We start from the raw sequence: 72,089 nt of genomic DNA on the forward strand, positions 1-72,089 counted from the left end.
TTAGTTTTGTTAGAGATCGTGACAAATTTTCGTATGGGAAATCAGTTAAAACAAATTTGAGAAAGCGAAAATTGTAAGAATTGTCCAAAAAAGGGTGTCTATTTATTTATGTGAGTGACTGTACATATGTACATACATATTTTGTATTTATTTGAGTACTTATCCTGGCACTACAATTTTTACTGGAATGTAAAAGTGAATTACAATAATAATAATAACAATGTAAATAATTAAATTAATTATGTGAAAATTACTTATTACAAAAACTTAAAAGTAAAGTATCATACAAAGTAGAAAAGACAATAGATTTAAATTAAATAAAACCTGATCCAACAAAAAGTTATAGGGTAGGTTATCTTTTATAATTATGTTATTATTCGCTATCATCACTTTCATTCGATGAGTCACTTGTGGAATAGTCATGGGCATCAGCAACACTACTGTGAAAGCTTGAAACAACTGGGGTATTCATTGACTCCTCAACATTATCGGGGGACAGTAAATTTAAGACTTCTGAGGTCAGACTTTTAAATTTTTTCTTAGGTATCTCCCTAAAACTGTTAACTAAAGGATCCGATGTTATAAGCAACATATTCATAAGATCTCTATTCGTGGCTTCACGTGACTGCTTTTGTGTGTTATCATCCCTGAATCGTCTCAAATCTTTGTTACGGGCTTCCTGTGCTTCCTCAGAAAGTTGACCAATAGGTAAAATTGCTGATTTTGCAATATCAGTACTATGCAGTAAGATTTTATGAACTGTAACAGGCATATTAAATCATGGATAGAGATCTATGTAATGTTTTTTAGTCTCCGCCGCAAATTTTTCAAATCTTTGGATATTTATATTTTACCCAGATGCTAATGCGCGAAGGAGAGTGTCGAATTTTTTGATAAGCGTTACATCCAATCCCGTTATATCAGCACTAGCTTCAGAATTTTCGAAAAACCTACGAGCAGTGTTGCCGTTATTGGTATTGCCGAAACCTGGTTTTGGTTTATCTACTATCAATCCAAGTACACTTTTAAATTTATTCTGGATTTCGTTGGAACGTAGCTTTACACTCTCTTTATCTGCCTCATTCCTAAGCTGCCATTTTTTTACTTCGAGGCGATAACTTATGTGAAGCAAGCATTTAAAACATCTTATCCATGCATGGAGAGTAGACAAACCAAAACCATGATTATCTCGGTTAGGCGTAAAGTCCCGTAACTCATTATTCATATCTTTTGGAGTGGCACCACAAATATAACACTTTTGTGCGGAAGAAGTTTCAGTCAAAGCATTGCAAACTTTTCCGTCAATCATTGTTAGAAGCATATTGTGATTTACGGAAACTTCGTATTCTTCGAGCATGTTCTTTGTTGGCAACAACGCATTTATTTCCTCTAAAACTTTGTTGGTTTCAAAAACAATAAAATCTTTTGTTTCTTTAGAAAAAATAAATTTAATTGGACGACAATAACCGGTAGAAGAAAGTCGAGGACTCTGCCAAACAATGTTACCTTTTTCATTCTGTAATTGAAGAGGAACGAAAGAAAATATAAACAAAAACTCATCAGTGTCATAACTGCATGTAAACTTTTGCTTATATGTCCTATGGCCAGAGGTTCCATCGCAACCCAACTTGCTAATTAAAGTATACGTCAAGTATGTAGATAATAAACTAACAGACTTCTTGATTTGCTAAAACTAAACGCTCAACAGTTTTATCTAATACGAACTGGACTTTAATTTCCGCACGTGTTTCACCCACATCAATTTCATTTGGATAGCATTCTGCCTTAGCCACTCCGAGTTTTTATTCAAAAATCGCTCCTTATGTCTTCCAGAAGTGTTCCACTTTTGATCCAGCTTCGACGAATGTGCCGCTATTTGTAAGCTTAAACTTTTTATCGAATACCCGGCTACTTCGCTTAAATCGTACATAAGTACAACAAAACTAAATAATTCTTTATATCTGGTTTCCTTCGAATGTTGAACCCAAATATCAAAAAACTCCGTTCTTGGTACGGTTATAACTAAACTGCTTTGTGTTGTTGATTTTCCGACAGGGTGAATAGTTGATGATTGTTGTGCTGCCATCTTAAGTGACGTTGATCGTTCTGATTTGTTATCAGTTGTGCAGTATTTATATTATATTCAGGTATTGACGTAGATGCCCAAATGGGGTTGTTTTGTGTAGCTTTCCTGTGTGGTTATACCTGTATTAGGATTGCTTTGTATGTACCTGTTTTTATGCCTTGGTGACTGGTGCGGTAGGTTGTGGCAGGTTGAAGTCAGTGATCTTCGCCTTTTTGCTTTTGGTGTGCTCTTGTTGACCTTGCGTGGGAATTGGTTTTGCCGTTTGTGGATCAGGTTTAAAGGTTCAAATATCTCGTCGGAGCTGGTACGTACATACATCCTATTTTATATGTAGAGAAAACTAAAAAAATTAAAAATAGTTGTGCAAAGAATTCGCAATGGTTTTTTCTTTCGACTATAAGAGAATACTTGCGGCTATAACATATGTAAAATTTAGCCCGGATGTCCGCGGATGTATGTAACTTTTTTGTCCCTAAAGTTAAAAATATAGAGAAAAATTACCTTTTCTTCTTAATAACGGATTGTTAAATATTTGAAAATACCCTAATTGCGAAAGATTTACTATTAAAAAATTTTACCTACCTTCGAGCTTAGAATTCATCAAAAAAATTATATAAAAGTGTACACATAAAAGAAATATGAAGCTTAATATTCAACAAGAATTTTGCAAATTAATCAATGCATTTTACGGCCACTCCTGCCTTCTTACTTCAATTACTCAATACATATGAGCAAAAATATCAAAAAAAAGCAAAAATCCCGTTATTTTGTTTGTTTTCTTTCATTTCTCATTACACTTTTCTTGGAATAAGAACTTTGTTTTTGTCCAGCTAGCTTGTTCTACACGAAACACTGTGCGTCAGTCAGATATTTTATTTTTTTTCCACCCTTTTTTATGCGTGGTAATTGCGGTTTGCTGATTGCCATGAAGTAAGTAATATATTGTCTTCTTTTGTCTTTGTTCGTTTTTTAAAATTCAAATCGGTTGCCTGACGTGGAGCCTTGGTCTTCCATATCGCTCTGGTGTGCTTTCAAAATTTGTTGATGGCTCAAATTTTGTGGCAGGATCTTTGAGATCTTCTTCGATATATATTGCATCATACTGTTAGGATTTATGCTAATGGAATTCTTTTGGCATTGCTTGCTTAGCAACTTTTGCCTTAAATTTGAACTGGCAGGATCTTCCTCCAGCTAATCCTGCTTTACGACAGGTTCCTCTGACCAGCAGTTTTGCCAATTTTGATCTAGACTGGCAGGATCGCCATTTAAAAAGGTTAAGAGGATTTATGAAGAAATGAAAACAATGTGAATTACTTGAAGCGCTAATGTTCAGCGCAGAAATTCAATCCCTTCTTTATTGACAAATGCATTCTCTTTTATAGAATTTTGCTTACAATACTATTACAATATTTTCATATAATACTTACACACTAAAAATAACTACATTCTATTTCTATGTACCTAGTCAGTAGAATATTCTTGTTACCTAACTATGTAATAATATTTGGTCCGTTGCACTGACAAACCGACGCTGTCGATCAGCCATGCTGATCAACACTTCTTTATTGACAAATGCATTCTCTTTTATAGAATTTTGCTTACAATACTATTACAATATTTTCATATAATACTTACACACTAAAAATAATTACATTCTATTTCTGTGTACCTAGTAGTAGGATATTCTTATTACCTAACTATGTAATAATATTTGGTCAGTTGCACTGACAAACCGACGCTGTCCATCAGCCATGATGATCAACACTTGAGCTAGTGAATGTGACGCTTATGGGTTAAGCAACTGTAAATGGATATGGCTCTCCGCTGAGTTCAATGTAACTTATCTATGCCGCTCGGAATGCTATGAGTAATTTGCGTGTGGTCGAAAGTGAAATTCATTTGCTTATGCATTCCAAGCAAGCTCTATTCTGGCATGTACATAAATGCAACTATCTTGTATTGTGGTAATGCCACATCTTCTTCCGGCTCCACCTCGGCTGCCAAATATCTAGCGGCGTTGACGTCATTACTATAGACCTTTATGGTGACGATGTCTAGGCCATAGTTATTTTCGCCTCCGGGTTTCTTCAATACCAATAGCGATTCCTCATTCAGTAGGAGGACAGCCTGACGTGTGGCTCTGTTCCCTTTCTCCACGTTGACAACCCACCAGTTGGCGGCTGGCAGCGTCGGGTTGAGGATCTTTATCATATTCAGTATCCTCTCTGGTTCAGCTGGTTTTGCCGGTAGCCACACCCTTGCTCGTGGTCGTGACGGGTAGTCTTCCACGGTAGACTTCACTCACGGATTCTATCGCCCTTTTCTACATAGATGCGGACCTCTCGTATCCGCATGCCACAACCTTGATTGTGCCCTGGAACCACCCGGAGTCCTTGCATACCTGTGGTGGTCCAGGATTGCGCATAAGCACGTCCAAGGTAATGTTTGAAAGCTCGCTCTTCACCCATTTCCATTTGTCCTTCTTGACTGCGCCGTATTCTTGATTGACGTCAAGGACCCCTAGCAGGATTTTGTCCTTGACCGCTTCTGCAAAAGAGAGCCCATGCACCTTCGGCCTCTTTGATTTGTCAGGCACAACTTCATCCGACCTTGCCCTTTTGTTTGCCGCTTGTGGCTCCCTCCCTTCTGTGAGACGATAGTCTGGTGTCACCTCTTTCTTGATTTCTGCCAGTATTTCTCCCACGTTGACGCTTTCCGCTCTACTTACAAGGTCTGGCATTCGTGCGGATCTGGTTAGAATCCTTGCAGCCGCTCTCCTGTGTTTGTATCCAACATCACTGGAGTGTGGCCGCTCATTTGGCTTTGTGAAGGCGGTGGGTTTCGGGGGTGGACCACGCAGGGCCTGTGCACTAGCTTCAACCTTCACCTAATGTGTCTCTGCTCGTGCCAGGAGTATCCCGGAGAACACCCTTTTGCCCTGCCTCACTGCCGTAAGTTTTGTTGGGGAGTTGGCTCTGACCCGGCATCGCCATTGGTCCTCAACCATCCCCTTTTGTTGCCATCGTCTGGCGGTTAGAATGACCCTGCATCGCACTGGTCACCGTTGTGGTGGGCAGAAGTCCTCCCGGCCTTTGAAGAGCGCCTGTCTCTTTTTGTTTTGTTGTATTTTTTTGCTTGTTATTATTATCCATGTTTCCACGAGTGGCGGAGAGAAGGAACGTCCACCCGGGCAGAGATCCGCAATACCCGGGTAAGGTCTTCGTACAACCTGGTGCGACCTAGCGCCAGGAGGGCTCCGTCCGCGACTGGGCTATTTAGGGGCCCCAGCCTGGCTGATCCTCAGCACGGAAACGCATAACGCCTTGATCCAGCGCCCGAGAAGGAAAGAAAGAAAAAGTAATAGAAAGAGAGAAAAATACCCCAGAAACCATGGTCAGGAATCATATCCGTATAACGGGGCCATTAATGGGTCAGGCACAGATCCCTGATTACTGATCTTAGATGAACACCGTCCTGACATCGCCCAGGCTCAATACTGTAGTGTCCATTTCCAGTCGGCGTCCTCTTGGAAGGTTCAGTTGGGGATTTGTGCCAACCATTTCTGGTAATAAGATTTGCGCAATTATGTCACCGCCAAGAATGAGGTCAATTTTCTTAGGCTGATAGTATAAGTGGTCTGCCAGAGTGAGACTTTGAATATGTTCCATTTCTTGGGGAACGCAGTGCCGGCTTGGCAGTTACGTGGTGAGATGAGTCAGCACGTAAGCGCTTTCGATGGTAACAGCAAAATTTTCGTCGAGGCAAAATTTATAGTGAAGCTAACTACAAATTTCGACTGGCTCAGTGCACGAGGCCAAACTCCACAGATATCTGCCGAAGTAGAATGACGTTGAAGGCCTAAGCGTTGGACTGCATTCTCGGAAATAAGTGTTCCTTCCGAACCTTGATCTATAAGAGCATAAAATGTCGGGGATTGATATGTAGCTTCGTTCCGCAGTGAAACTAAAGTCGTGGCCAAAAGAACCTGTTTGGACAAATGACTAGCAGATGCGTTAGAGTCCACATGTATAGAATTGGCTGCTAAAGTTGCATGCGCATGAGCACCACGTTTTGTATTTACTGATGGCGTGTGTTTAGACATACCTGCCCTTGGGTTGAAGGCGATGCTGGTGCGAAAGGCTGGGCGCATTGAGCTGTTGTTGTTGTCGTACTGTTGGTCTGGGAAGTCCGTTGAAAATGTAGTAATGCGTGGTGACGCTGACCACATTGTATGTAGTTTTTGCTGCTTGTGCATTGTGATAATTCTTGAGACTTACTCAAACAGTTGATACACAGCTTAGTTTTATCGACTATGTTCTTTTTTTCAAAGCAATCTTTGGATAGAAAGGTTGGGGAACGGCGAATTATATGTGCTTGTCCACGAATAGCACAGAGATCTTGTGAAGATTGATGGACTTTAGTGGCTGCGTGGTGTGATTTTACATTATGTACCGCACGCGCAGATATTTTTGATTTCTGTACATGATTATTCTTATTATCATTTGACAGTGGACGTGTGGGTGCGGTATTAAAATTTAAAGTGCGGTTTTCGAGTGCATATATAGTAAAGAGACGATTGGTTAAAAAGTCTTGTAGATCAGAAAACGTAGGCATCTCTATTTTGCTTCCTAGATGACGCTCCCAGGCGGAGTGTGTTTCAACGGGTAGTTCGGTTGTTAAGTAATGTGTAATCCAATGATCTCATTCCCCAATTGGAACCTTAGGTTAGGCTGAACTGGCCGGTCCATGAGGACCCCACATAGTCTGAATGAGTCCGTAGTGTTACCAGAAGTTTGTTTTAACGACCAAACTGAAAAACCCCATCAAAAACCAGGACCTATATTATAAAACAAATCCGCCCTCTTGGTAAATACTATAAGCTTCCTATGACTTAAGCCACTTGCTGCTTCTAGATCTGACAGCTGTATCACTCATAATCGCTGGAGTCTTAGCCTGGTAAGGGCAGGGCATCGATCGTTTCACATCTGCTATCACTGACCAAACCTAATTTAAAGGCATGTGACGCCAGAATGCAGTGTCCCGTCAGAATACCCGTCATGAGTCCACAGTCCTTTCTTTTTAATGAAATTTAGAAGCAACTTAGTCTAAGATTGTAAGACCTACACATAATCTTCGACACTTTACAGGCCCGTGCGAACCCACGCCTTTCCCGCTTGGTCGATCATCTGCAACTCTGGCCTTCGCTTAATCTCGCCCAGTCTAATTGGGACGTCTACGGAGCAAGCTTCAAGGGATGCGCCCTTTTTAGCTAGTTCATCCGCTTTTTCATTCCCATATGTTCCCATATGCCCTGGGACCCAATACAGATGTATGATTCTCCCTGACCCGATACTTTCCAGACGCTGCTTACACTCTACCACACATTTAGATGCTGTGCTATGCGAGATTATTGCCTTAATTGCTGCTTGTCTGTCAATATAAAAGTTAACACAGTTGCAGTTTAAGCTATTCTCTTCCAGTGTTTCTACTTCTTTGGTTACGGCTTATATTTCCGCTTGGAAAACGCTATAGTAATCCGGCAGCCTGTAGGATCTGTCGATTTCGGGATAAGCACAGTATACCACAGACCCTACTCCTTCCACTACTTTGGAACCATCTGTGCACATGCATGTCTCGTCCTCTATTTGTGCACCCTTGCGCCAACCGTCTACCTCTATTGTGGCCTTAAAATCTCACTCGAAGCGCAGATAGGGAATCCGGTAGTCTGTTCGTCTTGTGATTGATGACGCTATACTACTATGGCCGTATGGTCGGCGCTCAAGCTGCCCCGAGGCACCGAGCCTGGTGCGGTTGTTAAAGCTATGTTCTTTTCTACCAGGTCTACAGGTGGAATGTGCAGAATGGCATACAGTGCAGCCGTCGGGGTTGTTTTCAGGGCTGCCGAAGTGCTATGCATTGATAGTCTGCATACCCCCTCTAATTTTTTCAGGTATGTTGCTTTGTGTGGCTTTCCACCAAACAAGAACTCCATAGCATAGAATAGGCCTTACAGTCGGTGTAAAAACGCAATCAGAAAGAGGGGGCGATAAGCCCCACGTAAACCCCAGCATTCATTTACATGCATAAAGTGCCGTTGAAGTTTTCTGCACCCTCTCCTCCACGTTCAGCTTCCATGAGAGCTTATTGTCTAGGATGATTCCTAGATATTTGTGCAAGGTTTCTGCTGTAGGGTCCCCCTCCTAGCTTAGGCCTGGTCCAATTTGGAAACGTGTTCCTCTTTGTAAACAAGACCATATTTGTCTTCTCCGCGTTGACTTTAAACCCGACAGTACATGCCCAGTTATGAATATCCCGAAGTGCCCGATCCACCAAAGAGCTAATCGATGGAAGGCACTTTCCACTTATGACAAACTAAAAACTACACACTAGAAGAAGCTGTTGATGAGTCAACACCGCCCAGGGGCTTAAGGAGTCATCTCCGTAAGAATTATGAAGAAATACGGCACCTGTGAACTCAGCCGTATGAAGCAAAAAAACACAAGAAGGTCCTCAGTGAACTCCACAAACAGGCGTCGGGCCTTTATGCCAGGAATTGCCCGGTGAATCCAGTTCTCAATGAACAGTACCCAAAACTTGCGGAATAGGAATGCACACTCCCCAGGGAAACGCGAGTTACTCGACTTCTATCTGGATACTGTAACAGGTTAAACTCTTACCTATCCAGAATCAACCCCGACATACAAAATATATGCCCTGCTTGCAATGTGTCCCCACATGACTCCAACCAACTCTTTATTTGTAATGTGGAACCAACGTCCTTCACATTATGGTCCAACCATGTTGAAACAGCAAGTTTCCTTATACTCCCGTTGGAGGATATTGATGACAATTTGTGATCGGTCGTACCTATCGGATTGGGTGAAGCACTGCAACAACAACAACCTGGCGTTTCGGGTACGCTCCCAAGTGGCAATATCTTAACTAGTTCCCTTTTGTAATCTTGCCAGTTTGTATTTTTAATATTTTACCAAGTCTAATTCGTATTGGTTGCAGGCTAAGTTGAAGAGGCTGCCTCCGCTGTCCAAGAGGAGACTCACGTAGGCCATTATGGCCCTTTGTTCTACCACGCGAGGGCCCCTATTTCCCTACTTCCGAAGAAGAATGGTTAGACCCCTGTGAGGCTAAACCAGTGCGTTTCCCTGATGAAACGCACGATATCGTTTGTGTTTGCAGATTCAAGCTCCACAAAGCACCCAAAGGAGTGTCTGTGGAGGCATGGGTACCTGGTTTTTGACAGTGCGGGACAGTGACACATATAGTGCTCTACGCTTTCTATCCCCTCCTCGTCCTCTGGTATAATGCGTTTGCGGGTAAAAAGCACCATCTCAGTTTTTTCACTGCTGATGCTGAGTCCGCATTCCCTAGACCAAGTGTTTGTTAGATTAAGAGCATTTTGCAAAAGTTCGCCAAGCACCGGGAGGTGTTTGCCAATAACTGTGAAGGCTATGTCATCGGCATATGCAATGACTTGGCATCCGGTGGGCTGTAGTATAGATAACAGAGCGTTCACCGTCAGGTTCCATAGTAGAGGAGAAAGAACGCCCCCTGGGAAGTTCCTCTGTTGGTATACCTTATTAGCGATGAGTTGCCCAGCTCAGAGATAAAGCTTCTCTTGTTTAGAAGGAGCTCGACGAATTCCACAAGAGGCTCTTCCACCCATAGTGAACGTAGAGATTATGTGACCACTGCAGGGAGAACGTTGTTGAGGGCTCCTTCTATGTCGATAAAGATACTTAGCATTAATTCTATAAAGGCAAGTCCCTTCTCTATCTTATTAGTGATACCATGTAGAGCTGTCTCTACGAATTTGCGTTTGAGTAGGCGTGTTGTTGGTTGGAGATTAGTGCTTGATTTCCCGATCGTTTAATATAGGTGTCCAGCAATCGTTCTAGAACTTTTAGGAGGAAGGAGGTCAGACTAATTAGTCTGAAATCCTTAGGACTGTTGCACGATATACTGCCTCCTTTGGGTATGAAGGCAACCTTTTCCTTGGTCCATCCCGTGGGGATATAGACCAGGGTGAGGCAAGCCCTGTAGATTTTAGTTACAACGGGCTTATAAGATCGCTTGCAGCTTGAATTTCAACGGGAAATATTGCATCCATTCCCGGATATTTGAAGGGTTTAAAGGACTTAATAGCCCAGATAACTCTTTTTCGCTTACAACGTGGTCCAGGGGTCGAAACGGCTCTGGGTTAGATTGCGTGTTTGAGAGGTGTGGTTGAGAGGTGCAGCCTGGAAAGTGAGTGCTGACCAGGGTTTCTAGAATTTTCGTACTAAAAGTGGCCCATTCTCCATTCGTAGTGCGAACGCAGCTGCGAGGTATGGGGTTTTTGGAGAGGACTTTTCGTAGGCGATTGGCCTCGTGAGACTTCTTCGATGTCATTGGAGAAGTTCTTCCAGGAGTCCCTTTTGGCTTCTGGATTGACTTCTTAAAAGATTTTAAGGCGTCCTTATAATGGGACCAGATTCCAGTGCACTTAACCTGGTTAAAATGTTTTCTGGTATTTTTCCTATGCTCGGAAATTTCTTCGTTCCACCAATAGGGTTTCTTTCGACCCTTACCTTAATTTCCGGCAGGCTCCTGTGAAGGCAGCTTTGCAAGATTTGGCGATAAGATCTACTGCTTCTTCTTTTTAGACTATGAGTCTAGCTCACCGAAAGAAGCAAATTTTGTGTCTAAAAGAGGCGCTTCATCAGTTCTTAGCGGTAGGCTCGACCTACCGTGAGAAGCGTTTTTTCGGAGGATAGAAGATGGGACTTTTTTTTATAAAGGGTCCAGTCTGTACGTCTCCTATTCCTGTAACTCACCCTAGGCGGTGTTCACAAAAGCAAAGTAAAAGTGATATACATACGATCAGAGTAGTAGTTTTCATTGGAAACTCTCTAATTTGACTAGGTCAAAGAATGGCCTTGAAACTAGAGTAATATCTAGAACCCCCTTCCTATTTGAGGTGATAAAAGTTGGTTTGTCTCCAGAGTTGCATATACTTAGATTGTAGTTAATAATAGAATCAAAAAGAGACTCACCCCTTGTGTTAATATCGGTAGAGCCCCAAGCGGTGTGATGTGCATTGGCATCGGCCACGATCATTATTGGGAACCCTTAACTGTGGGCCTCCCGTACCGCTTTGCAGAGCCGGTCCTGCACAGAATTTGTGCGATCGTCCGCAAGATAGGCCGACATCAGCCAGAGTGTCGATCCTGTATCTCGAAGATAATGCAGGTAAAGTCCTCGTCGCTAAAAAGAGATAGTAGAATAAATACTAGAGGTTTCTTTATTAGAATGCAAGATCTGAATATACCTGTCACGGGCGGTGTAGTCCTTAGAAGAGAGCCCACAGACCTTGCTGCCAACAACCCAAGGCTCCTGGATTAGAACGACGTCCTCATATGTTGTGCTGAGGTGTAAGATTAGGGCAGCCGAGGTTACCTTAGAGTGGTGCAGGTTTATTTGCAGTACGTTAAAGGACGGTTTCAGCATCGACGTCCATCCTATGCTGATCCGCATCGTCGGATGCCTTCTCTACGATAATATCGTCGAAATCGGCATCCGAAGGATCGGATTCCAGCAAAAGCTGCTCGTCCATGCCAGTAAAGAACTGGCCCGCAAGCTCTGATACAGAGAGTGTATCGCACTCGGCATCAGGAGTGCCGCGGGGGGCAGTTCGATATCGGCCCCATGTCTACTCAAGGTATTGCATGGGTCCCCGAGATTCGTTTTTGCGATTGCGGGTTTGCTCGAGGCGGTATCCATAATCACCAGATCTTCCGGCGCGGTGGCGGTTCCTCCCTCAGGGTCAGGGGCAGCAGATCCACTCGGGGTGTTTCTGTCTAACTCCTCGCCCTGAGGTACAGGCTCACCCTCGTCCGGTGCTTCTTCTTTCGTACCATCCCTCCAGTCACTAGCACACGGGCATGTGTGAGTGGTATTACGTATGTGTATTTTACATTTACCGCTGTGCGCCCGCGGTATAGCAACTTTGTTGCCGGGAAACCCAACGAAGGTGCTGTATCGCGGGTTCATAGGCTTTGTTGCAAAGAGGTTCGTCCTCTTTCAATCCAGCAGCCAGCGAAGCTACACGGTGTCATCTCACGTTCACGTAAGTGCAAATTTTTAAAATTATTATTATATACCATTTCTACAACATTTGTTAAACAATTTCTTAACACTTGTTGTATTTCTATACGGTTAATAAAACAAACCATTTGTAATTCCTCTTTATTACCACGAACCTTTTTTGGTGGTTTTTTCTTCCATTTTTTCTCGCTTAACCAATCTTTAACAAATACGTGGGTGGGCGCCGCTGCCACCACGCATTTGTCCACGACGGTAAGAAGAGCCAATCACCTATAAATACAGTCCACTCCACTCCCTAGGCAATTAATCAGAAGCAGTCAAAAAGTTCAAGGAAGATAATATCAACCATATTTACAATGGTGATAATATAATCGGCAGCGTTTGCACACAACGACCCTTTTGGCAACACCAATATAAACAACTCCCACATCCACAAAAAAATCAATCTATCCGCATCAACGAATTAATTAAAAGGTACGTGGTTTATTCCGTGCGAGGTAGTTTTTTGTTGTTAATAAATCTTTCGAAATAAAATTATAAATTGGTTATTTCCGATCAAAAACTGCAAGTGAGTGTTAAGTGAAAAAATGTATATTTCGTGCAAAAATAGAGAAAAAAGCGCTTAACGCAGTTTCTTAAAGTTTGTGCATCACGCCTTGTGACTATCCGGAATAATCCCACACCCGCGGTAAGATTTTCCGGACACAGCTCAAGGTAGCACAACACTGCTCCAAAAGGTTAACATAACCTAAACACCGCTTAGCGCCACTGTTTTACTTTCGCCTTTGCATAATTTTCATAGAAAAAAAATATATATATATTCACATAATAAAATTTTGATTTGTTAAGGTTATTTAACCAAAAAATTTTATTTAATTTGCGCGCACATTCAATTAAACACATTTTCCACATAAAAATCACTTGCGCTTATTTACACGGGCAATACGATCGCAATTTAGTTTGTTGCTATAGCACAAAGTGCACTTAGTTTCATACACACATATTGTTGTTGTTGTTTGGGTGGCCAATAGTCTTATTCCTTGCACAATTATTTGAAAAATTGAAGAATTATTATTCTCACTTGCGGCAATATACAAATCAGTTTTGACTGATCTAATTTTGTGATACAAAAGTTCACAGTCCTAGGTTAAATTACCAAAAAGTCCATAACAAGCTTACATTTTTTTTTTTTCATTGAAACTATTTTTAAGATCGCGGGTTCGAATCGAGCTCAAGGCCTAACAATAATTTTTTATCATTATTATTGTTATGATAAATTTTTCCTTAATTGAAAAAATTTTTAAATTAGAATAGAAGAAAGAAAAAATTTAGACAACTGCCAAAGCTCGTTGTATAGATCCATTTCGGGAACTGCTAAATTCCTTCATCGGCAACGTTTAGGCTCCGCTGCTATAACCATTCAGCCACCACAGCGGTTTTTTGTTTGTCTTCATTAATCCTACTTCTATTCTGGTTCGTGCCAATTGATATTCACAACACTGCGACATCTGTTGCAGAATGGCTGTGAAAATTGGACTTGTTTGTTGGCAATGCTGCCATAGTGTCATATTTTATTGACACCTTTTCCCCGTGCTCTGGGATGTATTAACAATTTTTGTTGTTATATCGGCCTACTGATTTTAAGATCGCGGGTTCGAATCGAGCTCAAGGCCTAACAATAATTTTTTATCATTATTATTGTTATGATAAATTTTTTCTTAATTGAAAAAATTTTTAAATTAGAATAGAAGAAAGAAAAAATTTAGACAACTGCCAAAGCTCGTTGTATAGATCCATTTCGGGAACTGCTAAATTCCTTCATCGGCAACGTTTAGGCTCCGCTGCTATAACCATTCAGCCACCACAGCGGTTTTTTGTTTGTCTTCATTAATCCTACTTCTATTCTGGTTCGTGCCAATTGATATTCACAACACTGCGACATCTGTTGCAGAATGGCTGTGAAAATTGGACTTGTTTGTTGGCAATGCTGCCATAGTGTCATATTTTATTGACACCTTTTCCCCGTGCTCTGGGATGTATTAACAATTTTTGTTGTTATATCGGCCTACTGATTTTAAGATCGCGGGTTCGAATCGAGCTCAAGGCCTAACAATAATTTTTTATCATTATTATTGTTATGATAAATTTTTTCTTAATTGAAAAAATTTTTAAATTAGAATAGAAGAAAGAAAAAATTTAGACAACTGCCAAAGCTCGTTGTATAGATCCATTTCGGGAACTGCTAAATTCCTTCATCGGCAACGTTTAGGCTCCGCTGCTATAACCATTCAGCCACCACAACGGTTTTTTGTTTGTCTTCATTAATCCTACTTCTATTCTGGTTCGTGCCAATTGATATTCACAACACTGCGACATCTGTTGCAGAATGGCTGTGAAAATTGGACTTGTTTGTTGGCAATGCTGCCATAGTGTCATATTTTATTGACACCTTTTCCCCGTGCTCTGGGATGTATTTTTCAATTAAGAAAAAATTTATCATAACAATAATAATGATAAAAAATTATTGTTAGGCCTTGAGCTCGATTCGAACCCGCGATCTTAAAATCAGTAGGCCGATATAACAACAAAAATTGTTAATACATCCCAGAGCACGGGGAAAAGGTGTCAATAAAATATGACACTATGGCAGCATTGCCAACAAACAAGTCCAATTTTCACAGCCATTCTGCAACAGATGTCGCAGTGTTGTGAATATCAATTGGCACGAACCAGAATAGAAGTAGGATTAATGAAGACAAACAAAAAACCGCTGTGGTGGCTGAATGGTTATAGCAGCGGAGCCTAAACGTTGCCGATGAAGGAATTTAGCAGTTCCCGAAATGGATCTATACAACGAGCTTTGGCAGTTGTCTAAATTTTTTCTTTCTTCTATTCTAATTTAAAAATTTTTTCAATTAAGAAAAAATTTATCATAACAATAATAATGATAAAAAATTATTGTTAGGCCTTGAGCTCGATTCGAACCCGCGATCTTAAAATCAGTAGGCCGATATAACAACAAAAATTGTTAATACATCCCAGAGCACGGGGAAAAGGTGTCAATAAAATATGACACTATGGCAGCATTGCCAACAAACAAGTCCAATTTTCACAGCCATTCTGCAACAGATGTCGCAGTGTTGTGAATATCAATTGGCACGAACCAGAATAGAAGTAGGATTAATGAAGACAAACAAAAAACCGCTGTGGTGGCTGAATGGTTATAGCAGCGGAGCCTAAACGTTGCCGATGAAGGAATTTAGCAGTTCCCGAAATGGATCTATACAACGAGCTTTGGCAGTTGTCTAAATTTTTTCTTTCTTCTATTCTAATTTAAAAATTTTTTCAATTAAGAAAAAATTTATCATAACAATAATAATGATAAAAAATTATTGTTAGGCCTTGAGCTCGATTCGAACCCGCGATCTTAAAATCAGTAGGCCGATATAACAACAAAAATTGAAACTATTTTTGCACTAGCCATTACTTATTGGCTTAGACAATTCCGCAGCAAATCTGCATTAGCACATTCCTTAACATTTACGTGGGTGCGCGCCGTTGCCACCACGAAATTGTACTTATCCCACTTAGCACATAAGCCTCTATACAGTCCTTTTTTTACGTTAGCCATAACTTATCGACTTACACAATCAATTGGTAAATTTGTGTATACATACGTATACACCAAATCTTTTCACTAATCACATTATCACTTCCAAGTTCGGTCCTTTGGCAACATTTTCACTCAGTACGCTCTGCAAAGGCAATTTCTTCTTAGTTTTTCATAAATTTATCGGTTTTCATTTTTATACACAATGGAGACCTATACACGCCAAGCAGATGCAGTGACGGAGTATGAAAATGACTTCAACGATATGTCACCTTCACAAAACAGTAAACACACCCTAATATACCAATGGGATGAGTTAAAAACTCTGTGGGAAGATACGAAGGTGACATACGAAAAGCTCGTAGGTTCATCAGAGCTTGAGTCAAAGGACTTATCGGCTATCAAAAAGAAGCATAAAATGTGCTATTTCAGCTTCCTAAAGTGTCAGGCGGCAATAGCTGAGCGTTTGGAAGATTTTGAAAAGAAAGATAAGAAAGTAAATGTCTCAAATAATATGGAATATCATGTGCGCCTGCCAGCGTGTGATAAGGATATTTTCAAAGGTGACTATATTTCATGGCCGTCTTTTAGGGACATGTTCACTGCTATATATATTAATAATAGTAAACTCCATGCAGTACAAAAACTATACTATTTAAGGCAAAAAACCCAGGGGGAGGCCAAAGAAATAGTGGAACGGTGTTCCTTAACGACAGACGGTTTCGATACAGCGTGGAAAATTTATGTGACCGATACGAAAACAAACGGTCAATGCCCAATTAAAAATTCTTTTAAGTTTAAAAGCAGTTGAGAGTGAATGCGGTAGCTCCATTACAAAATTTCAACATGAAATAAACAATTGTATCTCAGCGCTTCAATGTCACAAGATTGACATATCAAACTGGGATGCAATTCTAACTTATTTGTGCTCCACAAACTGCCAGAAACCACACTGGCTCTATGGGAACAAACCATAGAAAATAAAACAGAAATTTCAAGATGGGCAGACAAGGATAAATTCTTATCCAGCAGATTCCAAACGTTGGAAACTGTCGTAGATATAAGAGGGGATATGGTTTCAAAACCCTCTAAGCCACATGCTTCTCGTTCCTCGGCAGATACATCGTCGAAACGATTAGGGTCCTATCAAGCAAGTGCAACCGTAGCCAAACCTACGTGTAAGATGTGCAAAAGTCCTGCACATCGAATTGCAAAGTGCGAAAAGTTCTTACGTTTAACGCCTACTAAACGGTTTGAACAAATTAAGAGCAGCCGTGGGTGTATAAACTGCCTTTCCGGTGGCCATTCGGTAACAAAGTCCACCAGTCAAGTGAACTGTGCCACATGTCATTTAAGACACAATACGCTGCTTCACATTTCGAATCAGCCCAAAACCACAAATTCGGTAGATACGATCGGAGCATCAACATCAAGAGATGCTCAAGCGCGTCGCCATGCTGAAAAAGAAAACAGTTCGATTAATAATGTGAACTCATGCTTCGCAAATACAAGTAAAGGAGTGCTATTAGGGACAGCACAGGTAAATATTCATTTAAATGGTGTTGACTATTTGGCGAGAGCCCTAATAGACTCGGGATCTGAATGCTCATTCATAACAGAGAAACTCAAGCGCAGAATAAATTTTCCAACTAAACGCATGCATTGCCAAGTTTCGGGCATCAATAATATAATGTCTGCACAAGTAAAAGAAACGTGCAACATACAATTGCGGTCACCAACAGACTCGTTAATCGAGATTAATACGATCATGCTGGTTTTACCACAATTAACAGGGAATCTTCCAACTTGCCAAATAAACGCAATGACTAGGCGAGCATTCCCTGACTTAGTACTGGCTGACAAGAGATTCTCTATCAATGAGTCAGTCGACCTAATTCTGGGCGGAGACATATATCCCCAAATTATGCTAGGCGGTATTAGGAAGGACGTGCTAAACACATTAATAGCACAGGAAACGGTGTTCGGCTGGATTTTGACAGGCCGGACAGATGCGGTTGATACAAATAAGACCCTAGTTTCATATTTTAATGTGGTCACTTTAGACAAACAACTGGCGGCTTTCTGGGAGATAGAGGAAATTCCAAAGAAGAGGAGCATCAATAACGATGACACTTATTGCGAGGAGCTATAAAAATCCACAACAGTTCGGAACAACGATGGCAAATACGTAGTCTCCTTACCCTTTAGGAAAGAGTTTAACTTAGGCCCCTCATTAAGAAGTGTGTGTTCTCAATTCTATCGCAACGAGACACGACTTGCGAAAAACCCAGTCCTTCAAACGGAATACAATAGAGTTGTATCCGAATATGAAACCTTAGGGCACATGAAACAAATAGGCAATATTTCGCCAGACTCAAATGACTGTTACTTCCTACCTCACCATGTTGTTATAAAGGAGGGAAGTACAACGACAAAAGTCAGAGTCGTATTTAACGCATCATATCCTACCACAAACGGAAAAAGTTTAAATGATACCCTATACCCAGGCCCAATACTTTAATCCGACCTAACAATCTTAATACTTTGTTGGCGGCTGTTCAAATACGTCTTCAACAGCGACATCGAGAAGATGTATCGCCAAATATGTGTCAATGAAGACCAAACAAAATACCAGCGAACCGTATTTCGCAACTGCCCCAAGGAACCAATCAAGCTTTATGAATTAAAAACAGTAACATTTGGAGTGAATTGTGCACCATACCTTGCGATTCGGACACTGCACCAACTCGCTGATGACGTGGAGACCTCGCATCCAATGGCAGCAGATATCTTGCGAAATTGTATGTACGTTGATGACGTACTCGCCGGTAGGCACAGCATCGAAACTGCGATAAATGCAAGGGATCAAATATCATCGGCGTTACAATCGGCAGGTTTCCCATTACGAAAATGGACGTCCAACTGCAAGAAAATTCTACAGGGTATACCGAAGCAACACTTATTAAGCAAGGATTTTCTTGAGTTTGAAGACACCAGCACGGTAAAATCACTCGGTATCAAATGGAACGCTCATTTCGACTACTTCTGCTTTGCAGCGAAACCCTTTGATAATAACCCTACTGTAACAAAAAGGTCAATACTGTCTGCGATAGCAAAACTTTTCGACCCTCTTAGCTGGCTGGCACCAGTCGTAATTGTAGCCAAAATAATAATGCAAAATATTTGGTTGGAAGGGACAGGCTCGGATGAAGATGTGTCTGAAACTAGTCTCCATCGGTGGCAATCATTCATGACTGACTACGAAAAGACCAACGATATCCAACGATAATCCTGCAGATTTGGCGAGCAGAGGCCTCTTCGCTTCGGATCTAATCCGAACAACAATTCTTTGTGGTGGCAGGGACCTTCTTGGTTACAAGAAGACAACGAAAATTGGCCAACACAAGAAGAAGATTACAACACGAATATGGAGGAAAAGAGGGTGAAAGTTCATACAACTTCGGTCACAAATAACTTTAATATTCTGGATAGGTTTTCCGGAATACGCACCCAATCACTAAAGCCTCCTTTAAAAGGGATTCTCATTCGATAGCCTCTGACGAAATAGAAAAAACAACACGAAGATTGATAACAGTATGCCAAAGGCAACATTATCAAGAAGAGTACGCAAATTTGAAGTCAGGAAAACTAATAAATGGCAAGAGTGAGATTTTACCCCTGAATCCATATATAGACGAAGAAGGCATCATTCGAACTGGGGGCGGACTGGGGCATTCAAAGACATGTCTTATAATGAAAGTCGTCCCATTATCCTTCCTTACACTTGAAGGTTATCCAGACTTATAGTTCAATCCTCTCATGAGACCACCCTGCATGCAGGGAACCAGCTGATGCTACGTCATATCCCCACTCAGTACTGGATCCCACGCGTTAAAATCATGATAAGGTCTGTTATCCACAACTGTAAGGTCTGTACTATTCACAGGAAGCGGACACAAACGCAACTTATGAGGATCCTTTCGAAGGAGCGCACCACCTTTACTAGGGCCATCACCAACACTGGGGTAGATTTCGCGGGACCATTCGATATAAAATCCTACCGAGGGAGGGTATGTCGAATTTCAAAAGGATATGTTTGCCTGTTCGTCTGATTTTCGACGAAGCCATCCATCTAGAAGCGACAAACGACCTTAGTACCGGGTCCTTCCTAGCTGCCTTCGCCAGATTTGTATCCAGACGAGGCTGTCCGAAAAACGTTTACTCCGACAATGGTACTAACTTTGTCGGAGCTTCGCGATCTTTACGATCCGATTTTAAAGCATTTCTGCTTGAAGCAAGGGACGGAACATTGAATAAATATAGCCATCACATTTTAGAATGGCATTTTATACCGCCAAGCGCTCCTCACATGGGAGGTTTGTGGGAAGCGGGGGTAAAAAGTTTTAAGACCCATTTTAAAAAGATCGCGTCCGATCATAAATATACTTTTGAGGAGTTTACTACCCTGTTATGTCGAATTGAGGCCTGCTTCAATTCTAGGCCCCTCAGTCCCTCATCCAACGACCCTTCCGACCTGGAGCCGCTTACTCCAGGCCACTTTCTCGTAGGTGGACATTTTCTAGCCTCACCTGAAGTCGATTGCAGTGAAAACCCTGCCTCAATTGTAAACCGATGGCAGAAGATGAAAACCCTCCATCAAACATTCTGCAAAAGATGGAAATCGGAATATCTCACCGAGATCCAGAAACGGTACAAGTGGAAACATCCACAATCCAACTTAAAACCCGGGGATCTAGTCGTCATAAAAGAGGATAACCTACAAACAAACGAGTGGAGAATGGGGAAAATCGTCAAAACACACCCAGGTTCCGATAACCGTGTACGTGTTGTTGACGTCAATACAATTAAAGGACAAATTACGAGACCAATCACGAAATTGGTACTACTTCCGCCCAACGACAAGGAAAATGAACTTTAATAGCCCATTTTCCTTCAACCCAGCTCTCGTTCACCCCGAACGAGGCCAACACACAAATAACCCAGCTCTCGTTCACCCCGAACGAGGCCAACAACCCAATAACCCAGCTCTCGTTCCCCCGAACGAAGCCAACAAAACCCTAACGCAGATACACAATCTGCCACAGAATGCTTCTTCCAACAATTGCGTTAGTGCGCCGTTGCCACCACGCAATTGTTCAGAAGATAATTAAATGTAGTAATTGATCCCCAATTGATCATATCGTCACCAGAATATACCCGTACCTCTCCCATCTCACCGTGCGTATTCATCACACAGCTGATGTCATTTGTTTAAACCTTTTCCACATTATTGAATAAATTATAAATTAAAAATTGCTTTAAATATATGAAAACAATCATTTAAAGCAATAAGGGCTATCTCCGCTTAAAACTCATACAAACATATGACATCTGCTAATTCGTTGTGGTTCTATAAATAGAAATCAAGGCAACAACACCAGTTTCTCTGACACCACCCTACCAATGCATAACTTTAGGCAAAACTACCTGACCACTTGGCATATGACCTATAACCATATATAAGTAGATGGCATCGCACACGCCTAACAAACATTAAGCGATGTTATATACACTAAAAAATTATCTCACCGTCTCTAGCCTTCATCTTACCCTAGCGAAAACGCTTAACCTCAGCTGCGTCTTCCGTCTAGCAAACACACCTGGTGTCTATTTCCTTCATTATTGGTTATTACTGACGTTTTTGATTTAGATAAATTTCGTTAAATAACGCAGGAGTTCTATTGTTTACATTCAACTGCATAAACACCTAACCTACCCATGGGTGTCACCGGATTTATACTCCTTTCAGGGGTTTGTGGGAACAAAACTTCATTTCTTGTATTTTATTAATAAATCACAATTACATTAAGATTATGTACTTGAATATTACGCGTAGTTATTTTTATGTAAATGAATAATGATGTTAACAAAAAACGTGTATGCTTCACAAAGTGATTGCCTATCTGATGCAGACAGGGCATAGTATTGTGACGAATTTGCTGCAAATCTTCTTATTTGCCTTTTGCTAGGTTCGTATCGCTAAACTGTTGAATAAATAACTCCAATATTGAATGATGGAAAAATGGCCTTTATTAAGTACTTCACAATAACACTCAAACTGTGCAACGAATAGCTTAATAACCAAACTGATATCTTAAAGGAAACTGACTTTCAAAATAATAGTGCTATTGCTCGCTAGATATCGTCTTACTCGTAACTGCTTGACAATTCAAATCAAACTGAATTACTTCTTACTCGCCTGCATCGCTTTTATAGTTTACGCTGCATACTTCTAGGCTCTTCGATTTCCAGAAGTTACTAGTTGTTTCGGCTACAAAATCGCCAGCCACAACTACGTGCACAAATTATTGCTCTCCCTTGTGACAACTCAGATAAGGTATATGCATGTGTTTGTAGTTTACAGTCTCCCGCACACACATAAGCGTATAAGTAAATTCATCGGTGTGTGATATCTCATCTCTCGCTGCCTTGTATGTAAATGTTGCTCGTCGGAATGTGTACATATGTGTATACGCAATTATTGATTCGTTTATGTAGATACATAATGATTGAATTATTGATGTGCATTCACGTCACTGCTTAGATCGGCTTAGAGCTGGCAGCACTCCTTAGTTTTGCTAATATTCGTAACACTGCCCTCCACCTAAGTCTGATCGTCCCGATCAGACAAATCTCTCGATCTAAACGCTGCTAATCTCTCCAAATGAACCACTTTCATTTTGGTTCGTGGTTTGGTAGTGGTTTGTATGCGGTACACTACATCGTTGATCCGTTTAACAACTTTGTATGGGCCTTCCCAGTTACACTGCAATTTCGGGGACAAACCTTTTTTTCGTTGTGGGTTGTATAGCAGCACCAAATCTCCTTCCTGAAACCCTTCCGAATTAATTGCTTTATCGTACCTCGCTTTCATCTTGTCACTCATAATCTTTGCTCGTTGCCTTACCAGATCGTGTATCTCTCTCAGCTCTTCTTCTAAGACATCAGTGGATTTCTTGACATTCCTCTCCGCATCGGCATCTATCCCATACTTCAAATCAGCTGGCAGTCGAAGGTCATTGCCAAAAATTACCTTTGCAGGAGTTTGGCCCGTTGTGTCATGTACTGCCGATCGGTAGGCCATCAAGAATAATGATATGTGTGTATCCCAGTCCTTATGGTACTTGTCGACTACTTTCCTTAAATGCTCCTCCAATGTTCTATTGAAACGTTCCACCATACCATCGGACTGAGGATGCAATGCAGTTTTCCGTGTTTTTCGAATGCCCAACTTCTTGCACAGTTCTTGGAACACAGCTGATTCAAAATTCCTGCCTTGGTCAGAATGTAACTCCATTGGTACACCATACCTTGCAACCCATTCGTTTTTAACCACTTCTGCTACTGTTTCTGCTTCCTGGTTTGAGATTGGGTATACCTCTGGCCATTTACTGAAATAATCCATAACCACCAGTACGTATTTGTTTCCGCGGTTGCTAGTAGGAAATGGACCTGCGACATCCATGGCGATCCTTTCAAATGGTGCACCTGAAATATACTGCTTCATCTGGCCACGACTTCGGGTTTTGGGCCCTTTCGCTCTGTTGCATACCTCGCAATTGGCAATCCACTCGGTGACCGACTGACGGCAACCAACCCAATAGAATCTCTGCTTAATTTTCTCGAGTGTCTTCGTGATTCCAAGATGGCCTCCACTTGGACCATTGTGCAACTCGCTGAGCACGTCAGGAATCCTCTTTCTGGGAACAACTATCAGTTTCTTCTTGCATTGACCATCCTCACTCTCCCATACTCGATGCAAGCAACCGGATATCAATTCCAAACTGTTCCACTGTGCCCAATATGACTTCGCAATGGGACTCTCTGCTGACATATCCTCTCTGCTTGGTCTTTCGTTTCGTTCGAGCCCTTGCATAACATGTGACAGATCTGTATCTTCTAGCTGACACTTTCTTAGTTGTTCCTTGTCCCATTCATCCGTACACGTTATAGTCATTAGCCGGACATCTATAATGTCTTCTTTAGCCTCGGCCTTTGAACAGTGCTTGCCTTCTAAACTACATGGTCTTCGTGACATTGCATCAGCATTTCCATGGGTACTACCTTTTCGATGCTCAATGGAAAAGTCATAGCTTTGTAGTCGCTCGATCCACCGTGCCAATTGTCCTTCCGGATTACGGAACTGCAGAAGCCATTTCAACGCTGCGTGATCTGTCCTGACATGGAATCGCTGGCCGTAGAGGTATTTGTGAAAATGTTTAATGCACTCTACCAATGCCAACAGCTCTCTCCGCGTAACACAGTAGTTCCTCTCTGGTTTTCCAATCGAACGGCTGTAATATGCAACTACCTTCTCCTGTCCATCGACCAGTTGTGATAAAACGCCTCCTATAGCATATCCACTTGCATCTGTATCTAGAATAAATGTTGCTCCTGGAATCGGATATGCTAACATTGGGGCAGTGCACAAACGCTCCTTCAATGTTTGGAAAGCCACTTCTTGCTCCTTCTTCCATTCAAAAGCTTTGTTTTTTCTTGTTAGCTCGTGGAGACTATGGGCTACGCTGGCAAAATTTGGTACAAATCGGCGGTAATATGTGCACAGCCCAAGAAAACTTCTCAATTCATGTAGGTTCTGTGGTCTTGGCCAATCCTGTACAGCATCTATTTTTTCGTTCGCAGTGCAGATGCCCTCTGTCGTTACCTTGTGACCCAAATAATTGACTTCCTTTTTAAACAGCGCACACTTTTTGGGACTCAACTTCAGACCAGCGCCAGCTATTCTCTGGAAAACTTCCTCTAAGTTCTTAAGATGTTCATCAAAGTTCTTGCCCAATACGATGATGTCGTCCAGGTACACCAAGCATGTTTTCCAATGTAGTCCTTTCAGTACCTGGTCCATGAGTCTCTCAAAAGTAGCTGGTGCATTACAAAGTCCAAAAGGCATCACTGTAAATTGCCAAAGACCATCACCGACACTGAAGGCTGTTTTCTCTTTATCTTCCTCCTTCACCTCCACTTGCCAGTAGCCGCTTTTCAAGTCCAGCGTGGAAAACCATTTCGTACCAGATAGCGAGTCCAGAGTGTCATCAATTCTTGGCAATGGGTAGCTATCCTTTTTCGTTACGTCATTCAACTTCCGGTAGTCCACGCAAAACCTCATTTGCCCATCCTTCTTTTTTACAAGTACTACCGGTGAGCTCCATGGACTAGCTGATGGTTCGATGACGCCGCTGTCGCTCATTTCTTGAATGATTTGACTCACAACTTCCCGCTTCGCCAGTGGAACACTACGTGGAGCTTGACGGATCGGCCTCGCATCTCCAGTGTCAATTTGATGCTTCACAACGTTGGTGCGGCCTGGTTTAGAATCATCCTGGTCAAATATGTTCGCGTACTTTAGGAGCAGTTGTTTTGCCTTACTCTTAAATGCTTCCTCTAGCCCCTGTGTCCATGCCGTGATGTCATTTGAAAGATCAGTATTACTAGCTGAAACGTGTTCCTGGAGCTGTTCACAGTTAATAACTACTTCAGCCTCTTGGCATCTTCCCAAAATAGCTCCTTTAGTCAGTTTGAGTGGTGACTTGAACTCATTGAGTACTCTTACCGGAATACGTCCATCTTGTTTTGTCATAGCCAGGGTTTTTCCTACAAGTATGTTTAGTGCTGATTTGTTTGCTGCTTCGACAACCCACAATTTGTTTGTCCCACAATCTCCATCAACCTTTGCCCAGATGACTGCTTCGGATTTTGGTGGTATTCGCTGACTCTCTTCCACCAGCACTCGTTTACTGCTGTAGCCTCTCTCGTAGCCGAAATTAAGTGGCACATCCATGTTCTTATATCGCATCATCTTGCTTTGCATATCGATCTTGATGCCTTGGTTGATTAAGAAGTCCACTCCAATTATGATTTCATCAACAATACCTGCCACTATAAAATTGTGAAGTACCGAGACGTTCCCAATTGCTACTTCACATTCTACTTCTCCAATTACCTGGGTGTCCTCTCCCGTGGCTGTACGTAATCTTGCTCCAAGCAATGGTCTTATCTTCTTGTTGACTAAATCTGATCGAATGATGGAATGGGATGCACCCGTATCTACAGTCAGTAAACGTTCCTTTCCATCCACATGTCCTCCGACAGTAAGATTGCTTGACCTTCTTCCAATTTGCGAGATAGAGATTATGGGGCATTCAATTGAGGGAGCCAGCTGTCGCCCCTTGCGGCTGACTCGCTTTAGTTTAACGATTGAGTGGATTTGGAGATTTGCTCGTCTCCTTCAGCTCTGCGTTTACGGCCACCCACATTGTTGGAACTATTGGAATTGCTACTGCAATGACGTGCAATGTGACCTGGGTTACCGCACTTGAAACATTTCATAACTCCGGCATTTTTCTGTTGTGATCCCTTCAGAGCTTCCAAAATTGTATCTACCCACTCTGGCCTTTCTACTTCCACACGATGAGCTTTGTATGCTGGTTTACTCAATAATGACGCCGTTTCCTGAGTCAATGCATGGGATACCGTTTCAGAAAATGTTTGCTTTGGGTTCGCGTATGTGGCTCGCTTCGTTTCGACGTCCCTTATGCCATTTATAAAGCTCTGAATTTTCACTCTTTCCGTGTATTCCACGGGTGCATCCGCATTTGCAAGATGAGCCAATCTTTCAATGTCCGAAGCAAACTCCTGCAAAGTCTCGTTAGCTTTTTGGTAGCGGTTTTGCAATTCTATTTGAAATATCTGTTTCCTGTGTTCGCTTCCGTATCGCCGTTCTACAGCAGCCATCAATGCGTCATAACTGTTCCGTTCGTACTCTGGAATAGTCTGTAAGATTTCGGCAGCAGGACCTTTCAGTGCCACGAACAGAGCTGCAACTTTATCTTCAGCATTCCATTGGTTCACTGCTGCGGTCTTCTCAAACTGTAGCTTAAAGACCTGAAAAGGAACAGAACCGTCAAAGGATGGTGTCTTTACCTTTGGATTACTCGCTGAAGCAGCCGGCCGATTAAGTTGCAATTCCTGTATACGACCTCTCAACGCATCCACCTCTGCCTCGAATTTTTCTTCAAACTGCGTTATTTTCTCGTCCATACGCGCTTCGAGTTTTGATGATATACGCGCCTCTTGTTCTTTCAGTTGTGTTTCCATCTTTGATGTAATCTGTGTCGACATTTCTGAAATACGTGTCTCATGTGATTCCAGCTGGGATGCCATATATGTCTTCTGCTCTTCCAATTGTGATGTTATACGAGTTTCCTGCGATTCCAGTTGGGATATCATATACGTCTTCTGTTCTTCCATCTTCGATGTTATTCGTGTCTCTTGCGCTTCCAGTTGGGATGCCAATTGCGACGACATTGATGCTACTGTCGATGTTTGTGCAGATATTGCAGCCAATATCATGTTCAAGCCATCAGGATAAAAGACAAACTCGTCCACATCAATTCCTTGCGACTCCATTACCTCTCGTAGCCGTGCTTGAAGTTCGATCTTATTGCCGGTTGTATTTAATCCACGGTTCTCCAACTCCTTTTTCAGTTGCTGGATCTTCAATTCACCGAACTTTGCCATGTCCTTGTTGTCCTCTGGAATTTATTCAACAATCCGACTTCTGACACCAATTGTGACGAATTTGCTGCAAATCTTCTTATTTGCCTTTTGCTAGGTTCGTATCGCTAAACTGTTGAATAAATAACTCCAATATTGAATGATGGAAAAATGGCCTTTATTAAGTACTTCACAATAACACTCAAACTGTGCAACGAATAGCTTAATAACCAAACTGATATCTTAAAGGAAACTGACTTTCAAAATAATAGTGCTATTGCTCGCTAGATATCGTCTTACTCGTAACTGCTTGACAATTCAAATCAAACTGAATTACTTCTTACTCGCCTGCATCGCTTTTATAGTTTACGCTGCATACTTCTAGGCTCTTCGATTTCCAGAAGTTACTAGTTGTTTCGGCTACAAAATCGCCAGCCACAACTACGTGCACAAATTATTGCTCTCCCTTGTGACAACTCAGATAAGGTATATGCATGTGTTTGTAGTTTACAGTCTCCCGCACACACATAAGCGTATAAGTAAATTCATCGGTGTGTGATATCTCATCTCTCGCTGCCTTGTATGTAAATGTTGCTCGTCGGAATGTGTACATATGTGTATACGCAATTATTGATTCGTTTATGTAGATACATAATGATTGAATTATTGATGTGCATTCACGTCACTGCTTAGATCGGCTTAGAGCTGGCAGCACTCCTTAGTTTTGCTAATATTCGTAACAGTATTATACTGATGACTTTATAGTTTCAATCTTCAGTTGAATACTTCAAAAAATTAGTAATGATTGGTTGAGAACAGTTTGTTTTTGCTTTAATTATAACGAACACTGATAATTATTTTTCTTGTTGATTATTTTTTTTATAGATTTTGTTGTTGTTTGTTAAAAAATTTAAATTTTTTGACCGCCGAAATATTTTGGATATTTTCCAAAATGAATGCCCACATATAACAAGTAATGGAAAAGCTCACGGGTATACAACAACAAACTCTTTTTGGATTAATAAATATGATTACTACCATAAAACAATGAAATGGACATCCTACGACAAAAGGAAACGCAACTTCATGCTGTAATATACCTGATTTTTGGCATGCGCCATCTGCAACATAAGCGAATTCACCAATTCTGGTGGATAAATCTCTTCTACTTTGAGGTGACAAAAGGACGCGTTATGCCAAGAAGTGTAGATGTGTATTCTGAATATTCTACGCGAAGATAACGACCCAGACAATCCACTGCCAAATAAAAGGTCTTCCCATCGGTGTCAGGATCGCTAGGGAAAAGAAATGAAGAAATTAATTAATAAAATCAGCATGTCAATTCCATTTCAAAGCCATGTGCAGCAGCCTCTTGTATTGGTGTTGGACATGTATACACTGAATTTTGATGTACCATTTGTAAACTTTTAACAAGTACAGCTGCTCCATAGGCCTGCGGAAGCAGACACTTGACTTACCGGTTTTTGGGATGCTTTAAGCGGTCCACTAGACTAATCTGTTCCACCACATCACCAGCCAGGTCCACTGAACGTACAAGGTCATAGAAATCATTACAAGCAAAACCAGCATCGACTTCTACACCCGTTGGTAACCAAAATGAAAGATCATTCGTACACTGCGGATAACCTGAGACAGGTTTGTACTTGGGCAGATTGTGCAGATTTCTTCACTGAATGGATTTAAAAAACCACTAGCATTAGACCAGAACAATCGTATGTCAGGTATATCGAACAACACCATTGCCAAACGCGCCAATTCCAAACCAACAGCATAACCAATTTGATTATGTGCACCTGAACGCTGTAGTATCTCGTGACGCATAATACTACAACCGAGTACTTCAAGCCATTTGCCTTTATAAAGTATTTCCAACTCCCCCGAGGGTTGCGTGAAAGGAAAGTATGTGTCCACCCAACGATACTCCAATTGGGAGCTGAATAAATCACGTGCAAGGCCAACCAATATAATTTTTATCTCATGTTCCATCAATTTGACTGCTTTAGCGTATGGCAGGCCTCCTTAGTCTCATCCAAGCACTTCAGTGACATTTGTGGCTGTGAACGATCTTGCACATAAAATTGCCAATCTTTTTTTGAAGACTTCCAAATCTAGATTACGTCCGAAAAGCGTATATTTTGTTACCACACGTACTGCGTCTAATTTATGAAATACTGAAGAGTATGTACTATCAGTTCCGTTGCGCCTATACACTTCGCCGGCTACAAGAAAGTTACCTAAACCACGTGAGGACATATCTGATTGGTGAGCTGTGGTAGGCGCGCGTAACAAATGGTTGCGATTAACGTAATAACAATCTGCTTTGGCACGACTAACATGATCACTGGGAAACAGTAGATTATCAAAATTTTGTGCCACCGTTACAATAGGACGCAACTGATCGTAAACCGAGAACAAGGGATTTTCTCTTGAGTTCCTATAAGCGCTATAGAAATAATTAACAATTCTTCGCCGTATGATAGAAAGTGGATGATTGAGTAGAAAATGTTTTTTTGGCCCCCAGATAAGATAGTTTTTTGGTGAAACATTTGTCCAATCGTCTGTGGGATATGTAAGGCCGTTGATTTCTATAACTCTTTTAGATTCTTTGCACCGACACTGGTAGCCAAAGGATGTGTGTTTATGATGGATTTGAAAGCATTTTTGGCTAACCAAATATTGGAGGGTATCAATGCAAGAACATTTAGCTAGCGACATGTCCTTAATAGCAACATTTTTACAATTGAATACACAATTAGCCAAGCTCATTGTTCTTAATACATGGACATGTTATAACCGTATACCTGCAAATAACAGAGCAAAAATTAATTAATGAAAAGAGATTACAATTTTTAGCCTCTATACTCACCGCCGCGTGTTTTATATCAATGACATCAATGCAAGAACATTTAGCTAGCGACATGTCCTTAATAGCAACATTTTTACAATTGAATACACAATTAGCCAAGCTCATTGTTCTTAATACATGGACATGTTATAACCGTATACCTGCAAATAACAGAGCAAAAATTAATTAATGAAAAGAGATTACAATTTTTAGCCTCTATACTCACCGCCGCGTGTTTTATATCAATGACATTTTTTTCCATTCAGGAAATGGAAAAGCGTAGCAGATGTCAAAATCTCTACATTTAATGTCTGACTGGCAATGATTATTGCAATACAAACGCTAGGCCTCATGCGCAAGCATCTCGCGCACTACACGTTACGCACTACATGCCGCACTACACGCCACGCACTACATGCCGCACTACACGTCACACTACATGCCGCACTATACGCCATGCACTACATGCCGCAAGACATATCGAGCACAACACGCCACACATGGCGCGTATTACATATCTCGATCAATCATTCATTTGGTCGAGATTTAAAATACTTAATTCCACGAATCTCAACATTATCGACAATACACGTCGAAAATAATGTACAATGATAGAAATGCAACTTTGTTGTACCTTTTCAGCCAGGTTTCGAACCGTTCCGTGTGGTGGCAGGCCACTTGTTGTGAAAACAAAGTTCACCACAAATCTAAAATAAATTTTAGATATATGTCGGCGACATCTACCGACATAAATCGAATCAGAAAATGTATTAAATGTGCTAAAGCACTAGCCACATCGCATGGATGACTACTAAATCCATTTTTTTTCTTCGGTTCTTTGCGCACATAAGTTTTTACTCATGGCCTTTAATCCTTTATTTAAATTAAATAATCCGTTTCTTTCGCGAAAATATATGGGATATATCTGTTTTTGCCCCATCCACACACCATTGGCCACCCAAAAACCCCAATACGACCACAAAATTAAACGCTTCCATTTCCAGAAATGACTGGATTAAATTTGAAGCGCTGCAAAACAGAGGCACGCGCCAATTCGTTCACCATCGCGTGCCGTTTATGCAACAAGCCTCACGGAGTGAGATTGTGCCCGATGTACCGGTGTATGTCGGCCGAAGCGCGTCTACGCGAACTATTAATACATAAATTTTGCCCAAATTGCCTGTCGCCATTTCACCGCCTTGAAATGTGCCCAGCCAGGATCGATGCCGACGATGTAATGAGCAGCACCATAATACGCTCCATATCGACGACGACCAGCCGCTGCCAACGCAAGGTCATAACGACGACTATGATGCGAGCTCAGATGGAGTACTCTCCATCCATGTTACTGAGAAATACAAGTCATGGGCACAGCAGGTCGAAGAAGAAGAGAGGCTTGCCAATACGGCAGAAATAAATCAAACGATACAACAAGGAGGCCTAAAAACGGAGCGATTTCGACCACCGCCACGAGAGACCTGAGTTCCGTTCGAGTATGCACGGCACCTTGGTGCGCCCACAAAACGGGGATGGCGCGGAGACACGTCCTTTTCGCCCATCGCACCGCCCTACTGGTAAACAGCGTGACGACGCGGAACCGCGTCCGTCCCACTCGTCACGTCAATTTGCTGGAAGGGTGGCCCCAATTAAAGTACGCAACAACCACAAAGCTCTCGTTCGGAAACGTCAAGCACCTACGAGCTTCAGGAGCGGCCGACTCCGGGACACTCTAGTGGCACCAACCATAACGCGATCACTTATCGCCATTGCGCCGATGGCAATAGTACGTATTGAAGCCGAAGGCCGTTTTCATTTGGTTCGCGCCCTTTTAGACGCGTGCGCTCCCACCACCATTATCGATGCCAATTTGGCAAAGGATCTCCGCCTAGAATGCACCAACACTGCGTACCATTCGCGGTGCACCCTAGTATTGAGAGGGAGGTATGGGTTGCTGGGAAAGCTACAACCCAAGCCACTGTAGTGGCCAACTATGCAAGAATTAACCCAACAGCGAATATGGACCCGTCGATAGCTGCCCCATTTCAGTTTATGAAGCTGGCCGATCCGACGTTCTACAGATCATCACCGGTGCTGCTCACGTTGGGTGCCGACGTTTACGTCAATATAATGGTCAGCGGTTCACCCTCCTCGACTGTCAGCGGGCTGCTCACTCAAGCCACGATTTTCGGCCTCGTTGTGTCTGGAGCCCACCCAATATAGATATCTTGTAATTTTCGACACGCATACTCATATATATCTTTCAGTAAATATTGCACGGAATTAAAAAACCACGTACTTTACTTAATAATTTCCTTTCTTTTTCAACAGGAGAGCGAGAGGTGAGATCAATCACACGGCGTCTGCATCGGCACATCGACGCATCGCCTTGCGGAACGTGTGATGGCATGACGTTCCTTCATTTATCCTTTTTTATTTGTTGCTTACGGCAAGGGGGCCGGTATGTTTAGGTCACAGACCTAAATATATCTACCCCCCCCCCCCCCCCCTCGTAACATGCACACGGGCATGTGTGAGTGGTATTACGTATGTGTATTTTACATTTACCGCTGTGCGCCCGCGGTATAGCAACTTTGTTGTCGGGAAACCCAACGAAGGTGCTGTATCGCGAGTTCATAGGCTTTGTTGCAAAGAGGTTCGTCCTCTTTCAATCCAGCAGCCAGCGAAGCTACACGGTGTCATCTCACGTTCACGTAAGTGCAAATTTTTAAAATTATTATTATATACCATTTCTACAACATTTGTTAAACAATTTCTTAACACTTGTTGCATTTCTATACGGTTAATAAAACAAACCATTTGTAATTCCTCTTTTTTAACACGAAACTTTTTTGGTGTTTTTATTTTCTTCCCTTTTTTCTCGCCTTAACCAATATTTAACAAATACGTGGGTGCGCGCCGTTGCTACCACGCATTTGTCCACCAAGGGAGAGAAACCTCGTTTATGATGAAACCAACATAACGCTGCTTGGCCCTTGCTTCGCCGACCCGGATTAGCCTCCAATCACTCGAAGGTAGCCCCTTATTCGATTCCGCGATGGTATCCAAAATCTCGCCAGGATCCGCTATTACGTCTGGGACCTATGCCCAGGCTCTCGGTCTGTTCGTAATTTCTACCAAACCGACCGCATCCAAGCTGGACCCAGGCTAGAGCTGTCCTAGCGAGGCTATGGCGAGTTTGTAGAGCTTGCACGAGCGCTCGTCGGCGCAGGAAACGAGCTTGACCCTACCCTTGTACTAGCCGGCAACACGGATAGTGGGAGCCGGCCCCGGATACTTGGTCATGATGTCCTTAAAGATCTTTAGAAGGCCGTTAAAGACATCCTTCTAGTTATCTGGGGCCTTGTTCCCATCCGGGTGACCGCGGTTCAAAACCATCAGCGTAAAGTTGGCCTTAGCCGCCTCGCTGAAGGTTTTGATCAGGGCGGAGGGAGAAGAGGCCGAAGGCCTGTGCCTTTTGGGAGCGCTCGAGGCATTTCCCATAGACCTTTGTCTCTTAAAGGCCGGCATCTTCTAGTCAGAAGGTTGTTTGGTGGCAGAAGAAGAAGAGATAGTTGCAGTACCTTGGGGGATGGGGTTGTTATTGCTGCTCTTCTTGGCAGCAATAATCTTCCAAGCCCAGGCCAGAGAACTTTTTTGCTATGCCGTCAACTTATCGCTGAGAGAGTTGCCAAGTCTCTCAACGATTTTGGCGGCGATGCGAATGTTCCGCTGGTTGCGGACCGAAATAGAGTTTTCCTTATTTGCCTTGGAACCCTCAAGGGGTTCAGCCGGCTTGCGGGGTAGCTTTGCAGCGGTAGAGGCAGTACTTTTGTCCGTGTTGGACTTAGTGCTATTTCCAGACACCTGCTGGCGAGAGGTGAACGGTACTGGCTTGGGACGGGCCTCATGTGCTTGCTCAGTGGGACGCTGCTTTCCCTTTTTGGGGCTAGCTTTGCCGGCTGCCGCGGGATTAGACATGCCCACAAGGGGTTTAGTCCTTCCGCTAGCTTTCACAGGTGGCCGAAGACTATTTTGGTGCCGTGAAGGCCTGGTCGGCGCCATCTGTGCGGTTACCGACGGATTGGGTACTTTTTAACGCCTAGTCCAAGGGCGGCATCTTTACCCGTGCAGGGCTCCGAGGCTTGGTTTTTTTCTTTATTCATTATTTCTGGTTCGTCGGCTGCCTACTAAAGTGAGACCGTTCGGCAGCCTGAAAAACAAAGGGATAGGGGAAACAATGCGGTCGACTGCGGTAGAGCCCCATACCGCAGCAAGCCGCCGTTATTCCCGGAGGTGGACCGATATCAGGGAGGCTCCGTAAGAATAGAGTCGGATGCCCTGACTGCAAACCATCCAATGGGCACGGAAACGCATAACACCCTGGTTTAGGGGTGGACCACCTTTGGTGGCGTGGTCCGGTTCCCACCTTGAGGCCACGTTTAAAAACCATTTCCATATGCCTGAGCTATTAAGGAGCTGGGGGACAAATGGAAATGATTCCTAAACTTAGCTAGCACTCCCCTGTAAGGCGAAACTGTTGTGCATATTACCAGCTGGTATCCTTTGAGAGGGTTCAGCCCAAGGATTTTTGCCAGCCCGAATTGGATGTAACGATGGTCCTTAAGGACCGTCCAGTTTCTGACCAACTCCCCCGCATCTTCTGAGACTAGAATGACATCGAGAACTTCCCTTCTTGTTTTTGTAATAAAGGTTGGTTCAGTTCCCCTATTGCTTATGGTTAATCTAGAATTTAGGATTAAATCAAATAGTAACTCACCCCTTTCGTTTTCGTAATTACTTCCCCAGGTGGAGTGATGCGCACGTGTCCTCCCAGTATCAGTGCACCTGATGTACCTTCCACCAACTTCCTGAAGGTCGATGTAGGCACCGTCTTGTCATGGGCTACATAATTTGATGATAACCGAATTTGACCCATAATTAGGCTCAGGCTGATCGTTGCTGTGTCCTCATCGCAAAATTGATGAATTTATAAAACATTGGGTTGGGTACTAACAAGTATACACGATCTAGGCTTTCCCGAGTTGCCACAACTTACCAATGTGTAGGCTGTGGACTTGAGTCCACAAATGTTTTGTCCTACCACACACGGCTCCTGGATGAGGGCAATATCAGCTGCCCCTTTGGATGCCAGTCGTAGCGGCAGTGCAGCGAAGGCTGCTTTACTGTAGTGCAGGTTTATTTGGAGGACCCACACCAACATCTAGCACTATCGCCTCCTCCTTGAGCGTGGAGTTAGCTGCATCTTCCTGAATCAGCTTCTCCTCCGTGCATTGCAGGTGTAACCCGCCTATATCTATGGACGAGGTAGACGAGGTGTAGCCGTCCGACGTATCCGGCTCACCCCCATCTGCCTTCATATCTACGTCCTCGTCGCTCACTTCTTCTGGTTCCACCTCGTCTGCCAAATATCTAGCGGCGTTGACGTCATTACTATAGACCTTTATGATGACGATGTCTAGGCCATAGTTATTTTCGCCTCCGGGTTTCTTCAATACCAATAGCGATTCCTCATTCAGTAGGAGGACAGCCTGACGTGTGGCTCTGTCCCCTTTCTCCACGTTGACAACCCACCAGTTGGCGGCTGGCAGCGTCGGGTTGAGGATCTTTATCATATTCAGTATCCTCTCTGGTTCAGCTGGTTTTGCCGGTAGCCACACCCTTGCTCGTGGTCGTGACGGGTAGACTTCCACGGTAGACTTCACTCACGGATTCTATCGCCCTTTTCTAGATAGATGCGGACCTCTCGTATCCGCATGCCACAACCTTGATTGTGCCCTGGAACCACCCGGAGTCCTTGCATACCGGTCGTGGTCCAGGATTGCGCATAAGCATGTCCAAGGTATTGTTTGAAAGCTCGCTCTTCACCCATTTCCATTTGTCCTTCTTGACTGCGCCGTGTTCTTGATTGACGTCAAGGACCCCTAGCAGGATTTTGTCCTTGACCACTTCTACAAAAAAAAGCCCATGCACCTTCGGCCTCTTTGATTTGTCAGGCACAACTTCATCCGACCTTGCCCTTTTGTTTGCCGCTTGTGGCTCCCTCCCTTCTCTGAGACGAAAGTCTGGTATCACCTCTTTCGCCCACTTGATTTCTGCCAGGATTTCTCCCACGTTGTCGCTTTCCGCTCTACCTACAAGGTCTGGAATTCGTGCGGATCTGGTTAGAATCCTTGCAGCCGCTCTCCTGTGCTTGTATCCAACTTCACTGGAGTGTGGCCGCTCATTTGGCTTTGTGAAGGCGGTGGGTTTCGGGGGTGGGCCACGTGGGGCTTGCGCACCAGCTTCAACTGAGGCTGCATTCTACATACATACTGTGTCTCTGCTCGTGCCAGGAGTATCCCGGAGAACACCCTTTTGCCCTGCCTCACTGCCGTAAGTTTTGTTGGGGAGTTGGCTCTGACCCGGCATCGCCATTGGTCCTCAACCATCCCCTTTTGTTGCCATCGTCTGGCGGTTAGAATGACCCTGCATCGCACTGGTCACCGTTGTGGTGGGCAGAAGTCCTCCCGGCCTTTGAAGAGCGCCTGTCTCTTTTTGTTTTGTTGTATTTTTTTGTTTGTTTTTATTATCCATGTTTCCACGAGTGGCGGAGAGAAGGAACGTCCACCCGGGCAGAGATCCGCAATACCCGGGTAAGGTCTTCGTACAACCTGGTGCGACCTAGCGCCAGGAGGGCTCCGTCCGCGACTGGGCTATTTAGGGGCCCCAGCCTGGCTGATCCTCGGCACGGAAACGCATAACGCCTTGATCCAGCGCCCGAGAAGGAAAGAAAGAAAAAGTAATAGAAAGAGAGAAAAATACCCCAGAAACCATGGTCAGGAATCATATCCGTATGAGGAGGCAATTAATGGGTCAGGCACAGATCCCTGATTCCTGATCTTAGCTGAACACCGTCCTGACATCGCCCAGGCTCAATACTGTAGTGTCCATTTCCAGTCCGCTTCCTCTTGGAAGGTTCAGTTGGGGATTTGTGCCAACTGTTTCCGGTAATAAGATTTGCGCAATTATGTCTCCGCCAAGAATGAGGTCAATTTTCTTAGGCTGATAGTACAAGGGGTCTGCTAGAGTGAGACCTTGAATATGTTCCATTTCTTGGGGAGCGCAGCCCCGTCTTGGCAGTTCCGTGGTGAGATGGGTCAGCGCGTAAGCACTTTCGATGGGAATAGCATAATTTTCGTCGAGGCAAAATGTATAGTGAAGCTAACTACAAATTTCGACTGGCTAATTTCACGAGGACCAACTCCACATATATCTGCGGAAGTAGAATGACGTTGAAGGCCTCAGCGTTGGCCTGCATTCCCGGAAATAAGTGTTCCTTCCGAACCTTGTTCTATAAGAGCATAAAATGTCGGGGATTGATATGTAACTTCGTTCCGTAGTGAAACTAAAGTCGTGGCCAAAAGAACCTGTTTGGACAAATGACTAGCAGATCGGTTAAGGTCCACGTGTGCAGAATTGGCTGCTAAAGTTGCGTGTGCATGAGCACCACGTTTTGTATCTAGTGGTAGCGTGGATCTAAGAACTACCTGCCCTTGGATTGAAGCCGATGCTGGTGTGAAAGGCTGGGCGTATTGAGCTGTTGTTGTTGTCGTACTATTGGTCTGGGAAGTCCGTGGAAAATGTGGTAATGCGTGGTGACGCTGACCAATTGTATGCAGTTGTAGCTGCTTTTGCATTGTGATAATTCATGAGACTTACTCAAACAGTTGAGACACAGCTTAGTTTTATCGACTATGTTCTTTTTTTCAAAGCAACCTTTGGATAGAAAGGTTGGGAATCGGCGAATTAAATGTGCTTGTCTATGAAGTGCACAGAGATCTTGTGAAGATTGATGGACTTTAGTGGCTGCGTGATGTGATTTTACATTATGTACCGTACGCGCCGATAGTTTTGATTTCTGAACATGATTATTCTTATTATCATTTGATAGTGGACGTGTGGGTGTGGCAAAGTTAAAGTGCGGTTTTCGATTGCATCTATCGTAAAGAGACGATTGGTTAAAAAGTCTTGTAGATCAGAAAAGGTAGACATCTTTATTTTGCTTCCTAGATGACGCTCCCAGGCAGAGTGTGTTTCAACGGGTAGTTCGGTTGTTAAGTAATGTACAATCCAATGATCGCATTCCCTAATTGGAACCTTAGGTTAGGTTAGGTTAGGCTGAACTGGCCGGTCCATGAGGAACCCACATAGACTGAATGAGTCTGTAGTGTTACCAGAAGTTTGTGTTAGCGACCAAAGTGAAAAACCCTATCAAAAATCAGGACCTATGTTATAAAATAACTCCGTCCTCTTGGCAAATACTAGAAGCTTCCTAGGCCACTTGCAGCTTCTAGATCTGACAGCTCTACCACTCATAATTGCTGGAGTCTTAGCCTGGCAATCGCAGGGCACGAGCACAGAACGTGCTCGATCATTTCCTCCTCCAACCCGCACTTCCTATATCTGCTATCACTGACCAAGCCTAATTTAAAGGCATGTGACGCCAGAAGGCAGTGTCCCGTCAGAATACCCGTCATGAGTCTACAGTCATCTCTTATTAATGACAGAAGAAACTTATTTAGTCTAAGGTTGTAAGACCTACACATAATCTTCGACACTTTACAGGCACGTGCTTGAACCCACGCTTTCCCGCTTGGTCGATCATGTGCACCTCTGGCCTTTGCTTAATCTCGCCCAGTCTAATTTGACGTCTACGGAGCAAGCTTCAAGGAATGCGCCCTTTTTAGCTAGTTAATCCGCTTTTTCATTCCCATCTATTCCCATATGCTCTGGGACCCAATACAGATGTATGCTTCTCCCTGACCCGATTCTCTCCAGAGGCTGCTTACACTCTAACAAGCATTTAGATGCTGTGCTATGCGATATTATTGCCTTAATTGCTGCTTGTCTGTCAATATAAAAGTTAACACGATTGCAGCTTAAGCTATTCTCTTCCAGGGTTTCTACTGCTTTGGTTACGGCTTCTATTTCCGCTTGGAAAACGCTACAGTAATCCGGCAGCCTGTAGGATCTGTTGATTTCCGGATCAGCACAGTATACCGCAGACCCTACTCCTTCCATTACTTTGGAACCATCTGTGAAACACATGCATCGCCTCGGCCGCCTTTTGAGCACCCTTGCGCCAACCGTTCACATCTATTGTGGCCTTAAGATCTCCTCGAAGCGCAGATAGTGAATCAGGTAGTCTGTTCGACTTGTGATTGATGACGCTATACTACTATGGCCGTATGATCGGCGCTCAAGCTGCCCCGAGGCACCGAGCCTGGTGCAGTTATTAACGCTATGTTCTTTTCTACCAGGTCTACAGGTGGAATATGCAGAATGGCATTAGGTGCAGCCGTCGGGGTTGCTCTCAGCGCTCCCGAAATGCTAAGCATTGATAGTCTGCATACTAGAGGTTTACGCCGATCAATTTATCGGTGGCGTGGGCGGCTAAAAAGCTTGATTTTTCTATTTTAAAAAATAATATTTAGGAGAGGTTTTGTTTGTATGTATTTAAGGAGATCAACGTTTTGGCCATTTCAGAAAGATCCGAGGTTTATGCTTCAAAATCTCGCAGATCGTTCAAAAATTGTCAGGAGTAGCTCCTTGCGGATGGTTTGCCCTCGTTCACTTACTCCGGAGAGGCTTCGAACCTAACCCCTGTCTTTGGAATTTGTACTGCTGCTTCTGCTGAAAAGAAATAGAGATACATAAAATGATCACACTTTTGTCTGTATATTTCGTGCAAAGCGTAGTTTCACCTGGGGTTAACTCCTAATAGTCGTCGCGATCACAATTTCCTTAAATCATTTGTGGCTCCTTGGCGGTCATGCACAAAGGCGACTTACGATTGCTATTAATGGTCCAGTAATACTCATGACTCTAGTGGCACACCGCTGTTTTCCGGCCTTATGATATAAGATCTCAATATGGATTACCGCGTAGCTTCAGTTTTCAGACTAGATCGACTGTCCACTACGTTAGGGTAGTAGCACACACCGGCATTAGTTCGACTGTCTTGGGAAAGCTTTTGAGTGTTCTTGTGAAGAACAAACCTCACCTGGTAATTATATGTGCCCACCTTTTCACATTTGTAAAAGGAGCCGTAACGTGTAGGTGATATTTAAACTTGGTTGATAGGCTATAATCAATGTGATTCACTCCAAGGGACTAGTTTTGGATAGGGCCGCCAACTTTAAGAAATGGCGAACCGTGAGACTTGGGTGTTGAAGGATGAAGTGTGAAAATCAAAATTAACATTTCAGACGCTGTTGTATAGTTTTGCAAATAAACAACGGATGTTTGAATGTAAGTCTAAGAGGTTTTTCAAACCCTTCTCATGCGTACATATATCCTCAACTTAAGTATGACGTAAGAATCATTTCAAAGGAGTGTTTATGACCCTAGAACCTATTAAAGGATTTTATATCAGTGATTTCGTTTATTCTCTCAGCCAATCGCAATATAAAATTTTATTAAAAATCGGTACCTGTTTTGGGTATTTTGCTTTTTTAACAACTTGAGGAGAATTTGAAAACATGTTCGCCTTGGGTCATTTTATTTGAATTCTTTGTTCATTATTAATTTTTTGAACAAAACATGCAAAGTGAGCATATAAATTTATTATATAACTTTTCTGTTAGTGTTTTCTTTTAACAACTTGGTGAATTGGGTGATGCATAGTCCGTGTTAGGCTGGCATCGAAAGCGCCTGTTTTTTAAATAACTTTTGAACAGTTAGAAAGAGTTAAATTTCGCAATAAGTTTCTTATAACTGGCAGTGATGCGCATCCGTTGATACCACTTTCGACCATATCCGACCAATTTTCGACAGTCTTAAGCGACTAGAAAATATAGTAACGCGCCGGACGCCGCCGCCGCCGCGCCGATATTTTTGAAATTTGGCGGCGGCGTCCGAAAAACGACACAAATCGGCGGCGTATATCTCTACTGCATAGCCCCTCTAATTTTTTCAGGTATGCTGTTTTTGTGTGGCTTTCCACCAAACCAGAACTCCATAGTATAGAATAGGCCTTACAATCGGTGTAAAAACGCAATGAGAAAGAGAGGGCGATAAGCCCCACGTAAACCCCAGCACTCTTTTACATACATAAAGTGCCGTTGAAGTCTTTTTCACCCTCTCCATCACGTTCAGCTTCCATGACAGCTTACTGTCTAGGATGATTCCTACATATTTTGTGCAAGGTTTCTGCTGTAGGGTCCCCCTCCTAGCTTAGGCCTGGTCCAATTTGGGAACTTGTACTTCTTTGTAAACAAGACCATATCCGTCTTTTCCGCGTTGACTTTCAACCCGACATTACAAGCCCAGTTATGAATATCCCGAAGTGCCCGATCCAACAAAGAGCTAATCGATGGAAGGGACTTTCCACTTATGACAATTGCAACGTCATCTGTGTAATCCGTAAGTTTTACGGGTCCCTAATCGAATCGCCTGAGCAGTTGGTTGATGACCAGCGTCCACAGCATAAGTAGTAATACCCACTGATTTCGTGGCCTCATACACTCCCCATTGTGATGTAATCTTCCTGCAATTTAACATACAGCCGATCCATCTGGTTAAGGCAGGATGTACTTTAATGTAAATAAGACCATCCATAATCGCCCATTTAGAAGCATTATGGAAAGCACCGGAAATGTCTAAGAAAACTCCTAAAGCATATTCCTTATATTCCAGGGCTTTCTCAATGCTTATTATCACCCTATGCAATGCGGTGCCTACCGACCTGCCTTTGGTGTATGCACGCTGTGCTGTGGAGAGCAGCTTTTCATACACGTTGGTATTTATGTACACATCTATCAGCCTCTCGAAGGTTTTGAGCAGAAATGATGTTAAGCTAATGGGTCTATAGTCTTTGGGATACACGTGACCGATCTTTCCCGTCTTTGGTAGGAAAGCTACACGAGCAGTTCTCCAAGAGTGCGGTACATGATTCAGTCTTATGCACCCATCGAATATTATTTTAAGCCATTCCACGACCGCTATACTTGAAACTTGCAGCATGCCCGAGAATATACCATCTGGACCCGGCGATTTAAACATAGAAAACGTCTCCACTGCCCATTCGATCTTGGTACCGGTAACCAAGCCCGGCACTACCCGCTCCGTGATCGAAGTGTGAGTGCTGTCTGCTGGCTATTCTAAACCATCTCCCGAGGGGGAATGTGTATCGAGAAGCACCTCAAGGGATTACTCACTATTACGTGACCATTCCCCGTTCTGTTTCTTTATTAGTCCCTGGACTATATTTCCCCTTGCTAGGACTTTTTTCAACCGTGCTGTTTCGCTGGAGCACTCTATGTCCGTACAGAAACTTTTCCATGAGATTCTCTTCGCGGTCTTTGCTAGCTTAAACAGTTATTTTACCTGTCTTCTTAGGGGACTCAGCTCATTGCTCTACCATGGCGGCTTTGATTTTCCTCTGAATCTTTTTAGAGGGCAAGCTTTGTTATACGCAGTCATAAGCGTCCTTGTTAGGAATTCATTAGACTCCTCCAGTTCCTCCACATTGGTAACCTCTTTGGGTTGTCCCAGTTTTGTTTCTACCTGTTTCTGGAATTTAGTCCAGTTCGTTGGGTTTCTAAAGATTCCTCCTTTCTCCACAATCTTTAGGGGGATGCTGAAGCTGATATACGCATGGTCGGAGAAGGATGATCTATCAAGAACCATCCAATCATACCTTGATATATCACGTTCGGAGCTTAATGTAATATCCAAAACATTGTTGGATGTTGGACCAATGTGTGTAGGGACATTTCCCTTATTGGCTATCTGCAAATTGGTTTGCAGGATGTAACAAAATAGAGATTCGCCTCTCTCGTTCGTATCTGCTCCTCCCTACGCATTGTGGTGTGCATTTGCATCCGCGGCTATAACCAACAGCCCTTTGCGCCCTTCGTCCTGTACTAGCCTCTTGCACTCCATCGGTGGAATCTCTGCAGCGTGGGCAATGTAGCAGGTTACCAAGATAAATTCCTGCTTATTCTTTTGCACAACGGCCACCACTACGAGGTCCTCAGTGGTGTAATTAGGCCGCGTATATGAATGCAGCTGTTTCCTTACTATCAGTACAGCTCGCACCCGTCCTTCCGTTTGTAGTAAACGCCAAATCCGCGCGCTAAGTCCAGAAACCTTTCCTCCCGATGAGTGCCACGTCAAACGAACCCTCCTCAAAGATTAGGAAGAGTTCGCTCGACGCCACTTTACTGTGTTAGAGGTTTATCTGTATGACTCGCAGCACCATTGGTCTGCTTGTCCTCTCTAACATCTTCGTAGTACGTCGGCTACCTCCACCTGTCTTTTTTCTCTTAGGAATTGGAACCTTAAGTTGTTTAACTTCATTGACACACACATTCGCCACATTAAGTAGAGTCTTTATATCGTCTGCCTTTTCTTTAACGAAAACTGGTAAACTGTATAACGTATTCATATAATGGGAAAATATTATACTCGGATTATTATAACGTTTTATTAACAACTCCCATGCCGTGGTATATTATATTTCCGTTAAAAGCATTTGATGTATGTGCAGATCACGGTAAATTACCAATGCCTGCTTCAAATAATGAAATTTTTGGATAGAATTTAATTCAAGGTTGTTATGAAGTAGTCGATTGAATGAATCATGGAAGCTCGGTGAACTTGCCAGAAAACAAGGGTACTGGTAAGCGTGGGAATTGAGCAGGAGCGAAAAATCGCATTTGAGAATCTGATAATTGGTTCTTAATCTATGTCTTCTCGTAATCCGATGCAGGGGGGAACATATCTGTTTGCTGCTGTTTTACCAAGCAGAAGAGTTCCAAGTGAATTTCTTCAAATTGGGAGGCAACGTTATTAGTAAAATATTCATGGTCATCTTTAATGTCTGAACATATAATTGATTTATGCGTGGAACAAAACTGCACATTCAGAGCACCAAGGCGTTTTAATCGCTGTTCAAAATATGGCTTAGTTTTTCGCGAACCAGAATCTTTCTTAAAGTTGACAAGAATTTTTTCAAGGGTCGTAAGTCGATTTGCTTGTAGCGTGATTAACATCCCCCATATTATATTTGTTTATAAGTTTTTGGCTATGCAAATTAAATAAACTTATCCTTTGTTTTCACTATGTCAAAATCACTGACATCAAATACTGACATAACTGTCGTCATGGCGATTTGGTGTCAAATGTGTTTTCATTACATATTAAAAACTGGCATGAAGTCGATATAGCAGTGTGTGCCAAAGACTGTCATCAAATTGTGGTTTCAGTCGATTGACATCCAGTTTTCACCACTGACGTCAAACGTTAAGTAAATATTTTTGACAGCGATGGGGCCATTTCGGGACTATTTCGGGATCATTTGGGGTGCCTACCGGCATTATTTCTGGTTGCTTTTCGGGTTCCGTCCGGGATCCCATCGGGGTCATTTCGGGACTTTTTCTGGATCATTTCGGGACCCTTTCGGCATCCTTTCTGGAGGGTTTTGGGTATCCGTCCGGGATCCCGACGGGGTCATTTTGGAACCTTTTCTCGACTAATACGGGATCATTTGGGGCACCTTCCGGCATCATTTCTAGATGGTTTTGGGTATCCGTCAGGGATACCGTCGGGGTCATTTCGGGACTTTTTCGCGACTAATACGAGATCATTTGGGGACCCTTTCGGCATCATTTCTGGAGGGTTTTAGGGATCCGTCCGGGATCCCATCAGGGTCATTTCGGGACTTTAGCGGTACCCGACAGATGATGTTCTGGGTCACCCTGGTGTACATTTTGGTCGAAAACGCCTTTAAATATACAACTACCACAACTCCCTTTTAAATTCTTATTAATGCCTTTAATTTGACACCCATATTGTACAAACACATTATAGAGTCACCCCTGGTCCACCTTTATGGCGATATATCGAAAAGGCGTCCACCTATAGAACTAAGGCCCACTCGCTTTTAAAATACTCATTATCACTTTTCGTTTGATATCCATATCGTACAAACAAATTCTAGAGTCACCCCTGGTCCAACTTTATGGCGATATCTCGAAAAGGCGTCCGCCTATAGAATTAAGGCCCACGTCCTTTTAAAATACTCATTAACACCTTTCTTTGATACCCATATTGTATAAACGCATTATAGAGTCATCCCTGTTCCACCTTTATGGCGATATCTCGAAAAGGCGTCCACCTATAAAACTAAGCGCCACTCCCTTTTAAAATACTCATTAACATCTTTCATTTGATACCCATATCGTACAAACAAATTCTAGAGTCACCCCTGGTCCAACTTTATGGCGATATCTCGAAAAGGCGTCCGCCTATAGAACTAAGGCCCACGTCCTTTTAAAATACTCATTAACACCTTTCATTTGGTACCCATATCGTAGAAACAAATTCTAGAGTCACCCCTGGTCTACCTTTATGGCGATATCTCGAAAAGGCGTCCGATTATAGAACTAAGGCCCACGTCCTTTCAAAATACTCATTAACACCTTTCATTTGATACCCATATCGTTAAACACATTCTAGAGTCACCCCTGGGCCACCTTTATGACAATATCTCGAAAATACGACCACCTATACAACTACCACCACTCCCTTTTAAAACCCTCATTAATACCTTTAATTTGATACCCATATCGTAAAACGCATTCTAGAGTCACCCCTGGTCCACCTTTATGGCGATATCTCGAAAAGGCGTCCACCTATGGAACTAAGGCCCACTCCCTTCTAAAATACTCATTAACACCTTTCGTTTGATACCCATATTGTACAAACGCATTCTAGAGTCACTCCTGGTCCACCTTTATGGCGGTATCTCCAAAAGGCGTTCACCTATAGAACTAACGCCCACTCCCTTTTAAAATGCTCATTAACCCCTTTCATTTGATACCCATATCGTACAAACAAATTCTAGGGTCACCCCTGGTCCACCTTTATGGCGGTATCTCCAAGAGGCGTTCACCTATAGAACTAAGGCCCACTCCCTTTTAAAATACTCATTAACACCTTTCATTTGGTACCCATATCGTACGAACAAATTCTAGAGTCACCCCTGGTCTACCTTTATGGCGATATCTCGAAAAGGCGTCCACCTATAGAACTGAGGCCAACGCCCTTTTAAAAAACTCATTAACACCTTTCATTTGATATCCATATCGGCATATCTCATGCAATTTTTTTAAATTTCTAGTAGTTGGCAACCCTAAATGGCAACCCTACTCAAAAATGCTCCTATTGTAATACGGAGTGAAACACCTTTCGTTTGATACCCATATCGGCATATCTCATGCAATTTTTTTTAATTTCGAATAGGTGGAAACCCTAAATGGCAACCCTACTAAAAATGAACCTAGTGTAATGCGGAGTGAAATACCTTTCGTTTGATACCCATATCGGCATATCTCATGCAATTTTTTTAAATATCGAATAGGTGGCTACCCTAAATGGCAACCCTACTCAAAAATGTCCCTATTGTAATGCGGAGTGAAATACCTTCCGTTTGATACCCATATCGGCGTATCTCGTGCAATTTTTTTAATTTCGAATAGGTGGCAACCCTAAATGGCAACCCTACTCAAAAATATTCCTACTGTAATGCGGAGTGAAATACCTTTCGTTTGATACCCATATCGGCATATCTCATGCAATTTTTTTTTAATTTCGAATAGGTGGCAACCCTAAATGGCAACCCCACTCAAAAATGTTCCTATTGTAATACGGACTGAAATACCTTTCGTTTGATACCCATATCGGTATATCTCATGGAATTTTTTTAAATTTCGAATAGGTGACAACCCTACTCAAAAATGTCCCTATTGTAATGCGGGGTGAAATACCTTTCATTTGATACCCATATCGGTATATGTCATGCAATTTTTTTTTAATTTCGAATAGGTGGCAACCTTGTGAGACATTCTGAGTGGCAACACCTAAGTAGAAAGTCTTAGAAGGTGATACGTTATCTCTGTGCCAAATTTCATTTAAATCGGTTGAGCCGTTCCCGAGATCGTTCGGCTATACAAACAAACAAGAATTGCTCGTTTAATGAGAGATTTGCCAGCACGTTGGCAAATCTTTTTTGTGTGTCAAACGCTGGCAAACTGAAATTTGGTCGTTTTCACTTGGATGCCATTATGTCTGACAGTGAGCTGTCAAACCTGACTGCAAACGCAACTGACACTATTTGGCAGCCCGTTTTCATTATTTTGGCAACATTTGACGACATATATGCCATAATGAAAACGAGGCTTTACGGTGAAGAAAATCGAAATAGGCATTGTAAGCGTTGAATATAAGTATGTATGTTAGATGTTGGCTGAGAACGACGTTAGCGTTCCGATGCAAAGCAAAATCTGCTGTTGACCGCAGAGTGACGAAGTATCAATAATATGTATGCTATGATGAAGAATCCTGATATTATTTTATGCAGCAGCGATGTTAGCAAAGCATGCGCGTCGACTTCAGCGTGCCTATACAAGATGAATTTCATATCAAAGGCTGAAAAAAACGTACATTTTGAACCCGACCCCTTCAGAATTTGATGAAATTTTGCATGGGGTTACATCTTATCCACCCAAACACAACCTCATTTTTAGAAATTGCATTTTCGAAAAATTGTGGGCGTGGCAAGATATCGAAATATCCGAAAATATTAGAAAAATGACGATAATAGGTACTTTTAAAGTGTGATTACTACGGAATGGCTTTACCGATTTCATAGATCTTCATACCATTAGAAAGGTATTGAAATAAGCTTTCAAAAAAATACACTGTAAAAATTTTTAGTACACTGAAAAAAAATTTTTTTAAAATAAAATTTAAAACTGAAAAAACACTTCAAAGATCAAGCGATTTTGAAAAATAAAATTTTATTTTAGAAAGGTCTATTTAATATATATAACATATCTGAAAACTAAAATGGGGGGTTTTTTTTTTAATTTTTTTAAGTAAATGCATCTCTTGGTTACTTTCTCATATTTGGATATCACGCGTAAATTAATCAACCAATTTGAAAATTTTTTATCCCGTTAGAAAGGTATCAAAATCACATTTGAAAACATATACTGTAAAGATTCTATATTACACTGAAAGAAAAAAATTTTTAAATTTTTTTCTAAATTTTTTTTTTTCAAACTGGGAAAACACTTCAAAGACCAAGCGATTAAAAAAAAATCTTTTTTAGAAAGGTAGATTTAATATATATAACATATCTGAAAACTAGAAGGGTGTTTTTTTTCTTTTTTTTTAAATTTATTTAAGTAAATGCATCTCTTGGTTACTTTCTGATATTTTGATATCACGCGTAAACTAATCAACCGATTAGAAAGGTATTAAAATCACCTTTGAAAAAATACACTGTAAAAAATTTTTATTCCAGTGGGGTGCACCCCAGCTAACATCAAAACAACGGCTCGAATACTTCACGTACAAGGAAAAGGTCGGCGGCTCAATGTACTTGAGAACATGGAGATATACAAGTTAAAAACATTTGACGGCAGGATAATAAACGAACAAACCAACACTATCTCTGACGAAATATTTGAACCCTTAAAACTAGTTTACAAAAAACAGCACAAGCCAGAAGGTACAGCAACCAAACACGTAACAATGAACATGCAAAAACGAAAAATTTACCAAACGGCAAAAATCATCGATTTCTACCTACCTCAACCTACCGCATAGCTAACAAGCGGTATGTCTAGATACCTACAAAAACAACCCTTGGAAAAGGTAACAATTCGGACGTATCAATACCGCGCACACACACACGCATATTAACGTTACCTACCACGGACACATAGATTGACATTACCTGCCCCAGCACCCATGGACTATAAAAAACAACACAACGGATAGACACAGACCAGAACGAAACTAGGCATTGATATGGAATCAACTAATAAATACAGATGTGTGCAGCTATCAAGAAAATGTTCCTCTCAACTTCGAAACATTAGCTTAAACGAAGCAGCGCTGATATCTGAGCATTTACCAGCAGTCTCCGACATTCATCGTTGCCGTATTTGCGAAAGTTGTCGCTTTAAACTTAAGGATGCTATCAAGATTGCTGATAATCAGCGTTCTACTGAAACGGAAAGTGAAGAGGCACAAGAAATCTTGACTAGCGGTGAATTGTATCAAGAATATAAGGAAGTTCCAACATGCAGCAGCTATACTAAATCACTCGAACGCAACGAACTCGTCGACAATATAAATAAGCATGTTATTCCTCATCTTGGAAGCCATCCATCGCCAATGAAGCGAAAATATTTAAAATAGGGATTCATACTGCAAAAAAAAAAAAAACACAGCAAATTGCGCAAAGTATTTCGGATTCACTTGGAGGTGGTTCACTGTCAACTTTATCAGAAGACCTAAAGAAGATCAAAGCTTACTACGAAGAAATTTTGGTGAACATGAAATATCAAATCGAAAACTGCTCAAATAATTTGGATAAGCGAAAAATATTATCTCTATTACCAAACACCATGACATCTAAAGAAATTAAAGACATTTTTGGGCATGATTTATCTTACGAATTGATAAAAATTAGCAAAGACATACAAAAAAATAAAACAAAGTTTTCGAACGTCAAACGCTCTAGCATGGACAAGCGTAGTTTACCTGAACAAACTAGTAAGTAAGCAAATATTCCGAAAGTCAGCAGTATGAGCTGCGGAAAGTTGTATATTAAATCTAAATAAATAAAAATAAAAAATTAACTTTATCAAGTGTATGTCTATTTAGTGTCTGTAAAATTTGATAATACGATTCTTGTTCGAATATATTAGAATACTTAGTCATAGTATCTGTATCTGTATAACTTTAAAAGTATAGCTAGGTACCATTTTTGTCACACAAAAAAAAGTTAACAAGAGGTGGTTTTACTTATAAATTTTTTTAAAAGAAAAAAAAAACACCATTCTAGTTTTTATATTAAATCGACCTTTCCAAACAAATTTTTTTTTAAATCGCTTAGTCTTTGAAGTGAACTGGGAAACAGTTTGAAAAAAAAATGTAGAAAAAAATTAAAAAAAAAATTTTTTCAGTGTAATATAGAATCTTTACAGTATATGTTTTCAAAGGTGATTTTAATACCTTTCTAACGGTATAAAAATTTTTGAAATCGGTTGATTAGTTTACGCGTGATATCAAAATATCAGAAAGTAACCAAGAGATGCATTTACTTAAATAAATTTAAAAAAAAAGAAAAAAAAAACACCCTTCTAGTTTTCAGATATTTATATATATTAAATCTACCTTTCTAAAAAAAATTTTTTTTTTTTAATGGCTTGGTCTTTGAAGTGTTTTCCCAGTTTGAAAAAAAAATTTAGAAAAAAATTAAAATTTTTTTTTTCTTTCAGGGTAATATAGAATCTTTACAGTATATGTTTTCAAAGGTATAAAAATTTTTCAAATTGGTTGATTAATTTACGCGTGATATCCATATATGAGAAAGTAACCAAGAGATGCATTTACTTAAAAAAATTAAAAAAAAAAAAACCCGTTTTAGTTTTCAGATGTGTTATATATATTAAATAGACCTTTCTAAAATAAAATTTTATTTTTCAAAATCGCTTGATCTTTGAAGTGTTTTTTCAGTTTTAAATTTTATTTAAAAAAATTTTTTTTTCAGTGTACTAAAATTTTTACAGTATATTTTTTGAAAGCTTATTTCAATACCTTTCTAATGGTTTGAAGGTCTTTGAAATCGGTAAATCCATTCCGTAGTAATCACACTTTAAAAGTACCTATTATCGTCATTTTTCTAATATTTTCGGATATTTCGATACCTTGCCACGCCCACAATTTTTCGAAAATGCAATTTCTAAAAATGAGGTTGTGTTTGGGTGGGTAAGATGTAACCCCATGCAAAATTTCATCAAATTCTGAGGGGGTCGGGTTCAACGCATATTGGATTTGATATGAAATTCATCACAAGAAAAAATATTTTAACTGCAGCGGCGTTATTAGCAGAGCGTACGCGTCGACTTCATCGTGTCTTATGTAAAGAAAAATATGTTGATTGTACCAGCTGTAGCATCTATGACCTTGCACAGCGGTCACAGTGCAATAATTGTTGAAGGGTACCCCTCATGGCCCATGTGTAGTATTGTGGAAATACTATTGTAACTGGGGTCTCTTTCGTGTGAGATATGGTTGTCTGCATCAAGTGGAAGAGGTAGGAGCACCCTACTTTTCTGGTTGCAATTACCCTGCAGTCAATTGCCAAAGCAGTCAGCAAACATTTTGTGGGGTTGTTCACACTAGTTAGTGTATAAGTAGTTAATTGACTATAATTTTGTGGCTTTCATCATACTAGTCAGTTTTAGAAGAGTTCATTGACTATAACTTTGCGGTGTTATTCGTACTAGTTAGTATTTGAATATTTTATTCGGCTAGAATTTCGTCCGTCGGACTCGAAGAAATGCGCCAGTGCTTTCTGTTACCAACTTGCAATGCATACTTCAGTTGACAATGCTAGTTATTGTCCAAATCAATCCCCCCGGGCCCGGAGTTTCTCAGGGGGGCCCGCGATTTCGGGGTACGATGACATTTTTTTAATTCAGGTGAGTCTTTACTTTTTCCATGCGCAAATTTTAAGCCGAATTTCAAAAGCAACGAATATTGATAATGACTTTTGCCTGGGCCTGAGAAGACAATAAAAACATCAAACAAAAATGTATGTTTACATGAATCCGAAATCGTAAAGTTTTCGTGGTGAAACTGATGAAGGTTCATCTTCAAAAAGTCTTCCAACAATACCACCAACTCTGTATCAAAGTCCAGATTATTTAAAGGACTTCGACATCGGTACAGTGAATAATGATTTTTTGCGATCTGAAGAGGTCAACGAAATAAATCCTCGAGGTCATCAAAACTGTCCTGATATTTTTCCACGTGATTGTCATGACGAGGCATTTCCTACCTCGTTTTTAAAGAGAATCTTGCCAAATGGAGAGAAAGTGGAGCGTGACTGGTTAGTGTGGAGTGCCAGTAACAAGCTTTTTTTGCATACCATGCCGTCTATTTAGCACCAATACTTTAAACCGACCTAGAATTTTTTCTGCGGATATTCCATATTCCAGGTATGGAAGAAGCTATACGATAAACTGCCATCACACGAAAATACTCAAAATCACAATAAATGTTATATTCAATGGAGATATTTACAAAATCGAATTCAAAAGGAGGCTATAATTGATACACTTATCAATGACCACCTAATCACTGAAACTCAAAAGTGGAAAGAAATGTTATATAGAATTTTGGACACTATTTTATTTTTGGGTGAAATAGGCCTGGCTTTCACAGGCGAAAGTATATATGTTGGTGAACGAAACGATGGACATTTTTTGGGCATCTAAGATCTCATAAGCCAATATGATCCGATACTTAGAGATCATTTGGAGAAAGTTAGAATTTCACAACAGCACACAAACGTTTACAAGTTCATTATCTTTCCCCAGCCATTCAAATTTCTATAAATTTGTGCAAAGCACGTGAGGGAAACTATATTAGATCAAAGCAAGAAAGCCAAGTATTTTGCTATTATCATTGATGCTATGCCTGATGCTAGTCACGTTGACTACGTTCATTTTGAGCTAACTCCATTTAAATTCTAAAGCAACAAATTTTACGATTCAAGAACGGTTTTTGGCTTTCGTGAATTGTAACGAAAAAACTGGTCAGAAAATCGCTGATCTAATTTGCCATACTTGATTGAAGATTGTCGTGCACAAGGGTACGATAACGGCGCCAATATGAAAGGAGCTTACAACGGAGCACTACGCCACATTCTCGACAAAAACTCGAATGTTGATTACTCGCTTTGTGCAACCCACAGTCTCAATTTATGTGGTGCTGATGCTGCAGAATATTTTACGGCTGCAATTACTTTCTTCGGAGTTGTACAAATATGTTTTACTATTTTCAGCAGAACTGCACAACGATGGGACATCCTCAAAAAAAAAAAAATGTACCGAGCTCTCTTCATAGTCTGTCAGCCAAAAGCGAAATTTGACTGCGCCAGCCTACGGCGATGTTACCGGCATTCTCAAGTAGATCAACAAGTTCGAAAGTATCTTGCTGTCCTCAATTTGGATCAAAATTCTGACTATGATAATGAAAGAAACGTGGTCCTCCAAGCTAGTGACGCCACCATAGATGTTGAGGCCCGACATCTATATGCCTTATTAGCTGATTTGAAGTTGATCAGGAACCAATGGGAAACAATTTTAAACGAATACAAAACAGTTGCTATTCAATTGAACATCTCGTCAAAGTTTCCGGACATTCGAAAGAGAAAACCCTGAAGACGCCCTGAAGATAATTTAAATGAGATGATTACGGATGATTCAGAGTCCGATTTTAAAAACAATACATTCCTGCTGATCACTGGCATTACCGAACGATGTGAAGCTATGAGAAATTTGAGCGAAACGTTTTCCTTTTTGTGGTAATTTGAAGACATGGATGAAACTACGGTTCGGATGAGCGTGGCATAATTTGTCGAAAAATACAAGACGGAAATTTCTCAAAGCTTAGAATGCGAAATAATTCACTTGAAACACATTTACGAAGCAAATTTTAATAAAGATCTGTAACCATTGCAATTGCTAAAGGCCATCTATATATGTTCAGAATCTGTATACGATTTTCCCCAACATTTGTGTTGCTTTACGTACATTTTGCACTATACCTGTCACTGTAGCTAGTGAAGAATGTTCCTTCAGCGTACTTTCAAGAATGAAAAACTTTCATAGATCGTGTTCGTCTCAGGATCGAGTTTCGGGACTTGCCACGCTTTGTGTTGACTCCGTTTTGGCAAGACATTTAAATTTTGATAATAATAATTTTTCAGCGAAAAAGCAAGTAAAGCCACTCTTTGATATCCGAACTTTCTATATTTAATAATTAAAACTTATAATCATCATTAAATTTATCAGAAATATATTAAAATGTTACCAAATAACTAGAAAAGATTATTTGAAACAATATGTGACTGTTAAAATAGAATTGGTATAAATAGTAAATATTCTGTGTTATTTTTATCGTCAGCTCTTAGTCCAAAAATCATTTAGTTGATGTGGCAAAAATTTTTTTTGATGTAATCCATCAATAATGATTCATGAATGACACGTCATTAATTCAAGTTAATCAAATGTATTAGTGGATTTTATATAGGGGGCCCGTAAATTGTTTAGTCCCGGGCCCGGATTTTCTCTCTACGGCCCTGCCGGTACCTCAACAGAGGATAAAGAAGTCATTGAAAAGGCCCAGACTCCCATATCAATAGTCCCAGACTGAAAAATTATGCCGATGCCACAACACCTTGGCCATGAGGGCCTAGAAAAATGTTTCTGCTTGTCGTTAAAAGACTTTGCCATTACAAAATAACGGAGAATGGCAAAGAAAAACCCATTACCAAAGACCGGAAACCCAGCCAGTATCTACCTATATTATCCCTTTAGTCAGTAAAGAAAACGTTCAAAGCCGTTATTATTCCCTCATTTAAACGAAATTATTCGGTTCTGAACTCCACTTACACGGTGGTGTGCAGCTGGGCTCGTCCCTTCTCCGTTGGATAGAGAGATAATTTATTGAGAATTGCACTGCGACCATTGGTCTATTGTGCCATCACCTCCTTCACAGCACCTCATCCAAGCCGGCTTCCTTGATGAACCCTAGCAGTTCTCTTGGCTTGAGGGATTTAATGTGGGAATGTTCTGGTTATGGTGAGCCCATAAACTTAGCCTTGCGTCTTGAGATTGCGTCACATTCCAGGAGGATATGGTCCGCCGTCTCCGCTGATCGATCACAAAATCGGCATATATTATTCCGTTACTTTTTAGTTTTTAGATATATGTACGTATTTTTATTAAAATTTATTCCATATTGATTGCATCGTTGCCAAGGCCTATGCTATGCTAGGCTTCATTCGGCGCAATAGTTCGGAGTTTTCTGACCCGTATACTTTAAAAGTACTCTACTCCTCATTCGTGCGTGCTCATCTTGAGTATGCTACCATCATTTGGAGACCTTTCCAACAATTTTCAATCAACAGACTTGAGCGAGTTCAAAAAGTTTTTCTTAAGTATGCTTTACGGTCATTAAGGTTTACATACCCTCTTCCTCCATATACTGCTCGTTTACTTCTTTTGAATCTTAAATCCCTGGAAGCCAGGAGATCTATTCTCTCCTTGACTTTCTTGTTTGGCATTATCCACGGAGATGTAGACTGCGTTGACCTTCTTGTGGAAATTAATTTTAATGTTCCAAGGAGGGATCTTTGTAATGTTTGCCCGTTTTATGGTATCAATATTAGAACCAATTATGGAAGGAATGCGTCAATTGCACGTGCCCTGAACGAATTCAATAAGATTTCATCTTCTTTTGAGCTTGATTTTTCTATGTGTAGGGACGCTTTTATAAATATTTTAAAGTCAGCTATTTAATTGTTTTTAATTTGTTTGTTATAAGAACTTATTATTTATTGTAAACTATATATTTACATGTATATTTTGTTATCTTTGTGTTAATATTTTTTGTATCTACCATTATTGGCAGTCTGTAAGACCTGTATCTTCATAGACTGAATAAATAAATAAATAAATATACAAACAAAAACAAATTTTAAAGGGATATATGTATATATAGACAACATTTTTATATATCGTCGGTCCAATGCCAAAGAAACGAATGTGCCATTTTTGTTTAAACGAAATATTATATATGTCAAATTTTGCAAAGCCAAAACAACAAATGTGCATTTTTTTGAAAAAAAAAAAAAATTAAAAATCATTTTTCAATTAACATTACTTAGTGGTTTACAAAAGTAAACCTTCCAATAGTGGTTGAAAATACAAAATTAAATCTCTATTAATTAAATCTCTCTTTTTTAACAATGCCTTCCGCGTTTTTCTCAACACATCAAATATGCTCATTCGTTTTCTTTGGCATTGGACCGACGATATATGAAATATAAAGGACTAGTATATTAACTAATAGGATGCTGATGCAAATATCGACTAGTATATCAGCTGGTGTTGCAATGATGCATAGACTGATTAGTATGCCAACTGGTATGTTGAGGTTGAATACACTAACTAGTATGTCTATTGGTATGATATTGATGTATGTAATAACTAGCATTCCATTTGGTATAATGCTGGCGCAAAGGCTGACTAGTGTGTTAGTTGGTATGACCCTGTTGGGTATGCTGACTAGTATGGCATCTGGTACGATTTTGTTGTATATAATGACTAGCTTGTCAATTGGTACGATGCTGATGCAGAGACTGGAAATTGATATTTCGTTGGACATCGCCGTAAAAATTACACAACTCATACTAGTTGGGAGTTTGGCAGACTAGTTTTCTTTTAGTATACAACTAGTTGGTTTGACTGCAGGGTAAATTTGAAGTAAATTGACTCACCGAAGCAATACGGCGTAGTTCAAAATCGACAGAATGTCATGCACTTTTCGTCCTCTAAAGGAAACTCAAAAGAGACTCAGCTTTGGTCTTGTGATAATTTTTATTATTATTGCATAAATGAATTTTACAAATAACTTCAGTTTTACGTTGAATAGGATACAATTTGATCGTCAACAGTGTTGGGATGTATATTGGTGAAAAATTGCCGGAATGTATCCACGAAAATATGCTGATGAGTGAAGTGAGCTGCATAGCCAGAACGTTGTAAAAACAAAGCTGTGTCCCAATGGTGCTGACGAATTGGAACTCTACCCATTAGATGCATTTTATCCATTAGATTAACGACGAATTGGAACTCAACCCATTAGATGCATTTTATCAAAATCGGCATATATTATTCCGTTACTTTTTAGTTTTTAGATATATGTACGTATTTTTATTAAAATTTATTCCATATTGATTGCATCGTTGCCAAGGCCTATGCTATGCTAGGCTTCATTCGGCGCAATAGTTCGGAGTTTTCTGACCCGTATACTTTAAAAGTACTCTACTCCTCATTCGTGCGTGCTCATCTTGAGTATGCTACCATCATTTGGAGACCTTTCCAACAATTTTCAATCAACAGACTTGAGCGAGTTCAAAAAGTTTTTCTTAAGTATGCTTTACGGTCATTAAGGTTTACATACCCTCTTCCTCCATATACTGCTCGTTTACTTCTTTTGAATCTTAAATCCCTGGAAGCCAGGAGATCTATTCTCTCCTTGACTTTCTTGTTTGGCATTATCCACGGAGATGTAGACTGCGTTGACCTTCTTGTGGAAATTAATTTTAATGTTCCAAGGAGGGATCTTCGTAATGTTTGCCCGTTTTATGGTATCAATATTAGAACCAATTATGGAAGGAATGCGTCAATTGCACGTGCCCTGAACGAATTCAATAAGATTTCATCTTCTTTTGAGCTTGATTTTTCTATGTGTAGGGACGCTTTTATAAATATTTTAAAGTCAGCTATTTAATTGTTTTTAATTTGTTTGTTATAAGAACTTATTATTTATTGTAAACTATATATTTACATGTATATTTTGTTATCTTTGTGTTAATATTTTTTGTATCTACCATTATTGGCAGTCTGTAAGACCTGTATCTTCATAGACTGAATAAATAAATAAATAAATATACAAACAAAAACAAATTTTAAAGGGATATATGTATATATAGACAACATTTTTATATATCGTCGGTCCAATGCCAAAGAAACGAATGTGCCATTTTTGTTTAAACGAAATATTATATATGTCAAATTTTGCAAAGCCAAAACAACAAATGTGCATTTTTTTGAAAAAAAAAAAAAATTAAAAATCATTTTTCAATTAACATTACTTAGTGGTTTACAAAAGTAAACCCTCCAATAGTGGTTGAAAATACAAAATTAAATCTCTATTAATTAAATCTCTCTTTTTTAACAATGCCTTCCGCGTTTTTCTCAACACATCAAATATGCTCATTCGTTTTCTTTGGCATTGGACCGACGATATATGAAATATAAAGGACTAGTATATTAACTAATAGGATGCTGATGCAAATATCGACTAGTATATCAGCTGGTGTTGCAATGATGCATAGACTGATTAGTATGCCAACTGGTATGTTGAGGTTGAATACACTAACTAGTATGTCTATTGGTATGATATTGATGTATGTAATAACTAGCATTCCATTTGGTATAATGCTGGCGCAAAGGCTGACTAGTGTGTTAGTTGGTATGGCCCTGTTGGGTATGCTGACTAGTATGGCATCTGGTACGATTTTGTTGTATATAATGACTAGCTTGTCAATTGGTACGATGCTGATGCAGAGACTGGAAATTGATATTTCGTTGGACATCGCCGTAAAAATTACACAACTCATACTAGTTGGGAGTTTGGCAGACTAGTTTTCTTTTAGTATACAACTAGTTGGTTTGACTGCAGGGTAAATTTGAAGTAAATTGACTCACCGAAGCAATACGGCGTAGTTCAAAATCGACAGAATGTCATGCACTTTTCGTCCTCTAAAGGAAACTCAAAAGAGACTCAGCTTTGGTCTTGTGATAATTTTTATTATTATTGCATAAATGAATTTTACAAATAACTTCAGTTTTACGTTGAATAGGATACAATTTGATCGTCAACAGTGTTGGGATGTATATTGGTGAAAAATTGCCGGAATGTATCCACGAAAATATGCTGATGAGTGAAGTGAGCTGCATAGCCAGAACGTTGTAAAAACAAAGCTGTGTCCCAATGGTGCTGACGAATTGGAACTCTACCCATTAGATGCATTTTATCCATTAGATTAACGACGAATTGGAACTCAACCCATTAGATGCATTTTATCCATTAGATTAATTTTATCCAATACTGGCAAGCATTATAAATCGTGATTGGTGCTTGGAAGTCAATTTTGATAGTAAAATAGGCAGGCTGAAGTACTCTGCTAGCATATATTAGGTTTTTTGGCAATTGATTTCGTTACATATTGTACAGCCAGATTTGATTCAAAATCATGGTAGTCCTTTAGTAGGTTTGAAATTGGTTTAAAAATAGTTTAAAAAGTTGCTTAAACCGGTCCAAGGTTTCAAGTTTAGTATCAAATTTGTAATCGCGTAGGCTTTGAGGGTTCGTTTCTAAATTAAACCAACGCTTGCAGCCCATTCGATACATCTTTTAGACAAGGGGGAAGGGGTGAATCTTCTTTATCTTGGAGTAGCATGCCGTGGTTGACTGTGTCAAATGCTTTCGACACGTCGAATGCAAAGAGCACCGTCCTGTGCTGATGTTTTTTCCTTATTTAGTCCGTAATTTATCTGAGTGTTTATGGCGTTAAGCGCGGTGATAGTGCTATGCATTTTGCGAAAGCTATGTTGAAGGGTGGCTAGGCGAAGATTAGGAGTGAAATATGGGAGCCCTAAAGGAGTGATATCACCTTGACTTTCTGAGGTTTTGTCCCAGCGGCTGATGTTAGGTTGAAATAGACTATATTCCATGATGGGATGGACATTATTTTATTCATGTGGTCAACTGTCTCCGAGATATTTCGGGTTATCCAGTTACAATTTAGTTGCAGAATTCTAAGGTGCAATTGGGGGTTGTCTTCACTCTGAGGGTTAGAGATGGTTGGATACGCATTATAAGGTTTAGACTTTGTCCTGTATGTGCTGTCCGATTGCTGCTGGAGTACCTGGTGTTAGTGGGTTGGTACTTGTGTTTTGGCAGCACGGTGCAACTAATACGAAGGTCGGACGGTTGCCATTGCTTAGGCCGTTACATCTATGAAGGTGGCATCGGCGTAGGTACGAACTGCATTGGACCGATTTCGCGATCGTAAATATTCTTATCTGGCATACGGAGCACATGGTGTGGGGGACTTGGAGTTGATGACACCTTCTTACGCGATTGCGTGTGCCGAAAGAAGGGCGGGACGGGGGTAGGAGCAGGTGCTCGGTGTAGGGCTACTTACTTAAAAATTTTAAAATTAACTAATTAGAAAATTTTCATTTTGAAATAAGATTAAAAGTAATATAACATAAAAATAATTTAAAAAATTAAAGTATAATTTACAAAGTGGATAACCCTATTTGGTATTTCGAATTTGTATGTTTTTTTTTTAACTTCTTATATGTATAAACTATAAATATTAAAAACTGGAGAAGGGGTGTACAAAATTAAAATATACTTAACTCGGAATTTCTTCTATACATTCTACGTAGATTGTGGTGATGGGTTGGAGCGGCCGCGTTAGCTGGAGGCACCGTTTGGCGCGAGCAACAGCGGACAGTTGCTGTGGCTGTTGGGCAGCATTGCTGCTCGAAGGTGGTGGATGTACGCTGAGGCATGAGCCGCGGGATGCGAACAGCTAGGTGGGACAGGTATATTAAAAACTGTAGGAAACGTCTAAACATGGAAATTTTTCATTGTATGTAGTTTTGAGGAACTTTAAAATGCTTCAGAGATCAGAAACTATGAACGAAGATTTTGGCTTTATTACATGGTAATACTTAGGATAAAAGAGCTTTCTAGACGGGACAGGGATCGATATATTTGAATATATTTAGAAAGTCAATTTACATTATGTGGAATTTTGCGACCGCCATTTGATTAACTTCCCGGAGTTAGACTTTTGAATCTTAGAACATATTTCAGAACCCCATTGTATTGCAACATCACGGGAAAAAATTTCAGGTAGGTGGCCCAGTGATCGGGTAAATTAAAATAATCGTCCGAACTTGGAAATTTTGCTCTTGAGTTTTAAGGAACTGCCCGATAACACTGAGACTTGAAACCTTGAACGAAACTGCGGGCTTTACTTGGTTGTAATATTAAGGATAAAAGAGTTTTCTAGATGGGACAGAGATCGAGATATTTAGAGTTATTCAAACGATTTGTAACTAAATACTCATTAAGATATTAACATGAAACCTTGACAATGCAACATAAGGATGAAATAAAAGGAAGGTTAATAATTTTAAAGTATTTCCTTTACATAAATGGACCAGACTTACTTACTTAATTGTCGCTTAACCGTTTAAACGGTTATGGCCGTACAGCAAGGCGCGCCAGTCGCTCCTTCTCTCTGCCAACCGGGCAAATTCGTCACACCAAGGGCGTTTAAATCGTTTTCCTCCTAGTCCTTACAAAGGGGTGGTGGCCGCCCTCTACCTCTGCTTCCATAGTCGGGTTCCGATAGAAACATTTTCTTGGCCGGAGCGTCATCTTTCATTCGCATAATATGGCCTAGCCAGCGCAGCCGCTGCCTTTTAATTCGCTGGACTATGTAGATGTCTGCGTATAGCTCGCACAGCTCGTCGTTAAATCTTCTTCGGTAATCGCCATCGCCAACGCGTAGAGGTCCATAATTAATTCGAAGAATTTTTATCTCGAGCACTCCCAGAGCCGTTTCATTTGATGTTGTCATCGTCCATGCTTCTGCACGTGACGGGAACGATAAGTGATTTGTAGAGTATGATTTTCGTTTGCCAAGAGAGGACTTTACTTTTCAATTGCCTACCTAATCCAAAGTAGCATTTATTGGCAAGAGTGTTTGTTCAGATCTGATGTTGTTGCTAGTGTTGATGCTCCCTCACTAGGGTAGGCACCTTGTCCTTGGTGTGAGGGCTTAGCCGAACTCCATAGGGCCCGACTAAGAGACGGAGCTGTTTAGGACTGACATCTACGTCATTTCGCTTCATAGGAGGGCGGCGGGATGTCGGTGACCAAGAACTGCCAACAACCTAATCCAGGATGTTATACGGACCGTGCCTATTGGACAATTTGCAGCCAGGGGATAAATTCGGATGTATTCGAACGGAGCCTTCCAGATACCGGGCCACCTCGGGAAGTATTGATGGCCTTACCACAGTAAGGGGCGCTGCTGTGGCTGACGGTTCTTTCCCCGCATGTAATACTGGACAGCTGAGCCCGCTTTGTCGAGCAGGTGGTCGTACGACCAAGATGAACGACTCATTACCTAATTCTGATAAGGACGATGATAAGAGGAGGACTGAGTCGCAAACCAAGGACGACAAATACGCATTAAGCGGTGCACCGGATTCGGGGAGCGAGAGTAGTTCGAAGGCAGTTCAAATGGTTTGCTACGGTAAACCCTCGGTTCTGCAAACGGTACGAGGAGGAAGAAGCGTCGAATAGCAGAATGAAGAGGCAACGTTCGGCGGAAGGCGACAAGCCTGCTTTCAAGAGGCAGAATGGACCCAGTCCCAAGCCGAGAGGCAGGGCATCGCATAGACAAGACAAGTAGGCCCAACGCTGTAAGACAGATGGGCTCCAATAGCGAGGTAGCAACTACCTCGAAAGCTGCGAGTCAGAGGGAAGTTCCAACTACGGAAAGGGAAGATAAGCCAAAGGGAGATAACGCTAAGACTCCGGCTTTCTCGTAGGTGCCAAAGGGAAATAACACTAAAACTCCGGCTTTTCCCGAGGAGATGAGTGATGCGGCAAAGAACTTTAGGACAGATAACTACTGAAAGTTGGAGATCTGTAGAAAGGGAGCTTCTTAGCTTAATGCTTAAGATGATGCGAGAACAACAAAGTAAACCCCTTCCAACTTTTGATTCGCGGGGATGGTATACTGGTGTGAAGATAATAGCGTGCGACAATATCGCGAGCTTGCGATGGCTGGAGGAAGTGGTTCCAAACCTCCAAAGGCAAGGCACGAACGCGCGGTTTGAGGTGGTGGACAAAGCGCAGATCCCCACGGTACCAAAAGTTAGGGTATGGATACCATGCGTGATGAAGTCGGAGGATACACTGCGACTTCTGCAGAATCAGAATCCGAACATACCGACACAGGATTGGAAGGTAATTACTGTATCTCCGCCTACGGAGGAAGGTCAGTTCTACATCTTCCAAATAAACAAGCAGGCGGATGATATATTGTACACGCAGCTTGGCAAAATGCCTTTTGGCATAGGAAAAATTTACATGCGACTCAGGAAAAAAAGTTCCGAGGATAAAAATCCTAACACGCTAGAGGTGGGCGAAGTCGAAAAGGACCTCAAAAGCCTAAGAGAAAAAAGACAGGTGAAGGCAGCCGACGTGTTAGAAGAGGACCAACCGCCAAATGGTGCTGTGACTCGCACAGAAGAACACCCGGCACAACAGTTACGAGAGGCTGAAGAGGGCCTCGAATACTCTAAACCAAAAGGGAAAGGGGAGGACGATGACGTCACGACGAAGGTGCTAGAGGGGGACAAACAGACCAATGGTGCTGCGAGTCCTACAGATAAACCTCCAACACTGTAAAGTGGCGTCGAGCGACAGCCTCCTAACCCTTGAGGCGGGTTAATTTGAAGTGGCGCTTATCCAGGAGCCATGGATCTCATCGGGGGGGAAAGGTTTCTGGACTTAGCGCGCGCGGGCTTGGCATTTATTACCCGCAAACGGAAGGACGAGTGCGAGCTGTAGTAATGGTAGGAAACAGCCGCATTCATATATGCTCCCAAATTACACTACTGATGACCTCGTAGTGGTGGCCGTTGAGCAAAATAATAAGCGGGCATTTATCCTGGCGTCCTGCTATATGGCCCATGCTGCGGAGGTTCCACCGCTGGAGTGCAAGAGGCTAGTACAGGGGAAGGGTGCAAAGGGCTGTTGGTCATAGGCGCAGATGCAAGTGCACACCACAATGCGTGGGGAGGAGCAGATACGAACGAGAGAGGCGAATCTCTATTTTGTTACATCCTGCAAACCAATTTGCATATAGCAGATAACCTACTATTTCGAAATTATAGCTGCCAACAGTAGTATGGTTGCCAACGCGCATATGCGCTGACTCTTTGCTCGATGACTGCAGGTACTTCGTTTTGTCCTCATTCGCCATCAAACAAATCTTTACCGCTTCTTTTTCCAGTTTGGAGTAAGCAGAACTAACGGCGTGGGTGTGTCGGCCGATGATATCAATGTCATCAGCATATGCCAGTAATTGCATGCTTTTATAGAATATTGTTCCAGAGCGGTTAAGTTTTGCAGCTAGTATAATTTTCTCCATCATCAAATTAAAGAAATCGCATGATAGGGGGTCACCCTCTCTGAAACCTCGTTTAGTTTTAGCTCGGAGAGGTTCTTTCGAATTCTAACTGAGCTGATATTTATGTCCAACGTCATTTTGGACAGCCGTATAAGGTTTGCGGGGAAACCAAATTCAGACAAAGCGGCATATAGGCAGTTCCTTTTCGTGCTGTCGAAGGCTGCTTTAAAATCGACGAAGAGGTGATGTGTGTCGATTCTTTTTTCGCGGGTTTTTTCAAGATTTGGCGCATTGTGAAAATCTGGTCGATGGTAGATTTACCAGGTCTGAAGCCGCGCTGATAAGGGCCAATCAGCCGGTTCACGGTGGGCTTCAATCTTTCAGAGAATACACTTGACAGGACCTTATATGCGATATTAAGAAGGCTGATTCCGGGATAGTTGGTGCAGTTTGCAGTATCCCCCTTCTTGCGGACTGGGCAAACTTAGATTCCAATCGTCGGGCATGCACTCGTCCGCCCATATTTTGCGAAGAAGCTGGTGCATACTTTACCAACTCCTCGCCGCCGTATATAAATACCTCCTCAGGCAATCCATGAGCGCCCGCGGCCTTGTTGTTTTTCAATCTGGTTATTGCTCTTCTGACTTCGTCATAATCGGGTGGGGGACATTTATATCATCATCATCGATTGCGGGATAGGGTTCGTCATCCCTGTGCGGTAAATCGCTGTCTCCATTTAGGAGAGCAGAGAAGTGTTCCCTTTATAATCTAAGTACCTTCTGGATATCAGTTACAAGGTCCCCGTTTTCGTTGTTACAGGAGTTTGCCCCGCTCTTAAGAATTTCCGTCTGTCGCCGAATTTTTTGGTAAAATTTTCGGGCGTTATTCCTGGTGGCTAGCAGCTCAAGCTCTTCGCACTCACGCCTTTCTGCCTGTGCTTTTTTCTTCCTGAAAAGGCGTCTCGCTTCCCTTTTTAGCTCGTGATAGCGTTCACACACTCCTCTTGCTGCGCTCGCTTTAAACGTGGCCCTGTAAGCAGCGTCTTTTCTTTCGGTCGCAACGCGGCATTCTTCATCGTATCAGTTGTTTTTCCGTGGCCGCCGGTAACCAATTTTTTCCTCGGCGGCAGGACGAAGTGCTTTGGAGATATGCTCCCACTGCTCCTGCATTCCTTCAGGCTGAGTTGAGCTCTCAGAGAGCAGGTGTGAGGGTCGAGTTGCGAAATCATTGGCAGTTTGTCGCATTAGGTCCTCTGATCGTGCGCACACCTAAAACACTGGGGGAATGCCGTCCGTCTATCACAACGTGATCGATCCGATTGCGAGTATTTCGATCGGGGGGCGGCCATGTAGCTTGACGTATCTTTTTATGCATAAACCTCGTGCTGCTGGAAATGACCATGTTTCGAGCACTGGAAAAGTCAATCTGCCTCAGTCCATTAGGAGAAGTTTCATTATGTAGGTTCAACTTTCCGACTGCAGGGCCAAAAACATATTCTTTACCCAACCTGGCGTTTAAGTGGCCAAGCACGATGTTGAACCAAGAAGGATTTTCCTGGGTTACATGAAACTTAGGTAGTGGGGGTGTGCAAATGTTGACCAGTGAGTATATATATACTTGCCAGCGAATATACGAATATAGCGACTAAAATACAAAGACGACCCGTTCACGTTAAGATGATGATTTGCAATGATTTATTGGAAAACAAATTATGTAGGTACAACCAAAAGCATAAGTGTGATTGAGAATGAGTGCAATAGTTAATGCTTAATGTTAGGTGTGTGTGTGTGTGAGTATGAACATGTTTACAAATAGTGCGTTTATTATAAATTGAGAGTAGTTACCAGCTACTTAATAACATGCCAACCTAATATGAACGCACGCAAGTCTTTTTATGCCAAAAATGTCTCATGCACATACAACTTGTATGAGAGCAACCCAAATTGAATTTGCTGCGTGAAAACCTAACTCGATTTCCAATTTTTGTTCTGCGTGACATTTAGATTTGACGTTTGCACACATGCTTTACATTGTCGCAACGCATGCTTATTTGGGTTAGGGCAAAAAACGCCGGTTGTTTTCGTGCGCTCAAAAAATTCAGTGCGGTTTTATTAGGTTGGCATGTAAGTGTTTTTAATATTTGCTATAAATGATATTAGGGTGATCCAACATTCCGGCCCCGTTGAAGGAACCCTCTTCAAGTTACAGGTAGGATAGCTAATTTCTGTATCGGGCGGCAACAAGACCCATTAGCAGTACGGAGGTGCGCAACACGAACATGACCATCTTTACCAGGTACTGTAGATTCGACGCGACCAAGTTTCCAGCGCAAGGGTGGCAAATTGTCGTCGTGAATTATTAATAGGGCTCGAACATTGAGATTTGGTTCAGGAGTCGTCCACTTGACCCGCGAAATGATCCAATTTAGATAGATTTTTATGTTCCAGGCAGCGCTCAGGTAAACCACGTAGGGACTCACCAACCAAGAAGTGTCCAGCAGTAAGAGCTCCGAAATCGTTCGGGTCTGAAGGCATTGGCGATAGTGGACGAGAGTTGAGTATAGCTTCAATTTCAGCAGCGATAGTACTCAGCTCTTCAAATGTTAATTTGGTGTTTGATAACGTGAGATTAAGCAAACCCTTTGCGCTTTTTACGGCTGCTTCCCAGAGCCCGCCAAAATGAGGTGACCTAGGAGGAATGAAATGAAAATTAATGAAGTCTGATGAACAAAATTTGGAAATTTCTTTTTGTATATCAGGATTAAACAGAAATTGCTTAAGCTCCTTTAGGTGATTGGCTGCTCAACGAAATTCGTAGCGTTATCGCAATATATATCGCATGGAATTTTTCGACGACTACCCATACGTTTAAGTGCATTTAAAAATGCCTTCGTTGACAGGTCCGATACTACCTCAATATGAACTGCTATGGTGACCAGGCGCACGAATACGGCCAGATACGACTTGTTGGGTGGCTTTCCACGAATCCGCAAGTATGTGTTGATGGGTCCACAGAAGTGAACCCCACAGCGTTGAAATGGACGAGAAGGTGTGAGACGTGTAGTTGGCAGCGGTCCCATAATCTGTTGCAACAGCTTTGGTCTTTAGCGTACGCAATGAGCACACGAGCGAATAATGCGGCGAGCGACGTCTCTAGCGTTGACTATCCAGAATTAGAGTCGAATTAAGGCTACCAATGCCTTGGGGCCTGCATGATAATTTTGCATATGTAAGTGCGAACGTATTTTGTTACAAATTGCGAGTTGCTGGGTAGTAAGATTGGATGCTTTTGATCGTTCGGTAGATCTGCGCTGTCCAATCGACCACCAACCTTAATAAGTTCAAAGCCGCTTGAATTGTCTAAAAATGGTGTTAAATATTTTAAGGTGCCTTTCAATGGAAGATTTTTTCTGATCAAACGGATGTCGTCGGCGAAGTGCTGCTGTTGAATCATCCAAACGATAGAATATAATGCATGCCGCAGCTCTTGAGATGTTGGCGAAGAAGTCGTTTGTCTGGATCTTTTTCGGAATTTGTGACTGAACCTAAACATCCAAGCAACGAGTCGAAGACAGCGAATGTATGAGCTAACATCCTCGATGGTTTTTAGGATGTCATTTGTTTCTACAATGGCAGCAAACAAGCTTTTTCGCTTTTCAGCGTTGACTATGTTAATATCTACGTCGAAGTTTTCTCCCTTAGCAGGCCACTTCGCCATGTCCTCACGCAGGAACCGTGGACCTGAAAACCAGTTCGATGTTTTCAAGTCATCGACAGTGCAGCCACGAGATACCAAGTCTGCGGGATTTTGTTGATTTGGCACGAAGCTCCAATGGCCTTTCGCTGTTAACTCCTGTATGTCAGAGACTCGGTTGCCTCCAAACGTTGACAATGTCACCGAGTGTTGTTGCAGCCAATGAAGCACTAGTAGCGAATCAGACCAAAAGAATGCGAAAATTGGTTTCTTTGAAAAAATGTTTTTTACATTATTGTACAGTTGAGCGAGAAGATGCGCACCGCAGATCTCGAGTTTCGGAAGCGATTGTTTTTTGACTGGAGCCACACGTGACTTTGATGTAAGTAGGTGAACAGCAATATTCCCATCGGCATCTTCGGTGCGTAAATACAATGCGCAACCATATGCTCGAATTGATGCGTCGCAGAAGCCGTGGAGTTGAAGATTGCATGTGTTCGGCTGCAGGCATTAACGAGGCTCCGCAACCGTTGTTAGCAAACCGAGTGGTAACAGACATTTGTTCCAAGCTTGTTGAAGGTTTTATGGAACGGACTCGTCCCAATCGAGCTTTAAAAGCCACAATTCTTGCAATATGATTTTGGATGTGATCAGAAGTGGTGACAGCAATCCGAGTGGGTCGAAGATTGACGATGCAGTCGAAAGGATCGTACGTTTTGTAACCGCAGTATGGACTTGCTTTGGTAAGAAAGCGAATAAAAACATATCACTGTGTTGGTCCCATGTTACACCAAGTGTGGTGGTGACGAAGTCTTCTGTAAAGTTGAGCTCTTTTGAAGTTTGGCATTCTCTGAAGTCTGGGTGGTTGGAGTGCCATTTGGATAAAGGAGAGTTGCCTCGCTTGAGTACAGAAATTACTTCAGTTTTTACTGTGTTCAAGGCGTCAACATCGTCAGCTCCACACAACATATCGTCCACATAGAAAGACGACTTTACCACATGAGCGCCAACTGGGAACTCGTGCATGTATTTGTCTGCCAAATAGTGTAGGCTGCGGACTGCAAGGTATGGCGCTGAAGCTGTTTCGGATTTCCACATCTGGAGAAGCTCGCCAAAGAATATAATGGTATTTACGATCATTATTATTCAAAAGTACTTGCCTATATATCTTTGTGACGTCTGCGGTTATGGCGTATCAAAACAAGCGAAAACGTAGCAAAAGTATGTACAGCTCTGTTTGAATTGTTGGTCCAACTAGTAGTAAATCATTTAATGATTTTTGCGATGTCGTCTTACATGAAGCATCGAACACAACAAGAAGTTTTGTTGATTCGCTGCTGGGCTTAAAGACACAATGATGTGGTATGAAAAAATGAGATTCATATAGAATCGGGTTTGTAACAATGGACATGTGGCCGAGAGTTGCGTATTCGGCCATAAATGATATGTATTGCGATTGAATCTCAGGCGATTTTAATAGCCGTCTCTCGACCGACATGAATCGACGACGCGCTGTTTCGAAAGAGTTCCCCAGATAAGTAGGACTATCTTTGAAAGGCAGACTTACGATTATGTGTCCAGTGGCATCCTTATAAGTGTTGGCTAAAAAGTGGTCTTCGCAAATGCTGTGCTCCGGTTGAATTTGCTTGTGTGGTGCGTTGACAGCTTCGAGTTTCCAAAGCTGCTGTAATTGGTCGTCGATGGAGTCTTCGCATGACATCAAACAAGTAGATGTATTCGCTTGACGCTCTTGCTGATATCGGCCAGACACGATCCACCCGAACAACGTTTTTTGTAATGTTGGTAAATTAGCTCCTAACCGGATTTGGCCAACTGCAAGAGCTTCCAAAAATGCCTCTGTCCCAAGCAGGAGATCAATGCGGCGTGGTTTGAAGAATTCTTCGTCTGCCAAAGTTGTGTTGCGTGGAAGGTTCCATCTCGAAGTATCGATTTCAACATTCGGCTGGTAGGCGATGTGCGTTGTAATGCCGAATTGTAGGGACAAATTAAAGTCCGATGTCCGTGACTTGACGGTTGTAGTTGTGCGTGCCTTCAGGTTTGTAAGTGAGTTTCCGATGCTACGTATTCCAACGTGGTGTTTTTCACGCCCAAGACGAAGTTTTTGAGCGAAGTCGTCCGTGATGAAATTCAGTTGCGAACACGAATCAAGCAAAGCCCTGCCGAGTATGCACTCACCGGTTGCGTGCTTGACTAGAACCATTGCCGTTGCTAGTATTACTTGCCCGCTTTCCGACGTTCCCATAAGTGAATATGTTGCAGCTTGAGAAGAATGCGGTTCGGCATAAGATTGAGGTCTAAAAGTAGCGTTTGCTGATTGCCAAGTTGGTGCAGCAGACTGCGAGGTATGCGTAATGTGTGTTGGTTGCTCTGTCGATGACGTGGCTTGTAATGAATTGCCATGATGTAACATCGTGTGATGACCTGTTTTGCATATTCGACAGCGACTTTTCAATGGACATTGAGCTACTCTATGCCCATTGCCAAGGCAGTTGATACATAAGTCATGCATTTTCATTGTATCGAAGCGCTGATTTAAAGTCATCTCCTTGAATGTAGGGCAACCAGTGAGTCTATGCTTGGAGCTGGCACAGAGAATACAATTTGAACTGGATACAGCAAATGATGATTGCTGGTTGATATTCGTCCCACGATTATGCTTGCCAGATTCTGACTTGCTGGCTGTGGCGTTCTAAGACCTGCGAGCATTTGGACCAAGTCGGAAGGGATTTGTAGTCGAGGGACTCGTTCCATTTATTGCGAGTCTGCTGGTCACATTTGCCCATGACTATATAAATCAACATGGTTTGAGCAATCTCAGAGCTTGTACCCAGTGATTCCAGCGAGCTGTAGATAGCGGATGCTTTGTCTACGAGACTTCTCAACTGCTGAGCTTTCGACTTGTCTGCTGGCTGCAGCGTAAAAAGTGAAGCGATTCCTTATAAAAATATCAAAGTCGGATTGTCGAATCGTTCTTTGAGTCTGCCTAATGCCTTGGGATAATTCTAACTGGTTACTGGAAAGGCTTTCACTGTTTCTAGTCTAAATATTCAATATCTGCTTGCACGGAAAGTGCTTGTTTGAAGTAGGACTCCAAAATCCCTAGTCGACATTGAAGTTCGGCGTGCGCCGGCTTTTCATCCGTATCTTTAATTGCCTCTACAATAGGTTTTATACGTGAAATACTTCGTTTGATATTGGACTCTTTTGAGTTCGATAAACGGACCTAATATTTGTATTATCTATATATTAATACGCTAACAAAATTTCCATACAAACAATTGACAGGCGGTTTCGCATATTTAGCATACGTAAAATCATATAAAAGTGATATGAATCGATTCGTATAGATCAGCCGCAGTGCATAGGCCTATTTTTGTTAACAAATATTAATCTATTTGTATATAATTAATAGAAAAAGTTTTTTGTAAATCCAACAATCTCTCTAAATTTGGATATTTATATATATTTGTTCCAAAATAATTTGTAGCGTACCAAAAAATCTTAAATAGAATTAATTTCTGACCTGCCCATTTTTTGTGGCAAATTTCACTTACACATAAATACATAAGTCTTTATTTAACAGATTCTTTGTTTTTTATTTGAGTTGTTTACAAAAAAACATAAAATCGCAAATAATGAGTTAACTTTTGTTGAAACCAGGCACCGATATCATTTCGTTACGATAATTAACGTTAATAAACGAAACGAGATGACTTTGTTTCGTTTATTAACGTTGATTATCGTAACGACATGATATCGGTTCGTTGGTTAAGCATGCCTGGTTGAAACTATCGAATTTATTTATAACAATTAATGGCAAATTTGCCCCAAAATGTTTTTGCATTTGCAGATTTAATCCTCATTTTAGATAAAATACGTCTTATACTGAAAAAAAAAGTTACAAAAATATAACTGTGTAGTCAACGAGCCTTTTCGATGGCTATTTTAATTTGCCGAAATAAAGAATGCAAATTTCTAATAAACGGTATAAATTTATTAAAACGATTTAAAGTGCAGCCGGGTTCGATTTAGCCCGTGTACTCTGATTAGCGATTGAACAACGAGTAAAAAATGTAAATGTTAGGTGAAACTAATGAGTGCCTTCAGCAAAGGCAAAAGCAATAAATGAGATTAATTTTGGTGAATTTGTGTATATGAACGTATGTATATGCTAGTATGTATCTAA

General features: G+C 41.5%; 1 pseudogene; it reads right to left on the bottom strand.

The window, feature by feature from the left end:
* Positions 1-28,706: 28,706 nt before the first annotated feature.
* Positions 28,707-30,155, bottom strand: LOC137241561 (probable phenylalanine--tRNA ligase, mitochondrial; annotated as a pseudogene).
* Positions 30,156-72,089: the final 41,934 nt, after the last annotated feature.

This window comes from Eurosta solidaginis, chromosome 2, assembly GCF_040869045.1.
Source record: "Eurosta solidaginis isolate ZX-2024a chromosome 2, ASM4086904v1, whole genome shotgun sequence".
In the NCBI taxonomy this organism is placed as follows: domain Eukaryota; kingdom Metazoa; phylum Arthropoda; class Insecta; order Diptera; family Tephritidae; genus Eurosta; species Eurosta solidaginis.